A 65,588-nucleotide genomic window follows, 5' to 3' on the forward strand; every position below is an offset into this window, starting at 1 on the left:
GTATTGCTGACCTCCTCTACACACTTCACCACCAGACTGTAGCTGTAGTATTGCTGACCTTCACTGTACAGTGCACCGCCATAATGTAGCCGTAATAGTGCTGACCTCCTCTACACACTTCACCACCAGACTGTAGCTGTAGTTTTGCTGACCTCCTCTACACACTTCACCACCAGACTGTAGCTGTAGTATTGATGACCTTCACTGTACAGCGCACCGCCATAATGTAGCCGTAATAGTGCTGACTTCCTCTACACACTTCATCACCAGACTGTAGCTGTAGTTTTGCTGACCTCCTCTCCACACTTCACCACCAGACTGTAGCTGTAGTATTGCTGACCTTCACTGTACAGTGCACCGCCATAATGTAGCCGTAATAGTGCTGACCTCCTCTACACACTTCACCACCAGACTGTAGCTGTAGTATTGCTGACCTCCTCTACACACTTCAACACCAGACTGTAGCTGTAGTATTGCTGACCTTCACTGTACAGCGCACCGCCATAATGCAGCCGTAATAGTGCTGACTTCCTCTACACACTTCACCACCAGACTGTAGCTGTAGTTTTGCTGACCTCCGCTCCACACTTCACCACCAGACTGTAGCTGTAGTATTGCTGACCTTCACTGTACAGCGCACCGCCATAATGTAGCCGTAATAGTGCTGACTTCCTCTACACACTTCATCACCAGACTGTAGCTGTAGTTTTGCTGACCTTTACTGTGCACTTTACGCCAATCTGTAAGTGTAATATTGCTGACCTTCACTGTGCAGTTTACGTCATTCTGTAAGTGTAATATTGCTGACCTTCACAGCACAGTGTACCGACACACTATAACTGTAATATTTTTTACCTCCACTACTCACCGCATCGCCATAGTGTAGCCGTAATAGTGCTGACCTCCTCTACACACTTCACCACCAGACTGTAGCTGTAGTATTGCTGACCTCCTCTACACACTTCACCACCAGACTGTAGCTGTAGTATTGCTGACCTCCGCTCCACACTTCACCACCAGACTGTAGCTGTAGTATTGCTGACCTTCACTGTACAGCGCACCGCCATAGTGTAGCCGTAATAGTGCTGACCTCCTCTACACACTTCACTACCAGACTGTAGCTGTAGTATTGCTGACCTCCTCTACACACTTCACCACCCGACTGTAGCTGTAGTATTGCTGACCTCCTCTACACACTTCACCACCAGACTGTAGCTGTAGTATTGCTGACCTTCACTGTACAGTGCACCGCCATAATGTAGCCGTAATATTGCTGACCTCCTCTACACACTTCACCACCAGACTGTAGCTGTAGTATTGCTGACCTCCGCTCCACACTTCACCACCAGACTGTAGCTGTAGTATTGCTGACCTTCACTGTACAGCGCACCGCCATAATGTAGCCGTAATAGTGCTGACTTCCTCTACACACTTCACCACCAGTCTGTAGCTGTAGTATTGCTGACCTCCTCTACACACTTCACCACCCGACTGTAGCTGTAGTATTGCTGACCTCCTCTACACACTTCACCACCAGACTGTAGCTGTAGTATTGCTGACCTTCACTGTACAGTGCACCGCCATAATGTAGCCGTAATAGTGCTGACCTCCTCTACACACTTCACCACCAGACTGTAGCTGTAGTTTTGCTGACCTCCTCTACACACTTCACCACCAGACTGTAGCTGTAGTATTGATGACCTTCACTGTACAGCGCACCGCCATAATGTAGCCGTAATAGTGCTGACTTCCTCTACACACTTCATCACCAGACTGTAGCTGTAGTTTTGCTGACCTCCTCTCCACACTTCACCACCAGACTGTAGCTGTAGTATTGCTGACCTTCACTGTACAGTGCACCGCCATAATGTAGCCGTAATAGTGCTGACCTCCTCTACACACTTCACCACCAGACTGTAGCTGTAGTATTGCTGACCTCCGCTACACACTTCAACACCAGACTGTAGCTGTAGTATTGCTGACCTTCACTGTACAGCGCACCGCCATAATGCAGCCGTAATAGTGCTGACTTCCTCTACACACTTCACCACCAGACTGTAGCTGTAGTTTTGCTGACCTCCGCTCCACACTTCACCACCAGACTGTAGCTGTAGTATTGCTGACCTTCACTGTACAGCGCACCGCCATAATGTAGCCGTAATATTGCTGACTTCCTCTACACACTTCATCACCAGACTGTAGCTGTAGTTTTGCTGACCTCCTCTCCACACTTCACCACCAGACTGTAGCTGTAGTATTGCTGACCTTCACTGTACAGTGCACCGCCATAATGTAGCCGTAATAGTGCTGACCTCCTCTACACACTTCACCACCAGACTGTAGCTGTAGTTTTGCTGACCTCCTCTCCACACTTCACCACCAGAGTGTAGCTGTAGTATTGCTGACCTTCACTGTACAGCGCACCGCCAGACTGTAGCTGTAGTATCGCTGACCTCCGCTCCACACTTCACCACCAGACTGTAGCTGTAGTATTGCTGACCTTCACTGTACAGTGCACCGCCATGATGTAGCCGTAATAGTGCTGACCTCCTCTACACACTTCACCACCAGACTGTAGCTGTAGTATTGCTGACCTTCACTGTACAGTGCACCGCCATAGTGTAGCCGTAATAGTGCTGACCCCCTCTACACGCTTCACCACCAGACTGTAGCTGTAGTATTGCTGACCTCCGCTCCACACTTCACCACCAGACTGTAGCTGTAGTATTGCTGACCTCCTCTCCACACTTCACCACCAGACTGTAGCTGTAATATTGCTGACCTTCACTGTACAGCGCAACGCCAGACTGTAGCTGTAGTATCGCTGACCTCCTCTACACACTTCACCACCAGACTGTAGCTGTAGTATTGCTGACCTCCTCTACACACTTCACCACCAGACTGTAGCTGTATTATTGCTGACCTTCACTGTACAGTGCACCGCCATAGTGTAACCGTAATAGTGCTGACCTCCTCTACACACTTCATCACCAGACTGTAGCTGCAGTATTGCTGACCTCCTCTACACACTTCACCACCAGACTGTAGCTAATAGTATTGCTGACCTTCACTGTACAGCGCACCGCCATAGTGTAACCGTAATAGTACTGACCTCCTCTACACACTTCATCACCAGACTGTAGCTGTAGTATTGCTGACCTCCTCTACACACTTCACCACCAGACTGTAGCTGTAGTATTGCTGACCTCCGCTCCACACTTCACCACCAGACTGTAGCTGTAGTATTGCTGACCTTCACTGTACAGCGCACCGCCATAGTGTAGCCGTAATAGTGCTGACCTCCTCTACACACTTCATCACCAGACTGTCGCTGGAGTATTGCTGACCTCCTGTACACACTTCACCACCAGACTGTTGCTGTAGTATTGCTGACCTTCACTGTACAGCGCACCGCCATAATGTAGCCGTAATAGTGCTGACCTCCTCTACACACTTCACCACCAGACTGTAGCTGTAGTTTTGCTGACCTTCACTGTACAGCGCACCACCAGACTGTAGCTGTAGTATCGCTGACCTCCGCTCCACACTTCACCACCAGACTGTAGCTGTAGTTTTGCTGACCTTCACTGTACAGCGCACCGCCATAGTGTAGCCGTAATAGTGCTGACCTCCTCTACACACTTCACTACCCGACTGTAGCTGTAGTATTGCTGACCTCCTCTACACACTTCACCACGAGACTGTAGCTGTAGTATTACTGACCTCCGCTCCACACTTCACCACCAGACTGTAGCTGTAGTATTGCTGACCTCCTCTAGACACCGCTCTACTATGATGTAGCTGTGTTGTTGGTGTTCATGTTTGATGTGCACAACATTTTCATTTACAGTGACAATCCTTGAGCGTTACATGTCTGCTTTCCTTATACAGTTAAATATTTATTGGACATAGGCAGTAGGTATGACAATGAAAGGTCCTGGTATCACGTTTCTACATTCAGTACTTAGTGTAAGTAAGTCGATCGATGTGAGGAGTGTGGCATGTACCATAAGCAAGTGGGTAATTGGGTTAGCTCCAATGCATATAAAGAGGTTTTTACTGAGACGTGCTGCTCCTGACACCCCGAGGGGAGGAACAATTAGTCCGTCCCACATGGGGTCGGTGGGGAGGATGTTGATGCCGTTGTGTTTGAGGCAGCCTTGTATCGCATGCAGACAGAATTGTGTGAGGTAGACAGCATTGTGTGTGCCTCAGGTAGATATGGTTGTGTGAAAGTTTTGTGTGTCTGAGGTAGAGATCGTTGTATGTGAGAGATGGACACCTTTGTGAATGCCTGAGGTAGAGGCCGTTTCTGTGTGAGAGACACACACCACTGTGTGTGTACGAGGTAGAGATCGTCGTATGTGAGAAGTAGACACCTTTGGTGTGTCTGCGGTAGAGACCATTGTTTGTGTATGAGGTAGACATAGAGGTTTGTGTGTGAGGTAGACACAGTTGTGTGTGTCTGAGATAGAGTTCATTGTACCTGACATAATCATGGGTAGAAACAATCATAGTAATTTGATCTCCGAGAAGTATGCACTATTTTTAGCTGAGCTACAATCTGTTGAACATCACTGAGATGTGTTAGTTATTCTGAAATCACCATCAGAGAGTCAAACGAGAAAGTAATGACAAGAATGAGGAAATTCCTAAGTCGTTACTCATTTTGAGGTCAAAGCTATAAGTGAGATATCTACGGTTCTGTGAGTATTGTAGATAAAATATCTAACCTAGCCAGAATGAGTCTGGTCTATCCGCTTTTCTTTCAATTTGTTCTGTAAATCTCACAGTGATTCAATAAGCGTTAGACTGTCCATTAAACACCCAAATATGGCGATTTCCATGTTTGAGGATATTTTCACAAATAAAAGATATAATTCTTTCACTACAAACGTCCCACAATGGTGGGCTAAACTGATGATGCTAATTCTGTGGACATACCATGCATCAACCCGTGGTTCCCATTCAGCACAGCCTCCCAAGTAAATGTCATTTACATTACAGGTGTCGTGAGGTGAGACGTATTTATAACACGGTTGTCAATAGCTGATAGATTTGGTATATGAGTAAGTAACATATGTTGAGCTGAAACTAGTGTGTCAACGCTAAATATCTGTGTATTCAAGGGATGGCCGTTTATGAGAGCAAAGCTTCACAGTAATAGGTTTTCCACCGTGTCCACAGTATTTATGCGTGCAGGGGCAATTGAATTACTATTTTGGCTTATTTCAGTTGTACAGTGAGTATGTAAGAGGGTAAGATCCTTTATGGATAACAACTTCTTTATTACATATGATGCGACGTTTCGGTATAGATCATTATACCGTTGTCAAGCAAGAGTGGAGTAATACATCACAGAACAGACTTATATACATGGACAGGGATAAAGCAATGACAATATGTAGGTATGAATCAAAGGTGGGGGATTAACAACAACAACAACAACAACAACAACAGTGGATGGTAGTAATGATGTGAGAATAAGAGGAAGCCAATAGTGGCTGTAGCTGTAACAAAGTATAAATGGCTGATAGGGTAATTAGTAATGACGGCTGGTGAGCTCTAATCTGTTATTTTTATCAATTCATTGTATGCAGTTGGGATGAGATACCCCTGATCTCTGTTGATTGAGGGCTTGTGTCTCCTGATTTGAACTGCTTCTGCCAGTTTTCTTTGGGTGAAGTCCTTGTGGTTTTTGAATAATATCTCTACATTGTCCCAAATTATGCTGTGGTTGGGACATTTGATGATGTGGTCGGATATAGCAGATTTCCGATCTCATTTGGTTGTAGATGACGAGTGCTCTTTGATTCTGATGTTTATGGGCCGGGAGGTTTCACCTACATATGCCTCGCCACAGTCGCAGATGATTTTGTAGACGACACCTTTCGGTAGCTGATGTTGTTTAGAGGTGTTCCTGCCATTCGCTTTGAGCAGGGTTTCCGGCGATGTAGAGCTGGTAAAGTAGGTTTCAATGCCTGCTTGATGCTTTAGGAGACGGCTGATGTGGTAGGAGGTTTTTCCAATGAAACGGAGGAACACACAAAAACTGGGCTTCACACATTGTACATGTTTGTGGAATCGAACCAGGATCTTCAGTATGGCGAGCGAACGCTATAACCACTGGGCTTCTCTATGGCCACTTCAGATGTACATTCTGTGGATGCTAATAATGCGTTGTGGACGAAGTTCACTTGGTCAGAATGGGAGTGTCAATACCTCCCTGCCAGTAAGCTCATGTGGCAAAGTCTTGTGGGGGAGACAAGAGGATATTGCATCGGACATGATGTTTGCCAAAGATGCGTCACACATAGCTGAAACTTGCTGGAGACTTGTCCCACATGAGGACATGCTGATTAAGAAGTTCTACCTGATGCCATATCTCGAGACTAGTTTTGTCACTGAAATTGCATCCAAAGGTAGGATCAATAGCAGAAACTTGAATTTGATACTTACTGACAATATTGGGCCATCCTTATACAGTACCAAACGTCAACTATATATAATAACCCATCTGATTTTCGGGCGAAAGAGATTCAGTTGGGTGTAAAAGAAAAGTTGGTGTTCAGGCTTAGACAAACTGATCACTGAAATCAATGATGACACCAGGTGTTTGCGAAATGGGTATTCTCGCCCCACTGTCAGCAAACGTTATACGCGCCCCTAACGCCGCACAGCATTAATCGAGACCAGACAATCCCGTGCTCACTGAATACGTGAAATCGATACGTTTTTTTAATCACTGATGCGGGGCATTTTTAAGGTGTCGGATTGACCCATGGTGTTTTGTTCACTAAACATAACTGATAAATACCCTGATGCCATCATAAAACCGGGGGATGTCAGCAACCACGCGAACCAGTTTATGTTAGTATCAACGTCAGAGATTGAATCCACGTACTCTCAGAACTCCCGCATGATAGTCACAAGGGGAACAACTGCTGAAAGGAAATGGAATAGATGAAGCTCTATCCACGGCTCAGTGCTTCAGTTCCTCGCAATGTTATAGCCAATGAGCGGTCGATCAGTCAGGCTGTTGATGCAAATAAACGCCGTTTGTGGATCAGACATAAAATCTTATACTGAACAAACAGTAAAAAAACAAAACAAAACAAATTAAACATCAGTTCATATTAGAAATACTTATGCTCTGTTGGTTTAGGTGCTAACATTTACCTTAAATATGCAACATTTATCTTATAGTTAATTTGGTTCAAATGAGATAACAGTAAGTCTATAAAAACGGAATAAAAGAAAGAGTAAAATATTTATTTAGTGTGAACTGCAGAACTAAAGAATAATACTTTGAGGTGGTGTAAAAATCTGGAATACCGAAAAGGAAACGAGAAGAGGATGAAATATAATTATAGGCAGGCTAGAAAGGCCAATCCCCGACTATTTAAACAATTATCTCTCCGTGGTTCCTCTATATAAATGTCGTTTCCATAGGGTGAGTCATTTGTCTTGAAGAAAAACATTTTAAAGCCGCCTTTCCTATAGGATATATAACAACGTTTCCACTGCTTAAGACTTTTGCAAACCTGGTTCTCAGTAATAATTTTTGTTTTGTTTGCTGTATATATGGTTTACAGTTTTGAGTATTCCTAAGAAGTGACACTGAAGGATTTGATCTCGAAAAAAAGTACTAAAGCAATGTACAGAGGTAACTTCCTATTTGAGTATCATTTCCAAACATTTCGAGCAGACCTTCTTTTGAAGAAGCCGTCATGGCTTGCCAATTCATGGTGAATAAGGGTATCTACACATATTTTAGCTTGATCGTTCATCCAGACGGTTAACTAATGTTGGGGTTACAAAGAGGCAAACGCTGATGACATCGATTAAATCGAACCCCGATTTTCGGCGTGACGAGCGAACGCTTTAACCACTTGGTTACCTCACCGCTCCTGAAATAAAGTAAATTACATTTATTGTTGTATATATGTTGCCCGAAATGATTATAACGAAATACTATCACTAGAAACTAAAATTAGTGGTTCCTTGCAGTACCTTACAACCCGTATTTTCCTGTATCTCAAATATTTAGGCTTAAAAGTCAATATTGCTTCATTTGTATGGACGGGATTAAACTTATCTGTGTAAAGTATGATTCAAAGTTGTTTATCAAGTATTGCATCATATAACAGTACTTTCAATGTCAGCATAATGACCACCCAGATGGGCTTCATTCCATATTGTTGAAGTACCGCTGTAACCCACAAAAGGAATGAGGTTAAATGGTTATAAGACATAGGCACAGTGCACTGATTCTGAGAAAACAGGCATTGTTTTCCCTTAGTGCCGAACCATCTTACCATCTTACCATCTTATCATCTTATCGATGGTATCATCACCGTATATCCGGCGAGACACAACTTTCCGGAGACAACCCAACACTAAGAGAAAACTATCGACCTATAACCGATTTTCTGTTTGTCACACGACAAAGCGTTACGACAAATTGTTACAAGCTAGGAACTATATGTAGAAAGAGTGATGGTTAAAATAGTATGGTAATGCAGGCGCAATCTTGAGATTAATCAGCATTTGAACTGATAATGCTTGATGACTGTTGTAATAGTTCTTGCAAACGGAGGACTCCTTTAACGTCAGCTGATTTGTCTGTCTAGGAGATTGCAAACCCACACGAAACAGCCAATCAGTACACCGGTCACGATATACTTTTTACGCAATAAGTACGAGAGAATTTCGGGTATATCACGGCATGGTGTGTGGGAGAAAATTCAGACGCGATGGAGTATCAGTTATGCTAGTATGATGAACCTACAGTCACAATTAGGGTGGGATTCGAGGATTTCGGAGAATAAGATCCTGTCACATCTAAGGGCTTCAACTCTGCACCATGACCCCTCACCCGTGTTTCCTACAATATGATGTTAAGTGAACATATGTTATCGAATAACACGATGTAAGTTCATTTCATCATTTCAACGTGTAACTTGTAAGTGAACAACCTGTCTATTTGTGGTCGACATATAGAAATAATGTCCATATCATAACACATTAATGGCATAATGAACCACAGAGGTCAACAATGAAGCATAACCGTCAACAGATAAGCCTGTTTATATTAAGCACACGCCATGCCCGTGAAACGCTGGTAGTTATCGCTCCAGTACAACTCACGGCTTAGAGTCTGAACGCTCCGTGCACGTTGTGTAGGGGTTTGGCGGTAGGCGGCCATTGCCGAGCACCGCAGCGGAATCAAATCAATGCAACACCGAGGAATGAAAACTCATTAAGGGACATAGCCCAGTTAGGAGTACAGTTAGAAACATGCGTATTGGAGGGATAGAGTGATGGCGGGTACGAGGAACAAGTGGAGGACGATGGTGGATTGGTTCAGAGACATGAAGTCGTGTTTGCCAACAGGCGAACCTAATTTAACTTTGTGGAAGTATCCCTGCCAGGACCCGGTGCTAGCTGTTGTACAGCCTTGTGGGTTTATGTGAGATGTGTATAATTGCTGCGATTCTTTGGCACCATTATTAACTGACGGTTTTGCCACCAAATGTCAGACCAAACACATGTGACACATCGCTAAGCGGTTGACCTTTTGGGTATGCGATGTTAATACTCACGAACCGGACATGAAACTGTTATTAATAATGTTACGCAACGTCATAAACAGAGTTATAAATCATGTTATTAAAACTAGTTCTGGAAAGCGTGTCTGCTTGTGAGCTCAAGTTATCAAAACGGATATACCAGAGAAAGTATTCTTTTGTGGACACACGGGTCTCATAACAATCTGAAAATGGCTGTGTGTCATCTGGTTAAGTGTGAAATGTTCACCAAATCACGTGTCTTTCATTGCGTCTTCATCTTCGGATTAATCAGCGCAACTTCAGAAGGTGTTAGACTCGGTAAGTACATGTGTTCTATACATGAGGCATTAAAAAGTGGTATACCTTGTTTTTATGTGTTAATTAACAAATATTCCCCCGGCGTTATCTGTGTTTTTCTGAAAGTGGTGATAAAAACATTCATTGATCAGCTGCTGACGTTATTGATTGGATACATTCACGACATGACTTTCAAGGTAAATGTGTATGGTTTATAGATCAGCGTTGATCTCTGATATCGCGGATGTCCTAAAATTCATGTGCCAATTTGTGATATCACGAACAGCAACTTATGAAACTGAGCTACGATGAATGTTTTCAATGAACATTTTTACAGCTTGACTGAATTTATATACCTATTGATGTTTGCAACCGACAGTTGTAACAATCAAGTCACCATATGACTGCAATGCTCACCGCGACCATAAACTTTAACGCAATCGAACAACGTGGACTCAATAAGATCGATCAGGCATTGATTGATTCCCACCCATTGGGCCTGTCTATTGTCATTTATTTATGGATCCATTTCACACACAGAATAGTTCTGTACATACCATTGATAATTCTTCACAACATTAAGGCAAACACTGGTATTTAGATACTCATACTAGGCCTAGTGGACTAACCCTATCACCTTCATATCGGTTATCTCGAAGTACCATTATCTCGAATTACAGTAACCATTAGTATAATGTATATGTTGTTTTCAGGACAATTCTGTGCAACCCACTAAACTATTTCACGGTACGGTGGTTAAAGCGTTCGTTCGTCACACCAAAGAACCCACACGGGTACAACGTGTGAAGCCATACCTGGTGTCACCCGACGTGACATTACTGAAATATTGCTAAAAGCGGCGTTACATTAAACTCGCTCACTCAATATTTATGTGAGAAGTATTATTAAGCTCACGAATGCGATCATATAGCACCTTATTCGTATAGTTTGATCCTGAGGTTTTTTTTAACTCTATGGATGTACGTCGACTTAATGCCTTCGTCATGACAGGTAGCTACGTGGTTAAAGCGTTCGCTCTCCACAGGCACTGGTTCTATTCCCACTTGGGTAAACTGCGTGGAACCAGTACTGTGCCTGTCGTGAAAATGTCACTGCAAGAACTCGTCGTGAAATTGCTGGAACGTTACTAAAATGTACGTAAAAGTACTCTTCTCTCTCCCTCCACATATCACAAATTCAGTTAACCAGAGTTAACAAACTGGCGTCTACACTAGGATAACAGCTATGGTGTATTTTTCATCTACAATGACGAACGGTCCAGTGATTGACATAAGGAGCATGGATCTACGTTGTTGGGATACTATGACGTCGCGTCAGCCAAGTTAACGAGTCTGACCTCTTGATACACTTAGTCGCTTCTTACGGGGAACATAGGCTGCTGAAGATCAATTCAGTCCGAATCTTCCCAGCTCTCTACCGTATGGTCCTATTTTTGCCGTTGCCTGGCATTATATCCCATATGGAATTTTTGCCAAGTTGATGTAAAAGAGAATAATTGAGCGAGTGAGTGAGTATGGTTGTATGCCGCTTATAACAACATCCCAGAAATATCATGACGGGGACATCAGAAATTGGCTTCACATATTGTTCACATGTGGGAAATCGGCCCTGAATCATCGGCGTGAAGAGCAAACACTAACCACTAGGCTACCCCCGCCATACAGGGATTGCTGCTGATCTGAAACTAAAACTTAGATCAATATTAACGTAACAGCTTCAATACATGGAGACACCATGCGTAAAACAGCTGGTCTTCATTAGAGATAGTTGTGAAACGTGTGGCATGACTCAGAAACAACCCAGTGACCAATGCCACTGTCAGCTGATCCATAACACGGCAAGCATGGCCAGTTGATACTAGTCTAGACCACACAAGCCAGTGACCAACCTCCAAAGGTCATTGATAACAATTTATCATTTATATGATGACTTTATTTGTACTGTTCCTATACCACCAATAGTGGTCTGTCGGAATAAACACTGACTTGAATTGAATTGAATTGTTACTTGGGCACGATGACACAGTATCGGTCAGTGGCATGCTCCGTAGTGACGCGTGTCGTCCTTGGTTCATTACGTGTATAACCATGAAGAAGGGATAATTACAAAACATTCAAGTTAATTTGTGGACGGTGTACAGTTTGAGAACGTTGTGAACTCCATATAACCCCGCGTGAGAAAAACACCAAATTACTTTGTTGTTAATGAAATAATGACACTATTGCGGTGTAGGTCATTAAATAATGAGTTTGTGTCGCATTAATGTGATTGTATGGCATATCACTACCGATGTTGCTACCGACAAAGAATGGACCTCCGTGAAGCTTTGCTTTTGCAATGGTATTCACCAAACCATGCTTATCGTAGGAGACTCACTGGCTTGGTTTATGCCTGACATTGTATCCCAGTTTCGTAGACTGATGCTCTTGATGTCAGTCATTTGATGTTCTGGTCCAGACTTGATTATTTACAGACTATTGTCATGTAGGTGGACTGTTGACTGGAGCAGGGTTAAGCGACACACGAACAAATCAGATATCCAACAAGAAGTGTGGTACATGGTATGAACATTGCTAACAAAGTCACCGACGTACGTACACCCATGTCGGAAAAGAAAAAGAGCATATGTTTAAACAAGCCAAAAAGAAAAACAAAACAAAAAACACGCCGTCCTGCGTGTGAACCAATTTTTATATATTTTGAATGAGGGTGACAATAATCAAATAAACAACCCCCGAATCTAATCAGCATCAAATTTACTTATTACCCCACACTTTCACGACCACCCGGTGTTATGTGAGATGTTCACTGATTCACTCTCATAACGTCACACAATGTTGTGTTCAGTTGCAGTTCAGTTATTTTGGCGTTGACGCAACTGTTTGGAGCTGAGATGTCAAGTGCAAAATGCCAAGAGCCTGTGTACCAACTAAACACATCCTCCTTTGCATTAAAACCGCTACCGTGTAAACGATCAACTCAAAGATGTACACAGGGCAACACTCTGTCGCCTGCCTCCCCTGAATATGGCCTAGCCATCCAAATAGGAAGCTTTTCTAGCAGCTTTGACCTAACCATGATATGCTAATTTCCTATTCGTAGAAGCGACTTTAGGTGTTAAAGGTACTTAATAAGGAAACAGTAGGTTTTCTTAGCCTATCAACAGTAAAGTGGTTGTATTGTGTTAACCCTGGGGTACCAGGGTGTGACTGTGTCTAATCTGAATCTCTAACATAAACATAAACCTCCATAAGGGTCTAGTCAAACATCATTTTGTCTAGTCAGTATTCAGGTAGTTTCGACGTAAGTTTAGTAGAGAGTTACGTTGAGTAAAGGTATTGCAGAACGTAAAAAGGTTAAAGAGAAACATCATCCACAGAATGTTACCCAAAACTGATATTACCCTGACTGATTAAACCTTGATTTCCATTTCCTTTTCTATATCATTTTATGTTAAGGGGACATATTTGGTGAGCCTGTTTGTACGCAAAGATCGTGAATGACGCCATTATTGTTTATAAGGGAAGTGTTACGATGAGGATAGTGCCCAGTTTCACTTAGCAAATATTATATGAAACACCAACTCTTTACATACAGACTCATTTTAACTTTAGCTACGTTTGTAAACATATAATATTTATAGACATAATTTTACACATAGGTGTGCTATTGATTTGAACGCAAGCACAGATAACGTGTATTGACACTATACAGACAGGTACTTGGCGTGTTGGTCTCCCGAGAGGGAGTTATGAGGAAACTTACTGATAGATAATCGTAAGGTAAACAGTCCTGTGCATTACTAGCAAATGGCAATATTTGATACGGTTAATGTGCGGAAGCACGGCAGAAATCACTCATCCCTCTTGGGGCATGTCAGTTGCAAATACCAATCGTCATGGGATACCATGACATCTTTCCATCTCTCCCTTACTCTCTCTTTCACTCCCCTCTCTCTCTCTCTTTATCTCGTATAAGATTAAGTATTGCATGATGGTGATGTTACAGGGCCACGTCTCTATTAACTGTATTGATATGCATTGTGTGCATTATGTGTGTGCTCTCTGTGTGTGCTCTTTGTGTGTGCTCTCTTGTACTGTGTGTGTTTTATCCCATAAATGTCGCGTGTTATGTACGTTTACAAGAAGTACCGCCGCTTTAAGTCTGTTGGTATGACACTGTACCGGATCGAACCACCGACCACCCACTCTCTGGTCAGATGCTGTATACACTAGGTCATACAAACGATCTCACGAGTAACATGTAACATGGACGTCAAACTCAAAATGAAAATATTCCAAAGTAGTTATGCTGTTCTGACATCAGGGATTTTAACTGTTTAATAGTTTGCACAATTTCGCTTTTATAATTGACATAGCGTTCGTAATTGACCTGTCATTGAATCATGTCTATTTTAGTCTGTACACTACACTGAAAACCTTTTAACATTTATATGTAGCAGAGACAATTTGTTGTAGCAATGTTGGTGCCTAGTATATGTATGTAGATCTACATGTATACGGTATTCCTCTAGCATATACTTGTATGCTAATAATACTTCCGAAGCGACACATTGTTCATACCTCCATGGGACCTGGGTAAGAAGCTACCCCCTATTAAAACAGTTTTGGGGCGATGAGGTGGCCGAGTGGGTAATGCGTTCGTTCGTCACACTGAAAACCCATGTTCGATTCCCCATATGGGTACAATGTGTGAAGCCAATTTCCGGTGTCCCCGTCATGATATTGCTGGAACATTGCAATAAGCGGCGTAGAACCATACCTACTCACTCACCGATCCCTCTTATATTAACATGGCAATAACCAGTATGGGTTATAATGCCAGGTTACTCACTAATACACCATGTTCGGACATGACAATATCCAGACATTTAACCAAAGTACTTCTAATTTGTTGTGAAACGTTGTTAGTACAAGCTAAAACTGAATTAAGAGATGCAGTCACTAATTCATAAATCGTTACAGGTCTATGAGAAAAATATCATCTACCTAATTATTTTTCCCCAAACACAAATATCCCAATGTACGAATTTAGTATCGATTGGAGCTATCGATTTTTGACAAAATCCTGTACACAATCTAAGCCATTCATTTGCAGTCTTCGCCGAGACGTCCTGCAGGCCATGGGATTGTATGCAGGTCAACCACACCGACATATGGCGCTGTGTTTGAACAACCACAGTTCCTGCATGTTTGCTTTGTAATAATGACTCCTATAATTTCTCTCACTGTCGTAGAATGCACCTCACGTATCGGTCCCCGGGGGGATACACCACTGATGTCACACGCTAAACATGTTTATCTGGCAGGATAAACATTGGGATGCTGGGTGTGATGGGGGTGGTACAAGAATGTGGGTGTTGTTGGTACATAGGTGTGGTTGGTGCATGGCCGTGAATGTTACATGGGTGTTTTTTGTACATTGGATGTGCCTTGTTCTGTCTGAAGTATCAGGATTAAGAACTTAAGAGTGTAGATCTGACTTCCATTCCAGTTGTGGAAGCGGTTGGCCTGATTTCTGCATCCTTGACACAAACGTTCTGACGCATATATGTAACACTCCAATACGATAACAAATCAATAAAATAATATCGATCGGCAATACAACAGCATCAGTTTATCAAAGTGAAAACTATAAGATGAAAGGAACTTCCTCGCTTGATGAGCATAAAGTTCGGAAAAAAACATTTGTCATTTAAATATGAACATAAGTCATTGTGAATATAACCTTATAACTCACATAACTCTATAGTATGTCAAAGTGACCGCAGAAGGACATGTGTTCAAGGAAAAGATCAATGCAAAGATGAGTTTTACATCTATATATGCTTGGTTCTCTGACGACATCCTGGGGCATTCATCTTTTCATTCCTCGACATTCTGGTCGCAATGGGGAGAAAGTCCTCTCAAAAAAGTGTCATACCCATGTTTGACATCCTTTAACCTGAGGATTGCCTACTAGCGTAATCGTTCCCTTGTGAGAAGGAAAGCCCAGTTTCATTTCCCATATCTAACATGTCCAAGGTATGGAAGTCATGTCAGGTGGCCCTGCCTTTATGTTGCTGAAATGTTACCAAATACAGCAAGAAGCCACATCTGATCACTCACAATACCTCATAGACTTTACATGATGAATAACATTAATGAAATACATAGAATGTTTTAAGGTTATTTTTCACTGACAGAGATTCGGGAATAATTATGTAACCGATTAGATGCCCTCATTGAGAAATACCTAACATACGAGATAGTTCCCTTGGGGCTGCAAATTGTTTTCGACTTAAATATGGTAATTGAATAACAAAAAGTACAAATTAAATGTTAACGTGTTCACTAATAAATATAAATGAGCTGGATTTCCCAACTTAATCAACGATCCATAAGTGCTATTGATCTGTTTCAGGTACTTGTAAACTCTTACTTGTATTATTAATCGGTTCTTATGTATTACTGATCTGCTCTAGGAATAACAGATTTACTTCAGGTATTGCTGAGATGTTATAGATGTGACTGATATCAACAGGTGTCTAAAATATTTATATTACACCAGTTATTGATATATTACAGTGTTAGTGATCTATCAAATGTATTATTGATATATCAAATGTATTATTGATGTATTACAGGTGTTATTGATATAGTACAGTGTTACTGATATATCAAATGTATTATTGATGTTGTACAGGTGTTATTGATATATTACAGTGTTACTGATATATCAAATGTATTATTGATGTATTACAGGTGTTATTGATATAGTACAGTGTTACTGATATATCAAATGTATTGTTGATGCATTACAGGTGTTATTGATTCGTCTGTTGATAACAACATCTTCGACCTCGTGGACGCTCCGGAAGAGTTTCAAGTGACTCGTCTCAACATCACCAACTACACACATTACACCTATAAAAACATCAAGAAAGGTGAGATTAGCTGCATCAGTGAATGAATGTAGATTTAAGCCGCTACCAACAATGCAGTATTCTAGCCATATGCCCAAGTCTGTATGTATTTAATAGTGTCTGGGCCCAAAGTGCCTTATAGTATTAGCACCGTGGAATCCTAAAAAAACACCCTCGTCTGGTTTCATTGTCGTCAAAACAAGTAATTAAGCAAAACCTTATAATTAACAAAAACACCACAATACGACAGTGGGACGCTTTGATTTATATCACTAACTACTCAACAATGACCTTTGTGTGAGTTCATGCATTGCTACTAGTTTCACCGTTAAAGTAAACGTTAAGACCTGTGACAGCTTCTCTCCCCAAATAAGCAGACGTCCTGGGGTTTAATTGATCGGTTAAGCGCACAACCTTCACTCAAGGCGACGTCAGTAAACTTAGCTGTAAATAAAGTGCTACCCCTTACCTGGCTCAACTGGTAGACTCAACTCAAAAAGTACTTAGTCTAGAATTTGTACTTCACTAAGCAAGTGTTCACTTAGTGTTACCTTTGACTACTTTCTAAATAGCATTGTGTAATCATAGCTTTCGGCCGTCGGAGCCGTGCCAGTTAACGCTTATCAGAGGGATGCACCAAGCTTTCATTCTAGACTACCAGTTGTCCGAGTTTCACTTTTGTGGAAGTCACGGTGGCTCAGCGGGTTAGGCGGCAGACTTTGTGTGCTGGCGATCGGTGCCTGACTCTGAGGGTGTGGATTTGAATCTCGGATGAGCCTCAACTAAAAAAAGTCCTGGAATTTGTACTTCACTAAGAAAGTGTAATCCCACTTTCTAACTTGCATTGTGAAATCATACTTTTTTAATTCTTCGAAAGTCACTTTTCAAAAACACACAGCAATAGGCTGCTGACTTTGGATACTGAAAAATATTTTTTTAAGCTATGAAATTGAATTTCAGTGAATTTTGACAATACAGGTGATGTAAGATATCGTGAGATTCTCAGTCACGGACATTCCTTTTACACATGACTCGTCGTTTAACTAGAACATGCGGACACTGAAACCTTTTGCTGAACCATTTTCCTTCACAAGTAATAAATACATATTTAACATTCGCAGTGTTCTTTTCTGAAGTCTTTACTGCCTGGTAAAAAGAAAATGTTGGTGGTCCAATCTCCAGTTTAGAGTGTAACCAATCCTTGACGGTCGATACCTGAAAAGATCTTATCTGTACATTTTCCTATTTCTGAAATGATTTTTAATTTATGATAATAAACAAATCATTATAGTTATATAATACTGAAAACATTAAACATTAAAGAAAATCGTGGCCTAAAAATACTGATCATACTGCACGTTTATTTCTGTGGGTGTCATTTTGAATTAAGTGACATTTCTGTTATGTCATATATGTAACAGTTGCTGACAATCTATAGCCTGTTTTTATATTGTATGGTAGCTTAAATGTTTTAGATTTAAATACTAGTTTTGAATTTACATCTGTGATAATCGAGCAGTTTTGCTGCCCTTCGCTGACAGGATTTCAGTATTTAGTGTTAATTGATATAAATATATAATTTGATACGATATGGCTGAAATATTGTCAAAATATTCACTCACTCACTCACTCACTCACTCACTCACTCACATGTGTATTTTACTCGGTTTCCTTACTGAGAAGCCGCTCCTCCTTCTACCTCAATGTCTACACTCTCCACGTACGTGTAAGCGAATAACCGGAAATGAAGAACCCAAACTCTCGGGGAAGTATCGCTTACCGAACGTATTTGTATTGGTATCACGCAAATCTCGCGTACGTTGGCATTCCCGTCTTTCTCTATTTCTATGGTTTATTTTTACATGGAGACAATCGCGAGACATGTGAGAGACAATGTGCATATGAATTTACCATACAATTTATGTTTGTGATTTTGATTAGTATGAAAGCTACAGTGAAAGCTAAGAACACAATTCATCCTTCAAATAGTACGTCTGCCAAACCTCCTACATGGAATCGACTGCCATGGTATTGCACTATTATAGGCCCATATCACTAACTAGCTGCGCACTCACTCACTCACTCACTCACTCAGATTCACCCCGTTTTAACTTTGTATGTAGCATGCCATGTTTTTTTTTCTGAAGTAGAAAATGGCTAACACCTGCGCAACAGGCTTTCTCTCCTTTAAACTGAGACAGGACGAATGCTGAGATCTGAGATGCTGGAAAAGGAAGATAAACACAAATCACCCAAGCCCAAATTAGATTACGAACGCCAATAAAACGCTTAATGATTACTCTACTTGACTTTATGAGATTTAAACCAGCCTCAAGAAAGCATTGATATACAAACAATTATCATCTTCATTGTAGCTCACCAGGAATTGTTGAACGCATCTGTGGACGCCATCATTGGCAACTACAACAGCGTGTACGCTACCGTGACAAAACAACTAAAGATCAACTACTACGTCATGTCCTTGACCCCTGAAGACCAGGAAGATACCAAATACATGTACCAGTTCTTCCACGACGCTAGGGTCTTCTCAAGGGCCGTGCTGGACATCGCCGACTACTATGCCTTTGACAAGATCGCAGTCATTCACGACTCATATGAAGGTAAGATATTTTTTTCTAAACTATGTTTTACCTTCTTTCTTGAAGACACATTTTTATTTGTACCCTTTTTAAGAAAACATAGAATAACTTGTAACAATGCATGGACTTATGGAAAAATAGTTTGCCTACATGTTAATTTATCGATGAGGACTGTAATGAGTACAAATGAAATAGTGCGTAGTGAACAATGTACATGTATCTGCATGTAGACAAATCAAGGTAATTTATTTTGATAAAATTTGTACTCTGTCGATATATATATGTCAGAATATTTTGTTCATTGTCTGTCTGTCTGTTTGTGTTTTGACGATAAGAGGCAAGAGTGCTGTTTGTGGTTTGGGACAACAGACACATATATAGGCTATACAGATTGTACGACAGGCGGTTGCTATCAGCTGGACAGGACATACTTACTCGTTTCGTAAACACCTGGTCCCAATTTCTTGAAACAAACTTAAGTCTAAGTTTTGAACTGATCAGAATGAACTGAAATCGATATTAAACTCAAACATAGTTGACAGTTTGAGTTTGGTGGGTAGATTACTTATGTTTTTTTTAAATGCAGTTGCATTAAAAATGCATCTGTTGCAAATTCTCAAATCCAGAAGCTTAATTTGTAGCTGTATGTTTTCTTCACGTGCACTGGGTTCTGGTTCTTTATCCAAGTCTTTATTTAAACCTATCGGTGCAGGTGCGGTAATTCTTGAGAGGGTTATGCGGAAGTGGGAAGCGGAGGTCCGGTCGTTCAGGGTGACGGACCCGACATCAGCGGAGTCCGACTTGGACCTGAGACAGGAACTGAAGGAGATGAGAGACTCGTACACCTTTACATTTATCGTCATCTGTTCCAAAAACAATACGGACAGAGTGCTACGTCAGGTGAGAACAATACGGACAGAGTGCTGCGTCAGGTGAGAACAATACGGACAGATTGCTACGGCAAGTGAGCTTAATATGGACAGTGCAACGTCAGGTGAGAACAATACAGATACAATGCTGAGGCAGATAAAAACGACTTGACAGACTCATAAAAGTAAGTATACCTCATAGCATTACATAATACGTAATGTATATGAAAAATATGAAAGGTATAAGCTGTAATAGTTGAACTGTAGACATCAGAATATATGAGAAGGTGAATAGATGAAGTATCTTGCAGCCTACTTTATGAACTACGAACACACTCAAAGGTGTAGCTATGCCATGTATCAACCTGTATTACATACTGTATATGAACATCGGGGAAATAATAAGATGAAAAAGATATATTAATAAAAAAAGATGAAAACCATATGGGCACAGTTCTACTCCATGTCTGAGGAATACGGACAAAGAGTAAGAGCATGGTACTAGCACAGGGAATGGGCTTGATACATATTTCTTTTCTTTATAAGCGGCGTGAAACCAATTCATGGTGTCCCCCGCTTTGGTATTGCTGGAATATCACACAGTTGTTCAATGCTACCTCCTCAGTTGTGAGTTCGAATCCAAGATTTATCGTACATTGTGATCATTAGTCAGTCAGCACCTGACCCGTTCTCTTGGTTATATGTGACGCATCATGTATAGAACTTTATGTTCATTGGTCATTGCCGTTTTGGTAAATTACAGTACATTGCGATACAGAGCTGTTCTACAGGAAATGACATTCCTCTGATTTGGACCTTGTAGACATACATTTGTAACTTTTCTGTTACAACTGCGACAGCTTTAAATATGATATGGTGTTCGTTCATCTCATATTTATGAAATTCAAGGACACGAACCTATACCATTTACAATCCATTATGTTGCATTGATACTCATAGTTATAGCTCTCCTGCACAGATCACAACTACATGTATATCAATACACATGGGATATATAGCATTGCATTGTCATTGATAAGCTGCATTCAAAAGGCACTTCAATTCAGGACTGATCCTCAACAACAATGGACATATGACACTACCGAATTACATACGATATTCAATGAGATAACTAGTCTTCTACATAGGGAACCTCGAGTGTACAGCACAACGATTACCGGTCAGAATTTGTCCCTTTGTGGTCATCGGTTAACATTTCAGACGTACTATGTACATTGATATTGGAGAATATATTCTGATATCCGTGTCTTTATTGCGGCTTTTTCACATGTTTCGTGAGCCGTTTATTGGCACTGTCATGTTATATTTCAGGGGCTGACGCTGAGTATGTTTTCATCACCGAACAAATGGCTGGTTGTAAACTTGGTAGGTTTGGTCTTACTGTTCTTGTAATGCACTCTATGAAAGCCTAGAGTGCCAAGACATGGCATGCTATCAGCAAGTATAAGGACATAAGAAACGTGTTGAAGACAAACACACTTGCCAAGAACATTTGTGTCTGTGAAACACTCAAACGCATGTTAAAGTTTGCACGTGTCGCACGCAGAAGCACAACACACTCACGTGCCTCATGCAGAAGCACTACACATACACGTGCCTCATGCAGAAGCACCACACATTCACGTGTCTCATGCAGAAGCACCACACATTCACGTGCCTCATGCAGAAGCACTATACATACACGTGCCTCATGCAGAAGCACTACACATACACGTGCCTCATGCAGAAGCACTACATATACACGTGCCTCATGCAGAAGCACCACACATTCACGTGCCTCATGCAGAAGCACTATACATACACGTGCCTCATGCAGAAGCACTACACATACACGTACCTCATGCAGAAGCACTACACATACACGTGCCTTATGCAGAAGCACCACACATTCACGTGTCTGATGCAGAAGCACCACACATTCACGTGCCTCATGCAGAAGCACCACACATTCACGTGCCTCATGCAGAAGCACCACACATTCACGTGTCTCATGCAGAAGCACCACACATTCACGTGCCTCATGCAGAAGCACTACACATTCACGTGCCTCATGCAGAAGCACCACACATTCACGTGCCTCATGCAGAAGCACCACACATTCTCGTACTTTATGCAGAAGCCAAACACATGCACATGCCTCATGCAACAACACCACACGCATTCATGTTCCTCACGCAGAGGCATCACACACATGCACGTGCTTCACGCAGAAACACCACACACATGCACGTGAATCTAGCAAAGACATCACACGCACGTGCCGCACGCAAAAGCGCCACACACATGCGGCTGGGTTTTTTTTTTATATACGTCATGACTTACAGACCGCCTCCTCGGTCTAGCCGACATGATCGTCCAGGAAGCTGAACGTCCTGACGCAAATACGCAAAGACGTTAGCTGATGGAACTTTTTGTTACCCTGCCTAGAGGTCGGTATAAAGGGAATAGAACAAGGACTGTCAGGAGGCACCATAAAGAGTCCGCGGAGGGTATCCGCGAGGCATGGTATCTCGGTGGAGTAGCACGTTGATGTACGTTTGAGTGCAGTTACCTTGAATACCACCCCATTTCACCTTATGTCAGCGTTATGTTGAATTGATGGATGAACGACGGATGGATTGGTGGGTGAACGGTGAGTGGGGGTGGGTGGGTTAATGGAGCGACCTTCTAAAACGATCGGACACGTCAAGAGTCTCCCAGGTGTATTGGTGGCGTGCGTCTCACCCTCACGACATGGGACTATTATCACTTGATTGTCTGGTCCTGGCCTGATTATTTACACGCCGTCTTCAGATGCTTGAATATTGCAGCTGCAAACAAGCGTCAGAAGTAAATTTGCTGCATGTACCGTGGTTCTGAAAGTAAATGTTGTCACATACTCCCCATGTTGTTTTTCCAATTAACACAGAAATATGCCACTGGCAAAATTTTCGAGGTTGCAATCAGTATTTTAGATGATTCATTAACTTGATGCCGGTCTCGTGGCAATCTGGTACACATTAAATATGATATCATTCTTTTGAAATACTAGCAATGTCTATAGTGATCTTGATTCCACGATGCCACGAAAACCGGACAAGTGAGACAAGTATTATTGTTTCAAAAGTGCCCAAAGCTATTCGTATGCCTTTAACAACAAAGTAAATGGGTTTCAATAAATGTCGAGGGAGCCCTCTTTTGACACGGGAATAATTTATTGATTGGTATATCCAACGTCATTGAGTCGCAGGTTCCGTTTGGTTTAGTAGGTTAAATTAGCAAAGGAAATGATGCATAGGAGCCATCCTCCACTCACTCACTCACTCACTCATTCACGTACTCATTCACTCACTCACGATGCAAAGGAGCCATCCTCCACTCACTCACTCACTCATTCACGTACTCATTCACTCACGATGCAAAGGAACCGTCCTCGACCCACTCATTCACTTACACATATAAAGAAGCCTCTCTTCCATACAGTAACTCATTCACTTACTCATTCACTCACTCACCAATGCAAAGAAGCCACTCACTCATTCACTGACCGCAGGGACTGGACGAGTTCGACATGGCTGACTTCGTGGACTCCAAGGCCAACCTGACCATCCTGCGGATGATGATGGACATGAACTCCAGTGCCTGCAGCCTGGGGATGGACAACATCAACCTGCGGAACGCGGTGCTCAACGACGGTATCCAGTACTGTTACAGCTACTGGGAACTTTTTCAAAACAATTCCGGTGGTGTCAGGAAAAGAATTAATGAGGTAAGATGTCATTCAAATCGTAGACAGGTGCTGATTCTCTGAGAAGATTCTGGCACGGGAGGTGCTGAACGGTGATGGTTTGTTGATGAGGTTGTTCCGCGTTTAGGACGGGCGAAAAAGCTGTGAGATAGTGTTAGATAAGAGCTCATTCAGAACAGTCTCAATAAAAAAATCCGACTGCAGTGTTTCCAGAGCACTGCGGTATGACGGTATGAGCACTACACCCCTCGCCACCTGAAACAAAACCACGAACTATGGTGATTAATATTTAACCAGGACAGCTACATGTGTGTTCCCACTTACAAAGTGAACACAACCCATTCCAGAACGCTTACAGTAATGAACAAAAGCAAGGTGTGCTTTCTTAATCTCTAAAAATCGGAAATTCTGTACTCAGTCTTCTACCCTGCAGTCGTTACGAAATTTTCGAATTGGATCGATCACTTGAGCGTCTGGTCTGTTTACAGATCGCCCTCGTGGACAATACGTACTTCCATTTCTATGCAACTTTTGTAAATGAAGGATGTATCCTGTAGTATAGGCCGTGCTCATCCTTTCCGCGAATTCCTGATGTCATCGTGATGATGGCTGATTTTTAGCGATCAGTTGATATAGTTTTCACAGCTCTTTCCCCCCTTAAACCACCCGGAATGTGTTTCCAAGGATTTTGTACTGATGTTCTACAGTTAGTCTTTCGATTTAGTAAGAGACAAACGAACTCCATTAGATCAAGTGGTTTTAATACTGACGGTCCCCAAACCTCTACACTAGTAGCTGGCACGGACACTCTATACCGCAAATGTCTCTCTTTCAGCCAAAATATATAGATGTATTCAGCAATGCTTTGAAGCACTCTCCAGATGCCTGAATGATCACTGTTGTGAGACAGCCATGACGTCACTTAGACCTCTCTGACGTCATGTTATGATAGCTTCTAGATCAACGCTAACATATGTTAATCACACTTAATATGTAATGAATGTTGTGTCCATTTTCCAAGCCGAATTGCACGTTTTGTTGATTAAAGACAGTGAAATAACTTCACTTTTCAAGACAGTATTCACGGTAGAGCATATTCTTGGAGACTTTCTTCTTTGAACGCCATTTTCTTTTTATCCAATGATATTGCAGTAGACTATTTCATTCTTTTCACGGGAGATATAACCCACCTTCGTTGTACCACTCAATAATGCCCCATATATTTCAGCGTCGAGTGCATGGCTGTACTGGATATCTTGAGTTCAATGGACGAGGAAGACGATCAGAGAAATATCTTCAGTTAATGACTTTACAAGCCTTTAAAACTAACCAGGTGATTCCGTTTGAATATAACCACCACTTATTCCGCTTTGTATATTATCACGTTCACAAATATATTCAAACCTATTCTTTCACTTACATGGTTTTACATTGTGTAGCCTAGAATAACGTGTTCTTGAAGTGTTCTGGTGATAAATGTTACCAATTTCCAAAAGTTGTAGAACAGAGACCATTTTTTTGTACGTTGCATTGTTTCAGTTGTATTTGAACCGTTCGTAGATTTAGTTTTACTCATCATGTTTTGATTAATTTATAATTATTTAAATTCTTTGGTTTCAGATTAGGAATTGATGTATTAAAGTTTGCCATTAAAGGATGTTGGTTTTTAAGATTGCATGGTGTACATACGTTATAGAACCGTCGTAGAGTATAGATACTGGGATATGATTGTATCTACTGTTCAAGGAAACAGAGTTGACTTGTGGATTTCAACTTCTGAATTCTTTCAACACGAAGTTTATTTAATGATGATAGAGTCGTTACCAAGAGATTAACAACTGGAGAAGCATGATCAAACAATTTCCCAGATGAAATTACAAACGTACTTAACCCGTAAATATCATTGTTACATATATACCATCTTCATGATGATGCCCTCACACATAGCTGGAGTATTGTTGGGTGCAGCGTAAAACAGCCAACAGGTCAAATCAACCATACCAAAGGGTCACATTTCTTTAAGAGAATATGGAAGTTGAAATCATAAAAGCCAACCGTTTTCGTTGATGCTTTATAATGCCACTTATAGATATAATATTCAAGTATTTTGCTAAAGGACCCGCTGGAGGGACATTTTTATGATTCCCACCTTTACCAAACTAAGGACGGCAGGGAGAGGAAAATCACATTTGATCCACGAGGGGTAACTAAAGCTCCGATGTAATCTGCTTGTCGTTATATATAAGCTTTGCCCTCCACTGGTGTGGACCCGGCTAAGTAGAGGTGTTTGCTATAGTTTATAGACAGCCATACCGCCTGACATTATCAAGAATGACCGTCTTTACTTTCATTCAGACCTTCTTTCTGTTGTCCATCTTCACTTGTACCAAGTACTTCAGGCTCATGTACCAACTTACATTTTCCAGTACATTAACTTAAATCATGAATTTTCTTTATTGTTATAATTGAACGTATATTGGGTTTAAGTTTTAAAGTGTCATATCGATGAATCAAGATATTTCATTAAGTAAACTATTGTCTAGTATTAAGAAGAAAAATGAAACAAAGAAACAGGTGGATGTTTTCAATTTGCTATTATACATTTTGTTGTGTCTAAACAAAAAAGTAAGTTCTTTACAAAACAGGGAAATTGCACCGTAATTATGAAGCATTATGAATACGTACCACTCTCTCTCCTATTGTTTGTTTTTCTGTCTGTGTTTACCCTTCTAACTACTCCTGAACGCCAGACAGAAGGTAACAGCATTATGCATGTACACGACTAGATCGGGTGTGTTAGTTCCCAGTGAGGTGATATTGGAAGATTATAGCACGGCATACCCTTTGAATAGCATTGTGTTGAATCGTGTATAAACATTCATATCTGTTTAGTAATTGTTTAAGCATTATTAGCGTATATATAGTTTCAAATAACATGTGTATGTGTGAAATAACATTAGCGACAGGAATGAAGAATAAGAACAGATATTTCAGATCTACTGATGTCAACGTACTGAGCTGCATAAATGGCATTTATCACAACTATTTCAATAATATTAATTGGCATAATTTTGATATAATACTCTGTAAATTTTGACTCTGATGTTTTCGGTTTGCATGTACCTGGAACAATAATCTATCCACGACACTTGCGTGGTAGTGTATTTCTATATTCTCTGACCAACTGACCAGCTGACCAGCTAGTGCCTGTTGCAGGGCTAATATAGATGAATGAATGTGCATAAATCTTATATAATCGCATTGCAACAATAATTAGTGTGCTGGTGTCTTGACTTGTTTTTTCAAGATCGTTCATTTCTTGCTTGTGATGTAGAACGTTTGGTGAATGTCAGTAGATGAGTGCTTCATTGGCTGCAGTCGACCACAGCCTACAGACACCGACTCTTAGTGTGTGTGTGTGTGTGTTATGAGAGAGTGTATACACGTGTTTGTTTGCCCTTTTGTGATCGTTTGCTTATCTGCGTGTGTGTCAATATCTACGTTTTGAGTGAGTGTCTAAATGAGTGAATGTCAGCGTTTGAATGAGCGTATATGATGTGTGAATGTCAGCCTTTTTGTGAGGGTATATTGTGATTATCAACGTTTGTGTGACACAGTGTGTTATTGCATATGTGACTGGGGGTGATTCTGTTGCAGTATTGTGTGTGTGTGTGTGTGTGTGTGTGTGGCATACTTACGTACATACATGTATGCACACATACATGTATGCACACATACATGTATGCACACATACATACATACATACATACATACATACATACATACATACATACATACATACATACATACATACATACATACATACATACATACATACATACATACATACATACATACATACATACATACATACATACATACATACATACATACATCAAGCCCGTTTTTAACACGATTTAGTATTTACTTGGCGCTGGCATTTCCAAGACATACAATTTCAGATATTTACGACCATTGTCACCTCAGGTCAGTAAAGGCGATGTGATCGAGAACTGTTTCTGCCCAAGACGATTACTCAGACTGCACTCCACAAGCCGTCTTCACTATCATTATACACATGTAAACCTGTTATGTGTTCATGACTGTTTCTGCTGACTCTGCAAATTTTCGTTTTAGTCAATAATAATAACAATGCTCCGATTATTATTATGATTCTGATACCAGATTTTTACTATTGAAAACTAGCTGAGACAAACCTCTTTTCATTTGATAGACCGGGATGTGGACAAATATCCACGACAAGCTGAAAGACAGGATAGCTACCTCGAAGTCCTACAGCAAGAGCGTCAGAATCGAGGGCAACGTCTTCCCTCCACGAAAACTCAGAGTAACTACTAAAATAGTAAGTGTGTTTTTAAACTATGTGATACAGGAAAATGTTTCGCTCTAATTTCCAGACATTCAGACATGTAACACCCTCACAAGAAACTATCTTGATGGACAAAAGAAAACGGAATGGACTAAGCATTGGAAACAGAAGCACAAACGTTATCTAAAGCTATCAGAATGGCAACAATCGCTGGAACGATGGCGATGCAAACCTGCATATTATAAAATATGCACAAAATATACCACGTTCATATTATCATCATTCTCCCGTCATTCATGCCTCCATTCCAGTTTTGTGTATGTTTTGCTCCACACTTTCGCAATGATTAAATCACACCTCATTCCTGTAGTTGTGGCGGATTCACCAGGTACATTCAAAACGCCAATATCATATTAATTAATGTCTATTACCTGAGGAAAAACATTGATGAGAGTCAAAAGAAAAATAGTTTTATAGAACTGTATCCATTGATCGTTGAAAATTTGTGGCAATGCCAGGTTCGTATGGTAATCATGTCGCGATCCACTAGTAAGAAAGGTTATTGTGTTATAATGAATTTGGTCTCTTTGTTTTAATCTCTCAGAATATGTATACCGAAACGTGTTTTGTGTAGTGTCTTTGAATATTCCAGGAACCGCCGTTTGTACAGCGGAACCGGGACACCGGGGAGTTTGAGGGGCATCTTATAGATATCTTAAAAGAAATCAGCAATCTTCTCCAGTTCGAGTACAACGTTTCATTGGTGCCTGATGGGAAGTTCGGCAGTAAGAAGTCGTATGGCTGGACGGGGATGGTCAGACAACTAATAGAAAACGTAAGCAACATCACGTCATTTCATGAATATTCGGGCCCGATTCCCCCATAGGTACAATGTGTGAAGTACATTTCTGGAATATTGCTAAAAGCGGCATAAAACTAAACTCACTCACTCATGTAAACGTGTGTGGAGATTAAATAAAGTAAGTTATTCTTCTCATCATGTTGGCAGCATCAACATTCGATGAGTGTTCTACGAGAGGGGGTTCATCAATCGATACTTCATCACAAATATATATTTTAATATCGCTGTGGGAAGCACCTGAAGTGAGCCTCATATACTTGGCTTGTTTGAAGAATCGAACCCAGGCCCTTGGTGTGACGAGCGAACGTTGTAACCACTGGCTGACAGACATATGCTTTTCATCAGCCCTGCTTATTAAACATCAAGGCGCTTATTTTTGGCATGACTGAGTTAAAGAAAGCTGACGGCATTTATCACTGTGAAGCTGCAATCATGACACCAGATGTTGGCAGTTCCTATCCACTTGAGGTACTGATTGAGCGTCTGTACAAATAATATTTTGAAATAATGGTATTATTTGATATTGACGTAACGCTGGAAGCATCCTTCATAAAAAGACCTTTTAAATGAAAGTAGAACAAAGTGGTGAATGTCCTCCATGATAATATTCAGGACCAACTTAGTTCAGTCTTGATCCACTGAACAGTTCAAATGTGATCTTAGAAAATTACCCCAATAATCAATACCGTATTGTAATTTCAGGAAGCTGACGTGGCCCTCGCCCCGTTCCAGATAACGCCGTCGAGGTCAGTAGTTGTTGACTTCACGAAGCCGTTCATGACGAAAGGAACTACTGTTGTGATAAAGAAACCAGATGAGACAGGGCTGAAAGTGTTCCAGTTCCTGTCGCCTTTCACGGACCAGGTGTGGATCGCCATCTTCTTTTCCTTCCTCATCGTCAGTTTGGTGCTGTTCAGTGTGAGTCGAGTCAACTCGGACAGACAACAGAAATACACCTACAACCTGAGAGAAAGTTTCTGGTATATCTGGGGGACCTTATTGAGAGGAAGCTTGGTTGGAGCTCCTCATGCAATCTCCAGTCGCATTGTGGCCAGTGCCTGGTGGTTTTTCTGCCTTATCCTGATATCCCTGTACACCGCCAATCTGGCCGCCTTTCTCACGATAACCAATTCCAATGTTGGCATCAACTCGGCTGCTGATTTAGCAAACCAAGACTATTACGAATACGGCACCGTGGACGGCAGCCAAATTGAGTACTTCTTTGAACATACTAAAATGACTGATTATCAGAAAATGTGGGCACACATGTCTGCGCTTCGCCCACAGTCGATTGTGAGAAGAGTTGAAGATGGATTTGAAAGGGTCAACTCGGGTCGGTATGCCTTCATTTGGGATTCACCTACAATAACACATGAGATATCTGGAGACTGCAACCTGATGCAGATTGGTCATCCGTTTGATCTGAAAGGGTATGGGATAGCATACACGAAGAATGCACAATTTGGAGAAGCTATTACCTTGGCGATACTTCGTCTGATTGATGAGGGTGTCATTTACAGTATTGAACGAAAGTAAGTGTTCTGTCTGGGTCTGGCTACAGAATATTCGTACTGACTCACTAGGTTTTTATGTGACATTTGGCACTATCCCAGCAATTTCACACACTTTACCTATGAGGGAATCGAACCCGGGCCTTTTGCGTGATGAGCAAGCGCTGTAACCAGTATGGTACCCGACTGCCCCTCTAACCCATATTAATGGCTGCAATGTCCGCCGGAGAGCGTCAGTGAGATAATAAATGAGATAACATCGTAGCGATGTAACAGTTTTGCAGTGTTTTATACTGAAATATATTATTTCGTTAAGGTGTCACGTGGAAAGAAATACTGGCTACAGCGCTAGGAATAAAAAGCGTTGTGAATTCTTTTTATGTTGTTCAGATCCTCCTGTCAAAGAAATAAATACTTGTTATTTACAACCAAGAGAAAATGCTATCTGTAGAATATACTCACTCATATACGGACCTTTTGAAATCATATATAGCCGATTTTTATAGATCATAAAGTAAATGAAATGTTAAGCGCACGTCTCACTGCCGCTATGCAAATGCTACTTTAGGATGATTTAATTACTTTGACCTCTGTATGAGTGTGTGCGCGCGTGCGTGCGTGCGTGCGTGCGTGGCGTTGCGTGCGTGCGTGTGTGTGTTAGAAAATGGCATCTACTGGGTTCGGAAAATATAAAGATTCGAACTATTTTTTCCCTAAGCATTTTTGTGAGATGTGAATGCTGTAATGTAGTGCGTTCTCACGGGAACAACTCATTCATTCACTGCACTGGGAGTCATGGACATAACGCATATTTATAGTACTTAAGCAAACAGCTACGGGTCAATGTAAGGACGTAGCACTTATCTAAATTACGCTGCCAAACAATTTGCGTGGGTTTTTTTAATTATTGGCATGATTATAAGATGGGATAATTCTGTGTGCTGCAGTATGTTGAAAATTGTTGAATGGGATTAGAATCGGGAATATTTCTATAAAACAATGCTCTTTTTCAAACATACATTTGTAAGAAAAACATCAGTTCTCATGTCTGTTTGGCAACTGTGAGAATCAACAAAGAGACTGAGCAACCTGCTACCAGAAATGTCTAATTACTTTCGCAGCTGACAATATTGATGAACGTTTTGGATGTTTGAATTTTTAGGAATTAGTGAATATTTTATGGCCGGAAATGTTACCGTTGTAATACTTCCGGTTGATACTCCTAATTTTCCAAATGACATTTCCTAGCGACTAATACTCATAATTAGCTGCAAACTGAAAACACGTTAAGTGGATCTTCTATATGGTGGCAAACACATGAATTCTTTCTGTACTATGGTGCTAGTGTGATACAGTATCTACGAACTTAAAAGCATGAAATCCACCCTTTGTATAATGCTTGTTTATACTTTGCAAGCTTAAACATTTAAAGTGTGTCTCCTGTATTAAGACTTCTGTTTCATAAATGCGAGCAAATTAAAAACACTTAAAGCGCTTCTACATAACGCTTATGGTTCATAAAGGCCTGTGAAAAACATCAAAAGGCCAACTAAGGCATTTTCAATTAATTGCTTTAAGAATCCGCCGATCCGAAATGTGAAGAAAGTTCATAAAAATGTATATATTTCCCTACTGACCTAACTATAAAAAAGGTCTAAATACCGCTTGTGTTGTAGGTGGTGGAGGCCCCAGTTCTGCCCCGATGCCCGTGCCAGCGCCAAGACCAAGTCCCTGGATGTAGAGAACGTCGCCGGCATGTTCCTAGTCCTGGCCGGTGGGGTGGGGATCTCCGGGATGCTGTGCTTCGTGAAGTTCTGTATTTCCAGACCGAGAATAAAGAAGGTAGGCTCATCATAATGACTCTGTGACGCGAAATTCAATGCATGACGGACGCCCTTAAGGTTATGTTTTAAAGATTGGTATACTTATTATTAATAACAATTACAAAGGTAGCAATTACAATGGTAGTCGCAATCCCTATAATATAGCCTCTTGTACCTATGCTGTGTAAACCTGGAAGGTGGAGTTTATCAGGAGAATAAAGGGATCGAGTGGTCAAGTTCACTGATTTAAGGGACAATGTCGAATCTCTGGTGTGGATTGATTTTTATGACATCAATCGTTGGATAGTTTGGAATGTTAACAGAACATTTAACTATCACGAATATTGTTGAGAGCCGCGTTAAACAAAGCAAAACATAAACAGGTCAATACATCATGACACAAGCCCAGGTAAAGGGGAACAATTAGTCAACACCGTTAGCATTATTTTTATTACAAGATATTCACTGAATACTTATATTGCATAGCACCAGTAATACGAGGGCAGACCCGTAATTGTCACCAACCAATGGAACCATGTAGGGAATCGAACCCAGGCCACGGTGTAGAGAGCAAGTGTTTTACCATCAGACTACATACAACTGTATTTCAAAAATCCAGATCCAGTTGATATCGCTCCCAATTGAAGACCTTCCTTGTTAGGTCATAAGAATTAGTCGCTATTTGTGTCAGCGAATCGACCATAATTATAATAAGCCTCCATTACGGCAGCTATCGTCTTTCATCCCAGTTGAAATGATCTGACCTCACCATGCACCAATGCAGGTGACAATTATGTACTGTTAGCCTTTACACGTTATCAGTATGATGTCATCTGGCGGGATACTACTCCGATACGACCAACAATTAAAAGATCACTTACTCCGTTCATGTCAGGGCAGGGCAGTGATCAAGCTAAACTTTGCAAATTCCATTCCTGCAGTCCATATGTGTGATTCTGTGAATCAGTTTTTCACAGTTGGTAGGACTATTGCCGTAAGACAGAATGGAATCAGTCAGTTTGTAGATATTCCTGTATTTAAATAACAGCATCAAAGGAAATCCCTACTAAAATATATCCATGCTAAAATAAAAGTAATGACGCAAGATGTTCCCCAAGTGATGATAGACTTCATTCAAGCGGGTCGAGGTCAAGGTCAGTTTGGAATGGACACTGTAAGATAAAACCTCTGATCCACACGGTCAATTTAACAGATGAAAATAGCAAAGCCAATCTCAATGAGTGAGTACTGTTTAGCGTTTAGTAAATTTCCAGCAATATCACGGAGGGAGAACACCAGAAATGGGGTCCACACATTGTACCCCTGTGGGAATCGAACCCGGTCTCCAGGATGACGAATGAACGCTTTTACCATGGATCTATCCAACGGCCCTAATCTCCATGACAGTTACCAGTTCATAAAAAATTATTTCGACTTTGTTCATATTAATGCTTTGGACATATAAGTGTAAGTTTGACTGAAATGCATCCATACAGTGTTGTCAAAACGTATTTTCGCCTAAGGTCAACAGAACACTTGTTGTAAAAGAAGTGATAACAGAGAAAGACAAATGGTGAAAAATTCTCATCACGATTACCTTTCTAGAGGTTTAGAATTCAGTTCACCCCTTTGAGGTTTTGCTTGTGATCATACTGAAACTATAAATCGTTGACGTGTCCACAGCAGTCTTTCAGTGATTTTTTTGTAATTTATTTCAAATGTGCCATTTCATACTGGCGTATCAACTTTCTCCATTGTCAGTAGCTGTTGGTCCATGTCTGTTGGGTGTATTCATGGTTATCAGACTTGTGTTGAAACATTTGCAGGCCACAGTATCGGTGTGATGGCACTGACATAGCTTCGAATGCGTCACACAGTGGCAAAGAGTGTATTTTGTAGTACATCTAGAACATACATAACTGTGTTACTGTGTTACAGTTAATTTATTTATACTGACTTTAGGGCGATGGGGTAGCTAAATAGTTAAGGCGGTCGACCGTCACACCGAAGACCCGGGTTCGATTTCCCACCTGGGCACAATGTGTGAAGTCTATTCAGCGTGATATTGTTGGAATTTTGCCTAACCCACTCACTCATACTGACGTTCCTCTATATTACGTTGTCGTTATCGGTGAAAGGGGTGGTGGAGTAGAATAGTTGTTAAAGCGATCGCTCGTCAAGCCCAAACCTCGAGTTTGATTCCCGACATGGGTACAGTGTGTGGAGCCCATCCCCGGTGCTCCTCGTCGTGATAGGCGGGTTATTTGTAAGTTTGGTGTAAAACAATACTCATTCATTCGCTTTTGTTTATAGACCAAGACAGCTACCTACCACAGCGACATGGACAAGGATGAGTCAGCGGTCCACGATGTGTACGACAGGAACACTGAGATCCAGGTCTATGCCAATCACTCTGGGACGAACGGAAGAGGCGCGGCCTATTTTTCCTAGCACAGGCATCTGGGTTTAGGTCTTTTGTTGATAGGGTAGCCAGCCCTGAGGTGATCGCTGTGAAACTGGCGATCGGTGATTGTGAACACTCGGTTCGAGTGTCAGAAGCTTGCAATTGACTGTCACACCGTTTAGCATAATGCTGTTAAACTCGTTCAAGATTGTGACAGAGAGGACATGGAATTTGTGAAGGTCAGGGTCAAAGAGTTGACGATTACATGAAGGTCAAAGTTAACATGATAGCCGAACACCCGGTTATAGCTGGAAAAAGACTATGTCTTACCACTCAGTTAGAGTATTTGCTAGTGTACAATCCCTGTACAAGAGCAAACCTTTGTCAAAACAAATGAGTCTGCAGGCACATGCAATCATTGTTTGTGATACATTGAAACAGAATTTCCAAACACGTAAGAGAAAATTTGGAAACTATTTTAGTCTTTTGAGACTGAAAAAAGTTTGTAAACAATCTCCTACATCCGAATCGTGCACATGACCATGATTGTACGAATGAATGTTCTGCCAAAGTAAAGCACAACTATTTGTTGAATGTAATGTAATATAATGTGTATGCTGTATTTATGAGCCTTTGCTACTTTATTCCATGTACATACGTTGTGATGACAGAACTATGTTACCCTTTCTACAAATGGTCAATCGTGTTGTGAATGTTAACGTGTCAGGTTACAAGAACGTGAATCATTGATTAAAATGGTAGGCAACATGTCCACAATGAAATCTTGTTTACAAAAACAATGTTTTTCCTAATGAAATACTCCTAATAAGGATATTGAAATAAAATATATGTATACCTAAGTATCTGTGTATGTATATATTGTGACATGGAGCCCAGTGTGCACCGCAACTTGTTATGCGGAGTTGCGTATATTTTGTGCAGAGGAACCAACTGTCATGGGTTCGAATAACACATTACGTTTCTAGGAATGTCAGCCCCAAACCCGTGCTCCGGGCTTTCCTCCCACATAAAGCTGTCACCCGTTATATACCATTCAACAAAAGTAGGGAATATTCCATTTTGCCAGAATACCACTAGCCAATGCCAGTTCATCATCTGTTTCCTCCTTGGCTTCATCATTTGCATGTTATCAATTGTGTAAATCCAGTATTCTCTACCTTTAATGGTATATCACTGAAATACTCAACTCATTCACTGTATATATGTGCACGTTCCCAAGATTAATTATAGAGTGTCCGGAGGAACAGGGTTGTATAAACAAGGTTTCACTGTGGCACTGTATCGAATCATTCTGCGACCAAAACCAAACCTCAGGGCAACGGAAAGTATAAGCTAAAAAGGATTTGACCTCAAGGGACGTTACCAATACTGGTTGATTTGTTGGACAGCTGTTTTTGAAGTTGGTGAGTACTAAGAAAGCCGTGATTAAGAAATGTATATGGAACTTTATGGAGGACAACTTCTATATTATATCGTAATTTCGGAACAGGCTTTTGTCATGTTGTCAAGCAAGACACTCCCGCAAAGGAGTCAAGCACTCTTGCTTGACACCAATAAGGTCGCATCAAAATATCATGAAGAAATTGTCATCCATATATTGATATATTTCTTAATATGTTACTAGGCCCAAATACAGAATCATTCAATGACTTACACAAAACTAATACACCCGCAGGAAATGCATGCATTCGAACATCCATTTCCAGTTTGTTGAGTCTCTTTTTAGCTAACATTAAACCTTTGAGGGTGCATACTTTCGTTTGCCATGATGTTTAGTAAAGTTGTACCAGTGATTCTGGACCGAATGTCAGGACCTAAGTCATTATTCCACAGTAACTATACTGCTGGTCACTCCTCATCGTCATCCTAATGTCATTAACAATACCGGAAGAGCTCTGCAGCTGAATGTTTCTCTTTAATATTGTCATGAGGCTGAGCTGTAGTTGTACAGTTTTTGAACACTAAACATATATACTGCAGCTGCTGTTGTGTTATTCATCAGACGCTTACGTTACTCCTAGAGCATGTGGACCAAGCTTGTCTGCTTGTCTCATGTAGTGAATATAGTAAACTGCAGCAGATAATAGATGCAAAAGTGGATACACATTTTCTCTGACCAGAGAGAGAGAGAGAGAGAGAGAGAGAGAGAAAGAGAAAGAGAGATACAGTCGCCTATACAATGCTGGTATGTACTTAAGCAGTGCGTAACAAGGTTCCATTTATGGCCATTCAAACATTTTCCGTTCCAGTAAAGGCATGGTATACCGAAACAAAAGAACGAATTAATAAACGCAGGATCGGCGATTTTCTGTGTATTGTCCTAGTAAAATGCTCTCCGATAATCTGACTACCATTTGACTGAACGGACTCAGTCACATCCATCAGCGATATCTACTTCGAAACACACCACAAACAACACAGATAACCATGAAACTGACACTGCATCAGGAGGTAAAACAAGGAAACGCTTTCCACAAATTTGACATTCCATTGAAATACCTCCTACATGACACATGGTGTGAGTAATCTGACCCGTCCAGCGATGACCATCGGCCCGCTTGGCTACCCCGTAATACACCTGACGCCCAGATTTCATCGTAGCATTGCACCAGAACACTTCCATACACAATCATCCTGTCACAAATCAATAGGCAATGAGACAAGTCCTAAGTCCCTTTGTCTTTCAATCAATACTTGGTAATATTACTAACGAACAAGTTACTCCCCATTTAATGTCAATATTGGGCAACGACATAATTTTTTTGTTCTGAAGTATTATTTAGTATTTCCAAGGCCGTGACCATAAAGGCAACATGAAATTGCTTTTATCACTCATTGGGTGATGGTAGGGTATGATTTCATAGTTAATAACGTATCTAATCCCTGGTGAATGAATCATTTCCCTGAAGGGTTGTGTCGGTGAGACACTGACCTGAGACAAATGCTTGCTTATGCATGAAATGAACGCGTAACTTACGTGTTGCTTTAGCCGTAAACTGTACAATGTTGACGCAGTGAGGGGTGATGGATAATACTGGTGTACCTGGATTACACAGTGTATGCATCCTGTATTGATTTCTAGAAATGGAAGAGTGAAGTCACACAGGCATTATACTGCCGACTGCTTTGGGACTGACATGATGTACATACATTGTCAGATGCATATAGCGTTATGTGTTGACTCTCTGTTTGAAACAATGAGTTAACTAACATCACTTGATTTGTTGTTTGACGCCGCACTCAGCAATATTCCAGCTATATGGTAGCGGTCTGTTAATAATCCAGTCTGGACCAGACAGTCTAGTGATCGACATCATGAGCATCCATCTACGGAATTTAGTTACCATGACATGTGTCAACCAAGTCGACATGAGTTCGTGCAAGAGTTTGATATGAGTCTAACAAGCAACAAAGACATGTGATATATAGAAACAATTGCATTCTGAGTTGTTTTTTCTGTGGCAGTAAAACTACAATGTCAATTTAATGTTAACAGTAGTTTTACAAGTGATGATAACATTCACCTCGCTGTCACATATGTACTGTGAGATGACCAAAGCAATAGCATCTCCCAATCTACTAAGTGTAACTATTCTGGAACCCTGTGTGACATTCAGGGTTAAACTATGCTGGGAAGGTCCATATTGTAGCAGTTCCTTGAAGTACCTTCCACTCTCAGTCTACATATAGCAACCTGTGCCAAGATGAATGTTCACAGAAGCATTGTCATACACTTGAACTTACTGTTTCGGGGATATGTACTATTTATGGGATGAGTGTTGCCAGTGAATGATTGACCATGGTTGATATGTACTGTTTATGAAATGAGTGTTGACAGTGCATGATTGACTAAGGTTGATATGTACTGTTTATGGGATGTGTGTTAACAGAGCATGATTGACTATGTTTGATATGTACTGTTTATGAAATGAGTGTTGCCAGTGAATGATTGACTATGGTTGATATGTACCGTTTATGAAATGAGTGTTGACAGTGAATGATTGACCATGGTTGATATGTACTGTTTATGAAATGAGTGTTGACAGTGAATGATTGACTACGGTTGATATGTACTGTTTGTGGAATGAGTGTTAACAGTGCATGATTGACTAAGGTTGATATGTACTGTTTATGGGATGTGTGTTAACAGAGCATGATTGACTATGTTTGATATGTACTGTTTATGAAATGAGTGTTGACAGTGAATCATTGACTATGTTTGATATGTACAGTTTATGAAATGAGTGTTGACAGTGAATGATTGACTATGGTTGATATGCATTGTTTATGGAATGAGCGTTAACAGTGCACAATTGACTATGGTTGATATGTACTGTTTATGAAATGAGTGTTGTCAGTGAATGATTGACTATGGTTGATATGTACCGTTTGTGGGATTAGTGTTGACAGTGTATGATTGACTATGGTTGATCTGTACTGTTTATGGGATGAGTGTTGACAGTGCATGATTGACTATGTTTGATCTGTACTGTTTATGGGATGAGTGTTAACAGTGAATGATTGACTATGGTTGATGCGTACTGTTTATGGAATGAGTGTTAACAGTGCATGATTGACTATGTTTGATATGTACTGTTTATGAAATGAGTGTTGACAGTGAATGATTGACCATGGTTGATATGTACTGTTTATGAAATGAGTGTTGACAGTGAATGATTGACTACGGTTGATATGTACTGTTTGTGGAATGAGTGTTGACAGTGCATGATTGATCATGGTTGATATGTACTGTTTATGAAATGAGTGTTGACAGTGAATGATTGCCTATGGTTGATATGTACTGTTTATGGAACAAGTGTTCCCAGTGAATGATTGACCATGGTTGATATGTTCTGTTTATGAAATGACTATACCTCCTAACTTCAGCCAAGCGTTGATATGTAAGAAGCCACCTGGAGATCGTGTGGTCAGACTCCCTGCCTTGGTTGACACATGTCACCATATCCCTTTTGCATAGATCGATGCTCATGATGATCATACTTGGTTCCGATCCGTTATTTACAGACCGACACCAGATAGCGAGAACATATAGAGTCTAACATTGTCTTTGTATGACTTCTCGCCATCGATAGGATGTTGACGCAGACATACAAACATTTACAAGATATTAAAATATGCCTCTAGAATATTATCGTATATCAAAAAGGAACCACAATAAAAGATTTTCTCTGAAGGATAGTCTCAGTTGGTTTCACGATTCTGGAAACGATATCAGTTTATTATAACAGCTTTCAAACGCCCACGGAAACTGACTTTACGTAATGTGTTACAAACATAGATCGATTGTTCACATATTTCATGTATATACCAGTATCGGAATAGATAATGCAGCAATTAAAACAGTCGGTTGTCACAACATATTGTAAATAGTTCACTGAGCGGTGTTCTTTCTTAATCTGCTGCTGTAAAACGCCAATGATACCATTTTGACTGAATGGCGTTCTCAAAGAGAAACTAATAGATGCAATATTAATATTCCTTGTCACGTTATTCTGTTTTGTGTACCGATGTAGTGTCATTGATAGCAATGCCGCCAACTGTATTGAACGCACTGACCGTTCCTCTTGAGGCTGTCTCAACAGACCAAGGCTTCCCTTCAAATAATCCTGGCGACAGTAAGTGTCTGGAGAGGTATCCGCTAACAAACACATTTAAGAGATCGCAGATAACCACTTAAGAGCTGAATATAATTTCACAGAAAACCGTGCTATATTTCAGTTTATGCAATACAAATATACAGTCCAAATATCAAATAATAAAAAAATCATCATCATCATCAACATCATCATCATCATCATCATCATCATCATCAATTATTTCAAACAAATGTCCATGAGGGCAACGGTACAATATGTGTAAAACATTTAGACAAAACATGTACCGGTATATGCGCCACACTCAGAATATAGATGTTACTATATGTAATCCAGAAATCAAACACTGGTGTGTATGTAGGTGAACGTTTGTGTCTTTTATACCGTCGTCTATATGAGAGATGTCCAAAATCATGTCCCTGAGCCACGCATTTTGGTACCCGTCTTTGCCACATCAGTCTTAGCTTATGTCTCAGTCACCCGTTTGTCAGCTTATTTCTCAGTCACGTGCATCTCAGCTTATGTCCCACTCATGTGTATCGCAGCTCATGTCTCAGTCACGTGCATGTCAGTTCATGTCTCAGTCACGTGTAGGTCAGCTCGTCACCGTTACCTGTATGTCAGGTCATGCCACAGTCACCTGAAGCTCAGCTCATGTTCCAGTTGCGTGTATGTCCCCTCATGCTTCAGTTACGTGTACGAGGGGATGTCAGTAAGTTTTGAGCCTTGCATAGAAAAACACAAAATATTGGTATGAACCACATTTATTTTTCAGCATAGTCCCTTTGCGAGTCAAGACACTTGTTCCATCTTTTCTGCCAGTCGCTGATGCCATCTCTGTAGAAGGCGCCATTTTGGTCCTCAAACCAAGCCTCAGTAGCAGCAATAAGCTCATTATCACCCTGAAATCTACGACCACGCAAGTGTTTCTTGAGAGTTAGGAACAGATGGTAATCACTTGGTGCCAGGTCTGGAGAGTAGGGGGGGTGCGGCAAGATTTCGTACCCGCATTCCTGGGCAGCAGCGGCTGCAACGCGAGAAGTGTGTACTGGAGCATTGTCTTGATGTAGAAGAATACCACGTTGCCCCGGCCCTTCTCCTTGATTGACTGTCGCACTTGCCTCAACAAGTTAGCGTAATATTCCCCATTCATTGTTCTTCCTTTTGCTAAGTAATCTATGTGGATGACGCCTTTGCTATCCCAGAAGACTGTCGCCATTACCTTCTGCACTGATCTGGAGGCTTTGAACGTTTTGGTCCTGATAGGAGTGACATGTTTTCATTCCATGGATTCTTGTTTGCTCTCAGGATCATAGTGGTGGATCCGGTTGTTGTATCCGGTTAGCATGGAGTTGCTTATGGTGACCCTTGTTTGCTTCATTTCATCTGTAAGCATTCTTGGCACCCATCTTGCGCACACCTTAGACATGACGAGATGTTCATGAAGAATTGTCTCGATGGATCCGTGTGAAATGCCTGTGGTCTCCTCTAACTCGTGGAGCGTGATTCGACGATTTTCCAGCACAAGTCTATGCAGTCTGTCAATGTTTTCCTGACTAGTGCTTGTTGTTGGGCGACCTGGATGGAGGTCATCTTCAGACTCTCTCTACCATGCTCAAATTCATTGACCCATCGTTTGATGGTAGCAGATGAAGGGGAAGACTTCCCGTAAACTGCTGAAAGCCTTTCTTCAATGTTCTTCGCCGAGTTTCCTTGAAGAACTAAAACGTTAATTACTGCTCTATACTCAATATTATTCATTTTCACTGCCGTGAAGGGGGTCTCTTTCTGTCAATGTGAGCAGTTCAATAACTTCTGAGAGTAGGATACCAAAACTTATATATCACATCAGCTACACACCATGCGTGTGAAAAATGCTCAAGGCTCAAAACTTATTGACATCCCCTCGTATCTCAGCTTATGTCCAGGTCAACTGTACGACAGCTCACAACAAGCTTACATTAACAGCCGCCTTCTCTTACGGAGCAATAAAATTCTTCTATTTTATTACTTTACAACGCTTGTCGTAAGGGGCGACTAGTGGGATCGGGTGGTCAGACTCGGTGACCTTGACACATCGCATCCCAAACATATCGATGCTGACGATGTTAATCACTGGATAGTCTCGGCAAGACTCGATTATGTATAGTTTACCGTCATCATTGTAGGGATATTGCGAGGAATGTAGCGTTAAACAACTAACAAAACTGAAACAAAAAATCTATCAAACTTTAATGGTGATGACAGAAGGACCTGAACCATATGTCAATATTATGTCAAAAGCAGTGAGCTGCGGGAATATTTCTCAGCATGGAGAGAACGCTGACTTGCGATGCTGCCTTGGAGAGTTTTTTTTTTCAACATCTGCTGATAATTCCCTGGAAATCGTACAACTGGTCGTACGTATAGCAGAGATAGCTATTGTGACAAAGCTTTTCTCGCTTTTCTGCACTAAATGGGCATCCAAAGATTTACACATGGATGCGGTCATTAAGGATTTGTCGGCCAGCCTCAGATGACATTTGCTTTCACTAACTGCAATGAACCCTCTGATCATGAGATAGAGATGTCAGCACATTTACTTACAGATTCATCGAGTAATGACGTTTGTGTGTAGGTTAGCGGCACAGAATGTTGGGAAATCAAATGTTTTGTGAGAAAAGAACTTGCTTCTCTTCTTTTATCCACACGGTATTGATTCTGTCATGGACTTCGTGAAACTGTCGGTCGAGATGGAAATCTGTCTACCGACCTTTATGCGCCAAACTGCGTGCGACTAGTCGACTGGTTCTGTGGCAGAAATGTGACAGAGTTTGGAGTCATGTCCTAGACACGAAGGTCTAACGTGTTTGTGGCTTTGGGGAATTCTGATATGTTCCTCAACGTCACATTCTTCTGACAGAGGGAGTTGTTTCTACCGGACAACGCTACACCACACACAGCTCTGTCACTGTTGATTTCACTCTTAGTTCATACACGTTAATGTGAATACCGCCTTCCCCAGATGTCCTGATCTGAATGCCGCAGAGCATCTGTGGGTCGAACACTACAGACGTCAACCTACGAAACAGACACGCACACAACAGGACAACGGGTTGTAGGAAGAATGGGGGAGGCTTCAGGTGGACTTCCGGTAGACTTCCGGTAGATATATTCACACAGTGCTAAGGAGGTGCCACGCGGTGACATTAGTCTGTCTCACAGTCCCTGAATCGCATGTTATTTTCACTCCCACCAACCCCATTCTGCAAGTCATCATTTCTTTCCTTCTCACTGACGCTCCTTTGCAATTTAAAAGTAACTGTTTGTTTCTTTCAAAATTACATGATTATAATCACATATACTTCCAACCCATCGTGGATGTATCTGTGACAGGACGATCACTTTTACCATTTTGTTTACAGACCATGTAACCATCGCTATTGCAAGTATCAGTTAGATTAAACGAAATTATTCCACTAGACGACCACAGTGTCACTTTTCACTTTTAACTTATACGTTCTGAAGATAGTATTCCCTGCATCAAGACCCTGTTATGCCGAGCTTGGGAACACAGTACCAAAAAATACAAAAAAAAACAATGTCTTGAGATGTTAGTGCCGACTAGTGGGTTGTTAGTACCGACACTTCCAGCAGACTTCTCCCTCTCTTACCATTTTAGCCTTGTATACCGGACAAAATAGGTTTCGGATTTTCGTATTTATATGAATGATATTTATCAGTGTCAGTGAATCAATAGCTCATTATTCATAATTTCACAATTTACATATATTCTTAACTATTTTTGTCCAGAATATATGGTATTATTTGATGCGACTTACTCACACTTACAGCACTGACTAATGACATCGGGTGGTCAAGGTCGCTGATTTGGGTGACACGTAATATCCCATTTGAGTAGATCGGTCCTCATATTTTAGATAACTGGATTAATGAGTTTTTTCAGACCGCCGCCTTATAGCGGAAAGATTTTTGAGTGTGGAGTAAAACTAAACTCACTCACTCACTGCAATATTCCTTCTGTTTCCACAAATCCTAATGACAAAGCTTACAATGAGGTATTCTGCTTTCAACCTTTACTCTCTTACAACGCTATAGCGTAAACTATCCAGATGAGTCTGCTGAAACAGGACAATGCTTATACCATACTGATAAACTGATCCTTTCACCTCTGCATGCAGCTAGATTAATTCGAACATCCTCTACGGTCTTTCAGTTGTCACGATCTGTCTGTGGTTTAATGGTGTCAATTATTTCGGTTTTGATACTAACTCTACCACATTCTGCACTGGCAGGTCTACTTGATCAAGCCTATAATGATAGATTTTATATGTAACTGTGGAGTCACCTTATCACAGCAGTTATCTTATACGTGACGATGGACGACAACGGGTGATGGAGAAAGATACACTGGTTCCAGTTATACCGTTTGTTTGTTGCGGTATAAGGACAATCTTTCAGCCATTTGCCATTAGCCTGTAAATACTTTCGTCTGGACCAGGAAACCAAGTAATTCATATTATATGCACCGATACACACCATCCGGTTGTGAAGACTCGCAATCAACCATGTCAACTCTTGGATACCAGTCTATTTTAGAATTTAAGTACATTATGCTCTGAACATCCTAATCTATTGACGTGTCTGCAGGGGTACACTAGAATGGTAACGTCACCACAGTGTAGCTTAATGCGAAAAATGTACCTCATCGCGAGATAAACAACTGACGATGCCCTCAATGTGTTGGCGAAGCTCCTTAGAATTATTGAGGACGATGGGATAACCTAGTTGTTAAAGCGTTCCCTCGTCACGCCGAAGGCCCGGGTTTGATTACCCACATGGGTATAATGTGTGGAGCCTATTTCCGGTCTTCCCCGCCGTGATATTGATGGAATATTGCTTTAAAACGGCGTAAAACCATACTCACTCGCTCACTATTATAACATTGAAAAGTCTATTTATGGGGTTTCCCTCTTGCCTTCATCTAACATGAATCATTTCATCCTGAATAATATGAATGATAAATGAAACGCAAAATAATGTACAAATGTCACAGCACCACAGGGTCAAATGTTCCTGTGACCCGTTAATTTAAGTCAAACTCATGAATGTTAATCAGCGTCCCTCCTTCACACAGCTACCAGTGGGTGGTCAGTGAATACTGTGATGTTGGCTAGCGAGAGTGCTGCGTGTTCATGGTGCGGTGCGTCAATTACAACTATACACAATGAATATGCAGTCTATTCTCTAGGGCTTATTACTGACTCCATATCACATCAAAACTCCAAGTATCACAGTACTCCAAGGCTCGGTTTGTTATTAAGTAGGTATCACGATTTTTGCTGACCTCGGAATTTCTCCGATGGAAATCATGTGATCAGGAAATTAACTTAAGGATGGAAACTACCATTTAGTACGGACGACAGAGATGTGTCTGAAATCTTGCAAATGCAATAATTATTTTTGTTGTTATTTTAGTATCACATATGTAACCTTCACACATTTTGATGCATTGTACTTACAAACTGGTAAATTACATCATGCATTCCATCAGGACCTGTTTATCACCAATTTAAGGTTTCTGATTTGGTTTGCATCTGGTTTTTAGTGCATGAAGTCCATTTCACTCAATCCTGTGCATTGTATCCCCTTTGACACTAAAGCATTGAGTCCGCGATTACAACATTTTTTGTCGTTATCAGGTAAAACATTCAGTTTGGAAACTCTTGACAATGACAATCCAAAATAGCGGCTGCCATATCGAGAACAATGAAGTTTTAGCTCTTCTGTTAGGTTTTACTGGATCTGGTGAGCGAATCGCGAAATTAAGAACTAAGGCCATGGAATCGATTGATGATGACTCCACTGACCGATCCTTAATCATCCGGTCCAAACAACATGTGATCACACTCTGATATGTTCTCATCGTATCAAAAAGGAACCTCAGGGCAATATGCAAGTGATAGCAAGCCAAGGTCGAATACGTTCGTCAGACCTTCTCACAGTTAAGAGAGAAGAATGTGCTTTGCGGATTTGAGAATGGATTGGAAGTTGTCCATTCCCTAACTAGCCTGTCCTGTCGAGTTGTTTGTATATTGTGGAAGATTATCAAGTGCAGTCAGTGAAGTCCAATCACTGCATTGTGTTGATTCTCATATGTTCAGCAAACCCATGCTCCACAAATGGGATCGGGTGGTCAGGCTTGCTGATCTGGTAGGCACATGGCGTCGTATCCCAATTTCGTAGATCGATGCCCACGTTTACGATCACTGGATTGTCTGCCCCAGACTCAGTTATTTACATACCGCTGCCATATGACTAGAGTGTTTGCTATGTGCGGCGACCACACCAATTTTAATACATAAACCTGCAGACTGCTTTTTACAGGTCTTCCAAGACGCTACTAATAACTTGAACTCATGGGATCATTTGTGGACGGCACACAATGGGCGGCACTTCCTCCAGAACTCTAAGCGTTTGCTGTCATATGTTACACTGGCGACACCTAGAGGTGAGAAAGGAACATCGAATACTTAAACAGTATATGATGAATGTTTCTAAAAGAACATTTTAAGTAGGAAATGGCGGTACCGTCAATTGCACTGCTAAATATTAGCTAGATTTAAGATATTTTCAAACTGATACGTTAAAAGGACATGGAAATGCTTGGCAAATGGTGTACCTGCAAACAATATTTACTTTAAGAGTTTCTCGTGAATTTGTTTCCGATCCATAACTAACCGTTAGGTGATCTATTTAGTTCAGCAGCAGTTACACCGCACTGACAGAATTATCCATAAACTGACAGAGCGTGCAATGGACCCACCAATAATTTCCAATCATGTGAGTTTATCAAATAGTACATTTCTAACAGATTGTGCTCAACATTAATAGCCATGCATTGTTAAGCACAGTGGCCAATGGACGTCGTGAAATCGATCACTTCAGATAGTGCCTTTGTTCAGGGAGTGTTTACTAGTTGTGGTCATTAATACACTAGGAGTGATAGATTTCATATCCCAGAATAATCTCGCTTTGTTCCTGTATCGTGAACGCTACTGTGTTGACACACGGAATGGTGCCATGTGTCCGCTGACAGTACGCCATCGATTCCATGGTTTCATCAATGGGCGGTATGTCCAAATCGGAAATATGAGTGGGTACTCTACTATCGGACATACAAGAGCCATTACATAGAAAGGTTTTGACAAGTGAGTTAACACACAAGGCTCTCATTGGGATGCATCTGTGGTAATCTCAGCGACTCATTAAAGCAGTACTGTAAATTGCTGTTCGGGTGTCAGTATCAAATGTAAGAGTGAATGAATTATGTATTATCATGAATAGGGGATGGTGGTGGCCCAGTGGTCAAAGACGACGTATCTTGCTATACAGTCCTTTGTTACCGCTATCAGCTGGCGCTGTGTTCGAATCCAAAATTCTGAGTGATCCACATTCTGTTGACGCCATACCATTGCTCAATTCAAATACAGATGACACGCTCTTATATAATAAAATTCTGCTCCAGTCGGTGCTGAAACAGCTCACTCTATATATTTATCCTCTTAATACAGTTAGTTAGATCATATCATATCGCAAGATATATGGTGGGCAATGTCGCGGTGAATGAATTGGTAATTAAAGTTTTATGCTGAGGCCTCACGTGACATGAGAGGAATCGAACCTCGCACTTGCACATGACAAAGCTTATAATGGTGTAGATTAAAGCAGTAGAGTGAACTTTGATCTTATCTATGGACGTGCAGGTCATATGTACATGATTCGTCCGACACTGACAGGAACTACGCCCAACAAGCGTTTCGCCTCTGACAGCATAATACGGTGACATATTCTGGTCCATAAGTGGTGTCATGACTGAACTTCAGCTAAGGAACAAGGGCTTGAATCCGGATATATGTGAAATAATTTACCATAAATCTAGAAAGTATAAACTTTCATAGTGATAAACATATTTCAATACATTTATGTTTTAAATTCGGACAAAAATATATAATAATTGTCTCAAGACAAGGTGTAAAACTCTAATGCTACATCCTGGGGAATGTATACAGCATCCATTTTGAAGAGTATTGTATCTTGATTTATAATCGCGTACGTCATCCACTGACATTACCAACTTTCCAAATATACCGATTTTCAGCGTGTGAAAAATTAAAAAATTACATAAAAGGCATAAATGTTCGCATGGACACATCCACACACACGAAAATTAACACAACAAACGAATAATATATGTATGAAACATATATTGGTGTGATTGAATCTTACAATATTTGAACAGTATTTCCATTATATCAATTCACAGCCGTAACTACTACTACACAGGAACATAATCAGGATAAATTTCAGATTTGAACTCATGAAACTGATATTCCAAAGGCGAGACTTGAAGTTGAACTGCAAGATACCTCGTGTTAAACCTCTCGACCGCCATTTCGCCAACAACTGACTAACTCTGTAACATTAACAACATATTATAGCAAATTATTTAAAGGTATGTGAACATTAGGGGGACTTAAATGAACAACAGTAACGCTGTATCCAGCTGGATAGCCATGCGCTGTCTATCAGTAAGTATGTTTTTCACGTCATGTTTACAATAATCCAGCAACATCACAACAGCAGTACAGCAGGTTTCCCACATTCGGCATGACGAGCGAAATCTATATCAAACATTTCGCAACCCCCTCACCCTAACCCTTCTGTTCATACAGCAACTAAATGCAAGCAATTTCCTTCATCTTCACAGTTTGGACAAGAAACCGCTCCATGTGTGTCCAGTCCTCTGAAATATAATAATAGTGTTATGAAGATATGTCATCACCGTGAAACTATCAAAAGGATATTTATATGAATACTTACACTTTCACGCTGGTTTTATTATTTTGTTTAGACTGGACGTCTTCAATGAAAGATATGTACAAGATGGCTCTGATTACACAGCCAGGTGGAACGTTTCTTAGTGTATTTTCGCAGATCATTTTTCTGGAAATTAAATAGCATTTTCCTGTGCTGTTTGCTTCTTCAGCTGTACATATAAAGTACGTGTGTATTATTTTAATGTGATTAGATATTAGAATAATAAATGGTTAGAAAAATATAAAATGGCATTTGTATTGTTTCTCTTGTCCTTTAAACACCTTTTAACCTTTAAACTTAATGTGGCATGGGCGCTAATATGCACCGAGTTTTTCATCAACATTTTCAACACAGATATTCTGTGTAAATGTAATGCAGATGTGTTTTTGTGATGCGAATATTGGCTGTAGAGTTTGCTCGTCGTGTTGGTTGTCGAGGTTACATTCCTTTCATAAGTACAATGTGTGAAACTCATTTCTGGTATCGTCATCATACCGTTTATTTTGCTAAAAGCTGTGTAAACTCATTCACTCACTCTCTCATTGGCAGTGCCAGTGTCAGCTATTACTGGGTACCCTGTTGACAACAAAGACCAAACATTAAAATCGATGGTGTGCCAACAGCGTTCCATGCCGTGATTAAGGCACTACCATGGTCGCAAAAAGCAACATTTTCTAAGGAACATAAAAATAAATTTCATATTAAATTAGTCCCAGTGACTAATGAACATACCCTAGCATTTACAAACAATTATTTTCCAAATAAATTCTAACTAGTTACAAAAGCATAACAACCCCCTCCTCGCGACCATCGCCACCCCAACTACCCCAACACACAGAAAAACACTAACGCAAACCCATGTCTGCTAACATATTACAACAGCTCTAGGTCAGTCCTCGTGATGAAAGATAAAAAGACACAAGCGCCGACAGATCCTAGATTTTTCCTCACAAAACTATTAGTGGCCGTTCAGGGTGTCTCTTCCCATGTTATTGAAGTCATCTTACATCAGTTTACATCCAAAGGCACTAGCAGCGGGTTACACAAGCGTTTGATCAGCACCACATGTGTGATGGTAGTTGTGTTTATTACTGCTGTCTGTTCATAACGGTGCTTCATTTAGGCTACAACTTAATAGTAAGGGCTTGGGGCAATAATAAATAACATCGTCTGAGAGACAGACATCCATCTTGAAGAAGTTGCAACGGAAACCAAATGATCACAAGTCACGATTCGATTTGTCCCGGAATAACGGATCATGATGACGATGATGATGACAACGGCTGTTGACGCACCAGTAATCCACCCTAAACGCCAGTCGAATGTATTCACTGATGTTTACAAGCACGCCCCACGTGCAGATGACATATATTCAATAGTGAATTATTGGTTCATTACAGTATCTAGAGATAAATTAATTAAACCTACACAGGGGAACACCTTGGCATCAATCAAATCATTATGTTACAATTTTGAGGCTGGTGTATCAATTTTCTGTCGTGTTTTCAAAACATGGCCTTAACCTTAATTGCCCGTAATATCATGAAATCAGATAGCCACGTAACTGTATAGAATTCTGCTAAAGTTTACCTCCTGATATCATCATTTTCGAGCAGCCAGTGAAGGTCTTGGTGGCTTCCCTGTGTGTGCGCACGCATAACCATGTTGTTTGCAGTTGGTTGAACAGGACGGCCTCCGTAGGACCGGCATCCAGTGAGAGGTGCCTCGATTCACCCATTCAACCTGTATTGATTGGTCAGCGCCACATCCGTGCTGTTGGTTTAACTAAGGTGTTACATGTCTAAGTGACGAATCTTTTGGAGCATTCCTACTAAATAAAGCCGACACACCATGATATAGCTAAAACACTGTTTAAGGTGGTCATACGTATAAAATATGCCTACTAAGAAAGATCACCGTTTACTGCTTTGAGAGAGGATTTCTTTCCTGTGAACCCGAGACACTGCAATAGTTTATCGTAACCGAGACATATTTAATCAGGATAGCAATTAACTGCAAAGCTGGTCTACTTCACACCATTGTGCAGTTGACAAAACGGACTCTTAGTGGAAGTGCTACTGTTACTTTCAGTATTATTGTTTGTAACTCTCAAACCAAGACATTGGTGAGTTTACATTATATTTGTGATTCATTACTTTAGATCATCATTTGCATTGTACATGAAACTTCTAGTGTGAATATTTGTATCTTGCTATCTGACTGTTCAATTCAAAGTACTGGATATTTTAGACGTGTCAGTCAGTGTGATTGACCAATCAGAACGCAGCTTACCAAATCGCGAAAGTGGACATTCACACATACCTTTTGAACTTTTACCTCGAAAAGGTTTGTACCCGAACGATTCCGAATGCTGTTTCACGTACGATCGCTACCAGGTAATGCACATGGAGAACACTACAATACTGTCAACAGCGAGTAAACAGTTGCTGAAAATAGTGTTTTTGTCAGTATTCAAGGATGTCAGCTTGAGGAAATATTGGCTAATGGTAACCATGTCATCAGAGAGCCCTAAGCATATATACTGCAGGTCAAATATCTGTGTTTTATGCGGATTGTCGTGTGGTGAAGGATCAGTGTCCGTGGCTTAGGGAATTTTGTAAGTCTAGCCAAACCCTAAACAATACCCGTTGTCGGATTGGTTAAATCCGTTGGCCGTCTCGCGTTTGACTGGACGGTCATAGGTCACTCAGAGGTTACCTGACGCCACATCCTCCTAGGGCTTGTTAGGCTCAGTTAACAAATAATACTGAGACTAAGTTTACTGAGACTGGAGGAAAGAGCCTTGGGAACTGATGCGAGATGACTACCTGACACGAAAAGGCAGTATAGTGGAATGAGAGTGTCAGACTGAAGTCAGATGACTACTGTTTCCGTCGCAAGATTTTATTGTTTTTATTTTAAAGAAGAATTATTTTTTATAATCATATTTTGTTGAGTAAATAGCAAGTAGTGTCAACAAAAAACAAACCATTTATATTAATGCTGAATATCAGGGTACAACCGTTACTGCATTCAGAAGCTATCACTGAGGCACATTCATCGAACAATCCACCGAGGCTTTCGCGAACCTCTGCAACATCCGGGTAATTTCTGACACATTTAATGGTTCTGTAGGCGTCTCAACATTTTAACCAACAGCGAGGATAATGACGCTGCCTTTTTACTTCAGCTCACAGCAACCACAAGCTGACTATGGCGAACATCCGGGTATGCAGATGCACGTTCCTCAATCAACTACTGCTGAGGTTGATAATGACAGATAATCACAGATAAGAACGCCTCAGACTATGAAAAGCAATTACTCTCACATTTTCGTTCTCGGCATAGCGAGGAATAAATGTGTTTCTATAAATTCACATTAATGTTTCTTATATACCATTCAGAAATAGAAGGTGATATTCCATTTTGAGGGCATACCACCAGTCTATGTTAATGCATAGGCGAAAAAGTAAAATATATACATACAGATTTCCAGAGATTGTTGTTTCGAAGTTTTATAACTGGAAGTATTCAACGTCGACAAAACAGTTTGACAGTATCTAAAACTGCTTGGGAAGACTGCTCAACGTGTATTATGCCAGTTATACTACACGTACGGTTGTGTTCCAGCTGAATTGTGCGGATTCAGAAATAGCGATCACGGAGACATAGAAATAGTACTACCTGTACGTTTACCTGGAAAGACATTTTTCAAAAGCAGAGGATTTATCAGTAATGTTGAGGATTTCGGAGCCAAATAATTGTACCAGGCTTACTACAGGAGCGTGAAGAAGATGGTGATTGAGTGGACAGCATGGGGTGATCACTTGAACAGTATGGTGGGAGTATTATGTCGTCGAATTCTGACATCGGGAGGTTCTATTGTCTGCTGGTTTATCCTGTAATCGTGGGTGTTTTATCGAAGACCAGATTTGGTAACTGAAAACAAGGCCACATATCATCCAGGATCAACATTATGGCTGCAGGAAATCTACATCACGGAGGTAATTGCGTCGTGTTACAGCATCGCATGTTGCCAATTGGTTTCTAGCAACATTGCCATATATCAGCCGCACTTTCAGAATGACGAAAGGGCTCTCTTGTCTCTTTGTGTGAAAGAAACGTTGCGCTCTTATTTTGGTCTGGAGGATTAAAAGAAAAACGCATCTCCTACTTTGAAAATATCGAAATATGAAGCAGCCTGTCACATGTACATGTACATGCTTTCTTTCGTTCGTATTCGGTTGCATATTCTGAAAATGTCAATATTATCATTGATCAAAGAATGAGAGTTTCATAGGTGCCTGTTATACTTTCTTTGTGTGATTTGTGCACCGATGCCTAGAACCTCCAGGTCTTGTCTAACTGACGAGAGTGAGTTTGAACGCCGCCTCTACAAGACATTACTATCATTATTTATTTTCTATGATATTTACTGGCTCTCATAACCGTCCAGCCTTTGTTCATTGAGACTTCACTGCACCGAGAGAGCTTTTTACCTCAACAATGGAGCCAAATATGTTCGAGGTCAGGGATGTCACGTATAATTCAATAAAGTAAATTCAAATTCGTATGAAGGATGACATAAATGCAATTCTTTGCCTCCACCATCGCCATGTAATTTAGACCGATATGCAATAATCCCCAGGCAATGGTGTCATACCCTGCCGGTCATACATGTAACCAGCTGTTCACATCGACAACCTGTATTGGCCGGTAACCCAGTAATAAATCATATTGAAGATAAATGAGGTCATAAGATTCAATTAATCCACGAATTCCTTCTGCGAGAGGCGCCAAGGGACGATATGGAAATATTTGGAATAACTTGAGGTACAACGTTGTCGCGATTGATGTAATCTTTTCAATTCTTTCAAAAAACATCCACGAGAATCTGCACTGCCATTTTCGTGTTCTCGCTTTCATCAATTTCTAATTTTGTTCCAAAAGTCGAGATGTAAGCTAATCGCTGCATGGTGTTCTCCCGTTCAATACGCGTCAAGATCCTGTGATAGTACGTATCAATTACAAATATTTCTCTCACTCACTCACTCACTCACTCGCTCATCCTCCCACCCACTCACTTTCCCCTCCAAGATTTGCGGTGCCTCATAAAACTCTATTCCATGCTTTTTAACGACGTAACAAAATCTGAGACACCACACTTTTTGCAATACCTTTCAGTAAAGAAACGATTTCCTCTTTATCAAAGCTGCCGGGGTTTTCCTAAAATACCCCAGCAGGATGGGAGTATACAAAGAAACTCATTTATCAGGAGTGCGTCTTCAGTTGCGTTACTGCGATCTCAAATGATATTATTTATAAGCTTTGATCAGGATTTCCGACTCCAGTGTCGATACTAACACCCACAAAACAGTATCATAGAACACATAGCGACCGGTAAACGAGCCCCGCGGAGATGCCGTTACTGCAAGGAAAGTGTTTAGTAACGGAGCGCCGCAATAGTATAGAAAGTGTATGGTAATTGACTTGCAATCGGTTCTACTTTGCAAGTAAATATTGAAAAATATACCTCCCTGCTGTGACGATGTGTATGAATACACCAGAACGTGTTACTGGTAACGATGAACATTGGGCACACATGCAGGTTCCAATAACATGTGAAAAACGACCAAATAACATGAAGCGCGAGTTAGAAAACATTATGCATTAAAGACAAACACTCAACACCGCAGCTTCATAACATCAGATCGGGTCCTAACGCCATGCTCACACAGAGGAAAGCCCTAAGGGACGAGTCATGCCCCTGTCATTAAACTACTTCTGTTCACCCAGACCATCAAAGGCTTTGCAGTTAGATGTTTTAGATATTGTTGAAACGACCGTGTTGCATAACAGAAGGCAGTGTGGAGAACATAGCAGGTAACAACGGTGAGTCAAAAGACCTTTGGTCCTCGCCTAAGCATAATTGAAATAAAGGCACAATGTTTCTTATCCCCTACTCACTTTCGAGAAATATAAAAATTAAACGGTATGGGTTCCTCACACGTGCAGCGTTAAAAACGGCGTAACGTTGTGCCCACATACTTCACTAACTCAGCTAACGCTTAGGCCGGGGACACGTCGCTAAATCCAACGTGTTTGTGTCGCTCATTTCGTATCCGACAAAAGAACATAAATCAATAGCTAAAGCTGTTACATCACGGGTAATGAGCCAATATTGAAATATCCTGACCCAGCTGTTTCCTGCTTCCTGGGTGTCTTTTGTAGAATAGCATTACAATTCTGCCCAAGATAGATTCCGTAAACTCATCTAAAAGTTAAGAAGATCTGTCCCTAGCATAGTTGCAAGAACTGAACTGGGAAGATACCCATTAAAAGTAAACCAACATTTGAAAGAACTAAGTATTGGTTACGTTTATTATCTCAGAATGAAAACAATATATTGCACTAAACTTATGTATAACAGCACAACCGAGCTGAAAAGGATCTGGTCTGTTGGGCACTTAAAGTCAAAGAGGTCTCTTATGTTCCCACAGATTTAGTGAAATTTGGAACCGGCAATCTGTTTCCTGCATTCAATCATTGCTATCAGCTTTCAGATCACGGTGTACTGATACTGATAACCAGTTTCTCTTTGAATCGATTGACAAACTATCTTCACTGTATAAACAATTATGTTATGCAATGAATATGAAAACTACTTCAATGCTGTAGTGATCCAGTACATCCAGTAGTGATCTTCTGATATCACAGGGTAGAAAATTAGGCATACCTAAAAGTGAAAGACTTTGTACACTTTGTATCATCCCAAATGTAGAGACATATCATGTCTGTCTCCTGTGTACATTCTACAATGACCTTAGAAGAAATTTTCTGTCAAGTTATTATTAGAGTGTAAATATAACATTTTTTACCACCCGAAATACTTGTTATTAATAATCTTGGTAAGTTTACTTTTTCTTTTCGCTCTTAAATTGAGGAGCAAGCAATTGCCCATTTCATAACCTATTCATTATATATTCGCATGTATATTTTACCAGTGTTACGAGAGTGTATTTTCTGTAGTTTGTGTTGCTGATTAAGTGATAATTATTATTGGGTCACAATGTTTAGAGTTTTGAGTGATAGTTATGGGTCACATTTTGTATCATAAATGTTCAGTGCTATTACTATTTTAGCGGCAGGCCTTTGAGGCAGTGCTCTAGAGTTGCCTCCCTTGATTAATTGTGTTTACTTTACAAGTTGGTGGCGATTTGGTCACGAAGTGCTCGAATATTCAGGAATCAGTGACTGTGTATATATAAGACGGGTTATTATGTTGACGACACGGACACACGGATAACTGGAGTACATCACTCGCCTACCTACTGCCTGCCTCTTCGTCAGTGCTTGGCCTACATTCAGCACTGACCTCTGACCGTGCAACATTCACTATAACTGTTTCTCACTCTCAGACCAAGACTTTGGTGAGTTGATCACATGTTTATGACCCATAACTTTAGATTTGACTCAGTTGCATTGTGCTAAAAACCTCGAATGTGAATCATTGTTCTTGCTCTCTGCTAGACTTGTCTGTGTTATATTTTGCTGGTTCTGAGGGGATTTGTTATGACTTGTATTTACACATAGCTTCATGTAGTGGTGGCGATTCGTCTTCAACGTCTTGGTTAGTACATCTTAAAATAGGCCTGTTGCCTGATTTACTGAAATAAACAACAAAAACAACAACTACTACTACTACTGCTGCTGCTGCTGCTGCTGCTGCTGCTGCTGTTTCTGCTGCTGCTGCTGCTGCTGCTGCTGCTACTACTACTACTACTACTACAGAGAATATTGTGAATTAAGTTTGGTCTTTGACTGTAACCATTTTGGTGAACACATGACGTGTGCTGAGACAGCAGAAACATAATCAGGGCTAGCAGGGATCTGAACCCCGAAATGGAGGAATAAACTGGGCATCCGGTTAAATCATATTTCACCCAGGTACTACAAACGGAAACTATACTAAAAGCGAAACGAAATATCTGTTTCAATGTACGAGACACATCTAGCTAATAATGGGACAGTCTTGAAACATTTTTGCAGTTTGCTCTATTTGAATAATCATCAAATCTCTCACCTGCAGCTGGCCAACAAACGTTTGGCCTGAGCAGGTAGACGCAACCGTAATCTGGATATATCAGCGGCAAACGTAAACAAACTAAATATTGTGATGTTTCTTTTGGTGTTTTCATCCAACAACGCTTCCATTAATAGTTGTAAGTAATTATCCTGCTTTCTACACAGTGACCCATGAGTAATCGTGAAAGGAATCAAGTATGATTCAAATATCACTGATGTTAGCACACAGTAAAAGACCTGAATACCCTTGGCCCACCCTGTCAAATGGGCGCTTCTAATGCCAACCTCATGTAACAAATTCTTCAATATATTTCAGGAATCCCTGGTAGATTACGATGGAGGACTCAGTTTAACAATGCTCGTAAATAGAATCAATAAATCCAAGACGCAACACTAATTGCAGTTTTCGAGTATTTATGTTGTCTCTGGGTGTTATTTTGTCACAGTTACTGGCGTCAACGGAATTCGCCTACAGCAAGCAGTTAGCTTCCATCGTGATAGTCTTAACTACCTAACCCTCAGCCTATGACTCATGACAACAACACTGAAACCGCATCCTGTAATCAAACTATTTACAAATTTTACGCAAAATAGCCTGAAATATGTCTTCATTTCCAGAGATACGATATCTCTATATTTCAAAGTTATGCTGACTTGGAATCATTGGGATATATTGTTACAAAATCAGTGGGGCGGAGGGATAGCTTAGTGGTTAGGGCGATCATTCGTCACGCCCAAGACCTGGGTTTGATTACCCACACGGGTACAATGTGCGAAGCCCATTTCTGGTGTTCCTCGTCGTAATAATGCTGGAATATTGCTAAACCGGGAGTAAAACCGAAGTCACTCAAAATACATATATGACACGGCATGGGGACCAGCACACTCTTGTCTTTTCAGTATTTAGGATGAAAGAGTGCGTACTGAAAGTCGAATTGTGTAAGTTGTTTTCACATTTAGTTGATGTAATTACGAGTAGTTGCTCAAATCTGTCTGGTTAGCCATCTGGTGAATGTTTCATGTAAAACTTCTCCTTTATGTTCTATTCTTATGTTATAGCAGCAACAGCCTTCTACAACGTTGGGCGTTAATGTGTACCTGTTACTTATAAAATTAGCCATGTAAGAATTTAGGTATTTGTTAATGGGTTACGTTCATTTAAACGTACATTAAGTCCTACAGATAGTTAACTTAACTGAAGTCACACACTTAGAGATGTGTCTTACAATGCATATAGCTGTATAGCCTGGTATTACATTTAGTAGTATGTTTAGCTATATATATATAGGCATACACTGGCCATACATCCAGGCATAAACGAGCCGGTAAAGGTGTCAGTTTCCTTTCAGGTCAAGACAGTGCAAAATGTTGGTTTCAGATCGTCTATATCATAAACAAACAAGCCCGTAGTTGAGCTGTACATCCACGGGTTTCCTCATATACGCCCGTCATGTTGATTGTTGAGTATATTCGCTGCTGCCATTGCCTGGACGCGCCTCACTGCACAGGATGTGCCATCAACTTTCAGCGTCCCACAAGTGTTTCTCATTGCCCTCAACGCGGGATGTCACTCAAAGACCCCACCACCATACAAGAAAGCAAACAAATTTCCTGACTTTCAATTCACAATCTGTATGTAAACGGGGATGCGGCGGCGGTCTGTAAACAATCGAGTCTGGATCAGACAATCCAGTGATCAACAGCATGAGCTTCGATCTCTGCAATGGGCATACGACGATTATGGGTTGTCGAAGACCAGTTTTGACTCGGATATTCACGGGTTGGTTCTAAATGTTCTCTAAAGCTCGGATTTAACACTAAGTCGGATTTAACGCTCCAGCAAGGCGAAATGGCAGCGACGTGCTTGTGTACATGTGTGCATGTTGGGGCTGTTGCATACTGTCTTTGTAGATAGATTAGTCCGTCTGTTTTAAGATATACAGTGTATATAAATTCGGTCCATAGTAACACATATTACTCTATGAAAATGCTTTGCACGTCATTAAAGAACAGTAAGACATTTGGCCAAATTAGATATACATGAAAATTTGAATAATGGATAAGGTGATGAAACAGTATCAATCATTTCATAAAAAGATTGTAGTAAGTGGACCCTGCGTCTACCAAATGGGAGGAGGTCGGTGGTTCGCTTCCAGCTGTTATTCCCTCGTCAACATGACATTATGCTGTCTGTGCAGCCCACACGCACGTCTCAGCCTTACAGACATTAGATGCTGGGTGATTTACACCATACCTCCGTCACCAGTATGTCCAGGAAATGCCACAGATTCAGCTGATAAACATTCGGTCTGTACACGTGACTGTACAGTGTAAGACATCCAATACATTCATAATGTGCAGCCTACCTATTTGTCAAGTCAACCACCTGCTTCATGAAGTGTGGGCCATCAACAGTTGTTAAAACCACCGAGTGTTGGCGGTATTTTGATAATCATAGACGGGTGTCCCCACTTCTTTTTCTGTCGTCCTGAAGGTTTTATTCAGTGACCTTTGAAACTACTGTGAAAACGGGTGAAAATAAATTATGCATCTCCCGTTCTCAAAACAATGTATCCACCGCTGCCAATGCTATTGATTCAAGTGTCCGAGCTGTGGGCAAAGATGCCCATGAAATCTGCTGCAGTCGACCACTATAATAAGGGACGATACCCACTGTGCAAAGAGACTTTTCAAAGACAGAACGACTGCACGTTTTGTAAAATAAATGTGACGACTTAAAAATGGAAAGTTCTCAGTGAAAGGCTATCACCTACGACGTCATTCTAAATAACAGTATTTTCCATCAGCCGCAGAAATCGATGCCCTGTAAAACAGCAAATGTCTAGACCATGTTTATCTCCATCAAATCCTACTGCGTTAGCAGTGAAGTAGATTGGGAATGTCACGGTCCAACGCGCAAAAAACGATAGTATTAATTCGTAGGACAGTGATGGGACAAGTAACAATGTTCTGACCACACTACAAATACAAACAATGTATACCCGGTGAGGCTGCAGCTTAATGATGACAAAACTGAGCACAATGCACAAACTCTACATGTCAACATATGTTAAATGTCTGTCATCACAGATATATTGAGCATTTATTTTACCTTATACCACAAGATGTCCTCATTAGTTTCATCAGATACTACAACGTGCCCCTGTATTTGCACAACCTAACGTGCAATCCTCATTCGAGGGAAATAAAACTCGAAAAACATCAATGGAAAACTAATGGATTTACGGGCGCTTTGGAAACTAAAGATCGGCACTGATGTGGTCTGGTGGCTTAATGCACAACTGGTGCGCTTTCGCCGCCATTTATATCTTTATGTGAGTATAACTTCCTCATCTTGTTTCTCATCCTTACAAAGGAGCTATGGTAGGGGATTATGGTGTACGTGTATAGTTATGCCTCCCTGGGATTTGTTTGTATGGCTCGCTTAAAGCCAGTGTTTACTTACACAGCCAGAGAGGATTTCCTTTGATGTTTCAACACTGTGCATCTAAAACAGCTGGTTCTCTGATCCCACGACAGATAACCAACCCACTTGTGTCAATACATCCACTTTTCTGCTAACAGCCTTGGCCGTTAAATAACACGTGTTTATAGGATAAATTCACCCTCATCTCATTGTGACGAAATGATTGAGGACGTAATTGATGATGAAGTGCTGATGTATTTTGCAGTATCGCTATATTCAGCTATGGTGTCATGTCCTGTAAACATGTCCTTAGAAAAAAAGTTGCAGAAAGAAAAAATAATAACGAAAATCCAAAGTTACCTTACCATATGCAATAACTCGAACCGCAGTTGTTAGCACATGACTGACAATTTGTGAGTCAGCCCACATTCTTCTTTGTACCATAGCGTGGATACATGTTGTTGCCAAGGTAAAGGTTACAGACATAATGTAACCTATATGACATGTTCTTGATATTAACGAGTAGCCTTGGTTCTGGTTCTGGTGACCCGTGATGGTCCCGGGGTAGAATAGACCTTCAGTAGCCCATGCTTGCCATAAAAGGTGACTAACGGATCGGGTGGTCAGACTCGCTGATATGGTTGACACATGTCATCGGTTCCCAGTTCCGCAGATCGATGCTCATGTTGTTGATCACTGGAATATCTAGTCCAGACTCGATTATTTACAGACCGCCGCCATATAGCTGGAATATTGCTGGGTGCGGCGTAAAACTGAACTCACTCACTCATTCACTCTGGTTCTGGTTCTCCAAGAAACGCCAGAAGGATAAAGGTGGCTTCGTGTTGACATAAGAATTCACTGTAAACAGTGTCCCTTTACTGCTTCAGGATCCGCTGATCCTTGTATCGAGTTCCCAGTTCCAATCATGGCTTCGTATTTCATCTTTTCGACAGTTTCAAATCGGTTGCCTCACATTTTAAATCAACACGAACACAATGTCATTTAGACAACCTTCTACAGATGCGAGACCCGGTACTGATGTGTATTTATACCCAGGGACATATCTCATCCATTCATTTAACTCATTTCCAGTAATTACCCTCAACCTTATTTTAGCTCAGTCTGTAGTCGTAGAATTGAGATTTTAGTAGTACTGGCCCCGGTACCCCAAACAGGATTGAAAGTACCTTCAGTCATATTGCATGTGGTTGGATTGATTGATTGATTGATTGATTGATTGATTGATTGATTGATTGATTGATTGGTTGGTTGGTTGGTTGGTTGGTTGGTTGCACTCAACAATATTCCAGTCGTACAGAGGCGCTCATTATATAATCGAGTCTGGATCCGACAATCCAATGATTAACGACCTGAGCATCGATCTAAACAAGTAGAATACGGTGATATGTGTCAGCCAAGTAAGCGCGACTGACCACCGATCCCGATAGGTGGCCTCTTACGACAAGCATGGGATGCTGCGTACCAATTCTAACCCGGATCTTCACGGATCACCAAGTCATTAAATTACTTGTAGTGTCTGCCCTACATGTAGACATGTTCTCTCTCCCTAAACATCTCTACAACAGGTAAAGCTTCACGCAGTGGGGTTTCCAAAAGTCTGACGACTGATATAGAAGTAGAGAGTGTGTATTGAGTACACTTAGCAGTAAATGTGTCATACATCCTTAATTGGGTTCCAACATTTTCCACCTCATGTCATAGTAGCACTGCAATGTTGGTACAGCTGTCACCAACTTCATTAAAAACTTCTTTGCGTGAATCAGTTAATGATCTGGTCGACAGGCGGTCATTGTGAGACTGTTTTTGTCAGCATTTATTTGCAGATGAGTAAATGGTTTCATCAACTAGTTTATAACACCAGGTAATGACCGTATGTCTGTCATGTTATTTTAGCACAAATGTGATCAAAGTGTTGAAACAAACACGTTCACGAATTATCACTCCATACAATATCGGTGTCTTGCCATTTGATTGAGTTGTGAATGACAGCGTCCTGAGCTATGTTTTGACCTTGGGCGACACTTTTAGGGGGTGAAAAAAACGCCCCACTCAAGAAAAGTCCAACGTTAAGACGGCGGTCTATGAACAGACAATCAATCTGGTCCAGACAATCAAGTGATCAACATCTGACGATTATTGATCACATCAGTCTACTTTTCAAAAAGGGTATATTTGTTGTGTAACGTTGTTGTTTTTTCAGCAGTAGTCCAACCTTAAGACGGCGGCCTGTGAACAATCGAATCTGGACCAGACAATCCCATGGTTGATAACATCAGTATCGATCGAAAATCAAACAATCTTTAGCCCGACCATCCGAGCCTGTTTGTCGTTCATTTCGATAAGCATGTGATTAAATGCATTGTCCTATTATTTTGGTAATATTAATGAACTTTGCAAACATAATGTCTAATAACACAAACCACTAAGGAAATAGACGAACTTTCTAAGCTCTTAAAACAAAGACATAACATATTTTGTTACTGTTTTCAAATAAAACAAATCGGAAAACAACATCTGCGCTGGATCTAGCCCCAGTCGTCTAAACGAATAAAAAGATAAGATCCCGTAATACACACTGAGACCTACTTAATCTCACTAACCATACACAGTAATATTTTTCAACGTTTCTGAACTCATTGGTTGATGAAGTCTCGTTCTCACCCACAGACCCGTGTGTCTTTGAAAGGATTAAAGATTAACACATTTTAGGTGACCACTAAATTAGGCCAAATGCTTCACAGGACATCACATCGGGGTTTAATGTACTGTGAAGCATTTCGAATCGGGTGGCCTCAGTGTTTATGTATTTCTTAAAATCTTTAATTCTCGGAAAGACGCGAGTGCCTGTATTCTCATCCGAATCAAAGGTTACGCCTCACGACTTGTACATCGATAACTTGGACTTTGTTACATATTCTCCTGCTAAATCTAGTTATCTTTCAAAACGGCGTTCAATACAAATCACTCACTCATATAACGCAGCGGATCGATAACACTACGAGCCCAATGTGTCAGCTGGCATTATATTGCAGTACAACAAGGGAGAGATTTATTGGACGGCAACCACACAGGGTGGATTTACGCGCTTTTCCCACGCAGCCACACTGTCACGATAAAAACACTTACATACAGTTATCAGAAACCGGCACACGTCCCAACCAGTCAGTAACACATACAAAAACGTATAATAGGTAGACATATCTGACCCGAGCTGCACAAATCAACCTGTCACGATACTACAACGCAACAGCTAGAATTGGCATACGTCCTAACCAGTCAGAGACAGACATCAAAAGTACTAAACTTGCAACACTGTGATGAATGCCCAGATCTGCCTCTGCTATATCCAAGGAAACGTCCAATCAGCCAATAAAGAGTAATTATTGACTAAATGGATGACTAGCGTGTGATTAACTTATTGGTGATCTTTAACATTAGTTCTCACTCCGAGTGACGGTTGCCCCAGTGGGACAGCTCTGTTTGACTGACGGGTCTGAACTTCAAGGGACTTATAAACTGATTTACAGATATTTATCACGGAGTTAACGAGTTAATTAACACATAACATTTACATACAGTATCTGCTGACGAAATTAATGCAATTTCTTGTATATAAACATGTCTGTAAATAACACATGGTATTCCACGACAGGCTGTTAGCTAACTATCGCTACACATTTCAAAAGAATGTGTACTAATCGAGTTTACATCACAGGTTAGTCTGAGTTGGAAAATAATAAACAACACTAACTAATACTCGGTTAACTGATTCTTAAGTTTAAGATCGATGGTCATGTTGTTAATCACTGGATTGTCTGGGCCAGACTCGAATATTTACACACCATATAGTTCAAACATTGTTGAGTGCGGAATTAAACAATAAAATTAATTAAATAGCTGAAACGGTAAATAGGGGACAACACAAGATTAATTTGTCATGCAAGCGTTTTTCTAGCGTGTGTCTACCACTCTTTCTTTTGAAACACATGTTCACATGGAGACGTATTACGATTAAATAATAGCATATACAATATCTTTCCTCCCTCCCTCCCTCCCTCTCTCTCTCTCTCTCTCTCTCTCTCTCTCTCTCTCCCTCTCTCTCCCTCTCTCTCTCTCTCTCCGATCGATATATTTGGAGACGTCATGGACTGAGGGCGGGGGCGGATATGAGGACAGACAATAGAAATCAGCATTTGGGAAATTCAAGTCATGTCTTCACCTTAGCGATCAGTGTCAACAGACACCAGACTGGCTCTCCAGGGTCATAGCACCATTGTCCCATTAATATAATTGCACAGAGTTGTACAGGTAGACACTATATCAAGCAGTGTTGTGGCAGCATACTTTGTATAATTGCACCCCTGGTGCAGGGAGTCAAACAGTCTACAGACCGAAATACATGACGTATGATTGGCCACGTTAGCTGTGACCATGGTTGCATGTTGACTCCGGAGTTCCACAATGACCGGTGGTGTGCAAGATAATAGGAACAAATGTATTGAACATGTCCCTATGTGTGGACGAGTGAAGCTATTGTTCTCCTTCCATTCATTATACAGACAATGGTATTTCTT

At 40.8% G+C, this 65,588-nt stretch overlaps 1 protein-coding gene across 2 annotated transcripts; it reads left to right on the forward strand.

Moving 5' to 3' along the window:
- Positions 1-9,140: 9,140 nt before the first annotated feature.
- On the forward strand, positions 9,141-36,960 carry LOC137274570 (glutamate receptor ionotropic, kainate 2-like). 2 transcript variants are annotated; one of them, XM_067807828.1, is made up of 13 exons: positions 9,141-9,890; positions 16,714-16,836; positions 19,191-19,436; positions 20,128-20,315; positions 21,617-21,670; positions 23,838-24,053; positions 25,261-25,365; positions 26,149-26,235; positions 28,267-28,395; positions 29,015-29,197; positions 29,927-30,756; positions 32,412-32,577; positions 34,872-36,960. In XM_067807828.1, the coding sequence occupies exons 1-13, from the start codon at positions 9,782-9,784 to the stop codon at positions 35,007-35,009; spliced, it is 2,574 nt and encodes an 857-aa protein (XP_067663929.1). In that variant the 5' UTR covers positions 9,141-9,781; the 3' UTR covers positions 35,010-36,960. The 2 variants fall into 2 exon arrangements, with proteins under 2 accessions (XP_067663929.1, XP_067663930.1); XM_067807829.1 differs by lacking the exon at positions 26,149-26,235 and having other exon boundaries at positions 9,157-9,890.
- The last annotated feature ends 28,628 nt before the right edge of the window (positions 36,961-65,588 follow it).

This window comes from Haliotis asinina, chromosome 2, assembly GCF_037392515.1.
Source record: "Haliotis asinina isolate JCU_RB_2024 chromosome 2, JCU_Hal_asi_v2, whole genome shotgun sequence".
In the NCBI taxonomy this organism is placed as follows: Eukaryota; Metazoa; Mollusca; class Gastropoda; order Lepetellida; family Haliotidae; genus Haliotis; species Haliotis asinina.

Bases quoted from the DNA above. Each gene is read 5' to 3' on its own strand.
- LOC137274570 (XM_067807828.1), top strand. From the start codon at position 9,782: ATGGCTGTGTGTCATCTGGTTAAGTGTGAAATGTTCACCAAATCACGT. The intron at 19,437-20,127 runs GTAAGATATTTT...CTATCGGTGCAG, and splicing joins CATTCACGACTCATATGAAG to GTGCGGTAATTCTTGAGAGG. The intron at 28,396-29,014 runs GTAAGTGTGTTT...TGAATATTCCAG, and splicing joins TCAGAGTAACTACTAAAATA to GAACCGCCGTTTGTACAGCG.